The sequence below is a fragment of the Vigna umbellata genome, chromosome 4 (genome assembly GCF_029865625.1).
Source record: "Vigna umbellata cultivar VRB3 chromosome 4, Vumbellata_1.0, whole genome shotgun sequence".
In the NCBI taxonomy this organism is placed as follows: domain Eukaryota; kingdom Viridiplantae; phylum Streptophyta; class Magnoliopsida; order Fabales; family Fabaceae; genus Vigna; species Vigna umbellata.
The window spans coordinates 50,138,718-50,210,806 of record NC_142168.1 but is presented as its reverse complement, the minus strand read 5'-3'; the positions used below and the strand labels follow the sequence as shown (position 1 = coordinate 50,210,806).

The 72,089-nt window shown below is 35.4% G+C and overlaps 3 protein-coding genes and 2 pseudogenes across 4 annotated transcripts; 1 reads left to right on the top strand and 4 right to left on the bottom strand.

Annotated features, from left to right (window-relative positions):
* Window positions 1-19,195: 19,195 nt before the first annotated feature.
* Window positions 19,196-19,774, bottom strand: LOC148200483 (uncharacterized; annotated as a pseudogene).
* Window positions 19,775-21,258: 1,484 nt separating this feature from the next.
* LOC148200482 (protein NUCLEAR FUSION DEFECTIVE 4-like) lies at window positions 21,259-23,861 on the top strand. Of its 2 annotated transcripts, XM_088112001.1 has the most exons (2): window positions 21,259-23,036; window positions 23,136-23,861. In XM_088112001.1, the coding sequence occupies exons 1-2, from the start codon at window positions 21,848-21,850 to the stop codon at window positions 23,594-23,596; spliced, it is 1,650 nt and encodes a 549-aa protein (XP_087968127.1). In that variant the 5' UTR covers window positions 21,259-21,847; the 3' UTR covers window positions 23,597-23,861. The 2 variants fall into 2 exon arrangements, with proteins under 2 accessions (XP_087968127.1, XP_087968126.1); XM_088112000.1 differs by having other exon boundaries at window positions 21,259-23,861.
* Window positions 23,862-33,861: 10,000 nt separating this feature from the next.
* Window positions 33,862-38,765, bottom strand: LOC124829286 (uncharacterized). Its single transcript, XM_047302760.2, has 2 exons — window positions 38,321-38,765; window positions 33,862-34,827 (listed from the first exon to the last, which is right to left on the bottom strand). The coding sequence occupies exon 2, from the start codon at window positions 34,726-34,728 to the stop codon at window positions 34,126-34,128; it is 603 nt and encodes a 200-aa protein (XP_047158716.1). The 5' UTR covers window positions 34,729-34,827; window positions 38,321-38,765; the 3' UTR covers window positions 33,862-34,125.
* A 4,263-nt stretch (window positions 38,766-43,028) lies between these two features.
* On the bottom strand, window positions 43,029-44,454 carry LOC148200481 (uncharacterized; annotated as a pseudogene).
* A 237-nt stretch (window positions 44,455-44,691) lies between these two features.
* On the bottom strand, window positions 44,692-45,699 carry LOC148200480 (protein FAR1-RELATED SEQUENCE 4-like). The gene is made up of 2 exons (XM_088112961.1): window positions 45,413-45,699; window positions 44,692-45,187 (listed from the first exon to the last, which is right to left on the bottom strand). Exons 1-2 carry the CDS (start codon window positions 45,697-45,699, stop codon window positions 44,692-44,694), a joined length of 783 nt encoding a protein of 260 aa, XP_087969087.1.
* Window positions 45,700-72,089: the final 26,390 nt, after the last annotated feature.

Genomic DNA, 72,089 nt, shown 5'->3' with positions numbered 1-72,089 from the left:
AGAATCCATGATATATAAGGGTATTTTTGTCTACTAAAACCCGGTACACATTGCTAAAATGTACCAACTGAAAAACAAGCGTACGCGCGTTAGCAAACCCCATATATATATATATATATATATAATAATATATATATATAATATATATATATATATATATATATATATATATATATATATATATATATATATATATATTTCATAAAAGTTAATGATTGATAACGAAAAAAGAGAGTTAAAAGTTAAATATTTAATACTTATTATATCTTAAAAAGGTATTCAGCGTAGCTCTCGAAAACAAAAATAGGTTGAGACAATGTCTCTAACTAGTGTTGTCAAAATGGGTTGTAACCTGCGAGCCAACTTGGCTTACCACGGGTTTGAGTTGGGTTGGGTTTGAAAAAAATTTAATTTTTTTATGTGGGCTAGTTTTCAACCCGACTCACTTAGAACCCGACTCACTTAGAACCCGGCTCACCGGGTTGAACCCGTGGTGAGCCGGGTTGGCTTACCAACCCACCTAATTTAATTTAATTATTTATTATTTTTTGTTTCAATATTATTGGTTAGATTCTTTTTATTATATTTTAGATGGTGATAAAGAAGATGTTTCAAGAGAGAGAAATATTATAGATTTATTTATTCAAGACTCTAATATTATAAATGGACAAGTGATACAAAAATTATCAATATTAAAAACTTATTTGTTCGCCTTTTGTACATGTTTTTGGATTACGCTTGGATGATATGATACTTCTTTTCATTTATTTTGAATTGTCTTTGGAGTTTAACATCATTTTAGGGTGACATTTATTTAGATTTGAATTAAAAAAATTGTAATTTGTTTATTTTAAAAAAGACTTATAATTAAATGAGACAGTGAGCCAATCCGTTTAACCCATCAACCTGTGATGGGTCGAGCCAGGTCCGAATTTTTTCAGCTCGCTAATAAGTAAGTCGGGTTGGGTTGGCTCACTAAGTGACCAACCCGTGGTGAGCCGGACCGGGTTGAGCCAGATTACCCGTTTTGACAGCTATATCTCTAACAAAACATATTAAAATACACAAAAATCAAAACATAAAAGAAAGCTTAAACAAACTAAACGCAACCTGTCTAGAAAGAGACAAAACCAAAAGAAGCATTTACTTGACTAAACGATACCATGAGCTTAACTAGTACCTTGTCTAACGATGAAGTATCAATACTATGCTTGGTATCTTTAGAGAAAAGAGCTTAATTGCAAAATGCTACCTAACGGTGGAAAATCAAGAAACACTTTGTTGTTCTGAGCAAGCATTAAATGACATTAAATGCTCAACGTTTGAAAACAACAAAAGTGATAACAAAAGACATATATCTTGCATGTACAATTTACTCTATTCTTGCAGATAAGTTATTTTATACGCATCCACAGAGCTACAAATCAAATATCAAAAAGTGGATGTCAGATATTCACATAATGTTTTTCACTTTAAGTCGTACCTAAAAAGATTGTATAGCCTACTTCAAGCAAAGTTCTGAAAAGCATGTATGCTCTGACAAGTTGACTTACTCAACGACTGTTGTACGAAGAAGAAAGAGAAAACACGAGTATCGAGGCTACAAACTCAATTTAACGGACAAATATCCATGAAGCCTTTAAATAGAAGATCTATCAAAAGGAAAAGCAAGAGGATAACTTAAAAGGATAGTTAAAAGAGAAGCTCACAACATTATATCCATCTTGAGAAGCTAAACAGAAAGAGCTCAAAAAAAAGAATACATCTGAGCTGAAGAAAAAAGAAGAGAAAATAAACAAAAAAAAGAAATACTCTCACACTTCATGGTCATATTGTCTACTGTTGTAAGAGAAAAGAAAGAAACAATTGTGACTGTTTAGACTACTTTGTATTGTAATTAAATCCTCTCTACGAGAGATATAGTCTGAACATCTTGCAAGCAATCGTTGATTGCAATTCTGAAGAGAATTAAAATACTTACAATTGAGCTTTGTTTGAGTTGAAGAATCTTGGCAAGGTTGCTAAGTACGTGGAGTGGTGCGAATACTCAAAGGAAATCTTGGCTAAGGTTGTTGGGTATCAGGAGTGGTGTCAATACTCAAAGGAAATCTCAGTGGGGTTGTTGAGTACCAAGAGTGATGCGAATACTCAAATGAAATCTCGGTAGGGGTTCCTGAGTACTTAGAGTGGTGTTAATACTCATTTTTAATTGTGTGAAGATTATAATGGAACCCTCTGTAAAGGAGATTAGACGTAGCACGTAAAAACATTTATACATATTTATCAAATAGAGCATTTAAGCAATTAAAATAAAACTTCAAAAGCTCGATAATGTGCTATATCAGAAGAGTTGCGAAAAGTTTTCCATTAACATTATTCAAAAGCTCGCCCAAGACCTTTAAAACCTAGCCTGACCCGTTGTCTAGCTACCAGGCTATCCTACCCTTTTTTCTGTCATCAAAATTCTACTATCACATGGAAATAAATTATGTTTTTTTTACATAAAAACAGGTTGAAATGGGTTGTCAGGTTGACTCTGAACTGAAACAAGCTAACGTTCAAACTGTTTTAGATCTCTATCATGTTGTTTCAGATCTTGGTCAAGTTGTATAAAACTTTTGCCAAATTGTCGAGATGTTAATATGAAGTATAATATAATACAAACACTATATCATAATTTTTTCAAATTTGTGAATTTTCCTAACTTATACTCCAAATCTGCCTAAATCGATAAAAAAAACTGAAAAAATATCTTTGTACTATAAAATTATATTATAGTAGACTTTTGTTTGGTACTATTTAACTAAGAAACCCACGAGTCTTTAATTAGAAGACTAATCTCAAAAAAGAAAATGTGTTAACAAATAATTAATCCTCAGAACAAAAGATAATTGGTACTTATTAAGAAATTATTATAAGATTTATTAATCTTGAGGGTTGTGACATCGAGTGGTAACAAAACACATAGTTTGTAACATCCCAATTATATAGGAATTATATAATATAAGACGTCATCAAGTATAATACGATAAAGTAGTTAGGACAAGTGATTAGGGCAATAGGATTACATTTATCCTTCCAAAAGAGCTAGGAAATTAAAACTTGAATTACAAAAGAGTAGAGTATTTCAAAAGAATAGAAGTAGGTAACTCTATAAGCTCCTAGGCTACTCAATAGCATTGGCACCCTCCAGCTCCTACTCCACAGATGCCTCATATCCCTCTGCTCACATCCAAGTGGATGATCATCGCAAAAGAAAACACAGACAAAGAAGGCACAAACACAAACAAGCAAGGGTGAGCTAGTTATATAAAAATCATACAACCCATATCAATTTAACATTTATATAAGCATGTAACAATCAAGTATTTCAAGCATGCAAGGATCGTAACACAATACAAACTAGGACCGAATGCATTATCCTGATACCAATGACCGACCACGTGATTTGACCATCCGGACAGTATGAAATGTCAAGTTCCAGGGGTTTGTGCACCCGGGTGATGTAGTAACTGGAAAACCATCAGCTGCCACCCGAGGTTAGTCCGTTATAACTCACCCAAGAACCTATGGGCTAGGACCTCCTACTATTCTCAGCACATGACTCATCACTCTCTACTTGAGCATGGATGATTATTAGAATGTCAGGATAAACCCCATAAGGACACTCCGCCCATTCATACATCAATCACAACAACCACAGGGCACCACCATGTCACCTCCCTTGAGGATCATGGAATTACATCCATCAACCATACTTATAACCAATCGTGACCCATATGAAACCATATACATATAACCTTTCACTTTTACATTGCATACAAACATATACATAATCTCAACAATATACATTAACTCAATCATCACAAGTTATAAAAGTAATAGCTCCATAAATTTAATCTAAATTTCTCAATACCAGAATCTTTATAATTTATTTCCAATGCCTAAACTCCTATACAATATATGTTATAATAATATTAAGTGACGTAATACCCTTCAAGCATTTATAAAACACCAAAAATTAATTTAATATTACGTATATATAATATGTATATATATAGCCACTGCATGCACCAATTTACATATATAATATAATATATAATATATAATATGTTACGTATATAATATGTTACATATATTTAATATATATACTATGTTAGGTATATATAATATATATATTAATATGTTACGTATATAATATAATATATATATATATGTTACGTATAAAAATATATATATATATATGTATATATTTATATATTTATATATCGATCCTTACTTTGAATTTCAAATACACATTGACTGATTTTCTAAAATTATAATTTACTAGAAATTAGCATATGATAACTTTATGCATCTATAATCAACTTGTTTTATTTTATTTTCATCCTAGTAGAGATCTTTCTTTACCCCAATTTGTCACCGGAGAGGACCCAGATGTCTGAACGCATCAAACTGACCTTCGACGCCAGCACATATGACTAGTCACAACTGACTGGACCAGGCCAGGGCTGCTCTATGATCAGGGATGTGCCAACTCAGGTTTTTAAGGTTCCTCTATCCTACCAACAAAGAAAGGCTCTCAATAATTAACCATTAATTTATTTAAATTATTTACCATGTTCTCTTATGCTCTAAATCTGAAATGCCTAATTTTAATATTTTCACTTCCTCTCACAGCAACCTCAAACAGTACCTTTACATTTATTTAATACCCATATACATGATATTACAGAACCCTTACTCCAGACCTTCCAACAAGATCAATTTCAGCCAACAAACTCATTCAAAACAGATTAAATTCATCACATCACAACATGCACAATTTCACAGTTTCAGTTATAACACCCAATACAATAAAAGTCATAAAACAGTTTCACAATAGCACACCAGTTCAACATTCATATGCATATATTTTTATAAAATAAATTCATACAAAAATAATTAGCTCCCCTTACATCAAACAGTTCCAATTATAGCAATCAGCTCAACAAACATTCCACAAGCCATCAATCACAGTTTCATAATTTCAACACATAACACCCAATATTTCTTAATCGTAACAGAAAATTCCAAACAACATGCCAATCAAATTATCATACATACAAAGCATATAATATTAAATCAAATAAACATAACCAGCTCCCCTTACCTTAAAGTTGAGCAGTCTAGCACACAACACAACTTTCAACAGTATCCTACCCCGGGAAGAACTTAAGCAATGCCCTACAACCATCACATTGGTGATGAGAACAACCCTTAGTGCTCAAACTTGACAGGAATTGGAAAGAGGACAGTTCTAATTGCACAAAAGCAGTAGAACCATAAGCCCTAGATTTCGAAAATAGCGAAGAAAAGAGGAAGCCACTTACCGGCTGAAGAACGTAAAACCAATCGGATGGTTTTGAAGCTCTCTACGAGACGGTCGTTAGGGTACCACCTAACAGAACATGCAATAGCTAAATCAGTGTGGAGGCTAGAGAGAAGGCAGAAAAGAATTTGGGAAAAGGGGTTTTAGAGAGAGAAAGGAGAATTGGCAAATGAACTTCAGCTTTTTCTTTTTAGGAGAGCCCCCTTACCAAGGTCATGAGCCCAAATTGCTAAAGGTTTGGCTACCACAATTAAGGCCCAATAACCCTGGGTCCAAATTTTTAGGTCCTTACATTCTCCTCAACAAGAAAATTTTTGACCTCGAAAATTAAACTTACCAGATAGAAGGAACAACCTACTCTCATTCACATTCTCTACTACAATTACCTATTTGACGAAGATACTACTCCCCAACAACCTTACTGACATGAAAAACCTTGCCTCTGTGCTAAGATGATCTAGTGTTAAATAGTGTAGATTGGTCTAGCCATTTCTTCCGAAACAAATTCTGAATTCCTTAACCTTAGTTCTCAATAACATTTCTTCTCTATAAATAATTCTATTGTGTCTGCTACACTACCAATCCCTATTTTTATCCTCCTCTACATCTTGAATTTTAAATCAACTCTTCACTGACATTCATTTACCTCCTTCTTTCCTACTTGAAGAACCACTAACCCACTGACTTGATCAACACAACCTCTGATTCCTCCACCAACTGCTATGATCTTGATCACCTTCAACCACAAACCTTTTGAGTACTTCAACCGCAAATGTAATGTTCCAAGTTCGAGAGTCACTTAACTGTATCAAAGACTAAAATACTTTTGTTTACAATCGCACATAATTAAAAAGAATTCCAAAGTAATAAAGTTATTGCAATTTGAAATGATAATTATCCAAATCCAACAAGAAAGTAAGAAGTTTCTTACAATTTCTTAAACCGATGCATAAAATAATTCAACTCTATTCAAAACTCCCATTGCATATCCCCTCTCTCATCAATCACATAGCTCTCGTATCACAACCATAATATGACCCATCGCAGCAAACACAACCAAAAACAAACAAATGTATGGGTGAGCTAAGCATTCAACATAACAAACATTCCCCATCAAGACTCCCTTAGTGGTCTGGAAAATTCCCGTAACTATACCCCTATCGGGGGTTGAATAGTCTTATTATCTCGGTAAGGACCTATCTCCCCTATTCCTCAAGGTCTTACGAGTAAAAACTATGGTGCATCTCACACTAAGTACTATACTTAGCTTCAAGCCAGTTATAGGGCTAAACAACTTTCCTCTCTTCACTACTTCTCGTAGACAAGAGAGTATGGTACTCAAACCCACTCTTAATGTCTCTAACAGTCGGAAGAGCGCTCATTTCCACTACTTTTCGCAAACGAAACAGAGACCCTAACCTTAAGGGTATTACCACCAACTATCCTAGACCACTTTCTACTCTTGAATCACTCAAGAGTAACACACAAGGTATCTCACCACTCATAGTTGACTTCTAATAATTTGGACTATTTCCTATCCACTCATAAAGAAGTATATGCATTGATACTCAAATAACAATATATCAAATCAATTTGGACAACATCCGACCATTCATTACATTCACCATAATACTCATACAATCATTCAATATTATCCAACCAAGCATGCACCCATTCCAAGATTTATATTTGGACAACCAGGTCAATTCACATAATATATATACATACATATGCATTTCAATACAAGGATGTATAATAACATTCACAACCCAACACATATTCCATGAACACACATAAATCAAACTAGACTGCTAGTCATTCAATAACATCATACACATGACTGAAAAATATACCTTAACCATAATTCGAACAACTATAACAACCAAGTAGTTCACACAAGTATGTTAAGCAATTCTACCACATATTGCACAACAGTAATATAAATTTTTAAAATAAGTAACTAATTTCCACCATTTAAAATAAGAACAATTCATCTTTACGGACCAGAATGAACCTATTATAGAAACTAATGCATGAATATGAATAATAATCATATTATTCTAATTAGTGTCACCTTCCAGCATGAACAAGAAGTCATGATCATTGTTAAACTAATCCAAATCAATATCAGAATTATATACTCAAATTATCTACACGTACATGTACATAACAACAAAACCCCACCCATCCATCTAACTACATCAGCCATAGTTAAGACACCAATGACACCCTTACTTTTAGTTTTTAATAACCCCTGGAAATGTAATTTTACACTTAAAACAGCCACCAAAATAACATCAAAAGGAATACAAATCAGGAATATCATTAGCATTCAGCACACTGCCTCTGTACCCATTTTATTCTATTTCATGTTACTTTAAATATACCACCAACTATCTATTCTACCAGCTCAAAAATAGTTCAAAACAGTAGTGCTTTAATATTGGTAGAACAACCCAATAAAGTTGCAAAATAGTAGTGTTTCATGAAGCATTTTTATACTAAAACATCAAGGTTTTCTGCAGTACTTTTATATTAAAACAGCAAGGTTTTCTATAGCAGTAACAACAATCAAACAACCTAATACAACAAGGATTTTAATGCAGCAACAACAATCAAAACAGCTCAATACAACAAGGATTTTAAGAAAAACAACAAATAATTTTTAGCAGCATTTTAATCAAAACAGCAAACAATTCCCTGCAGCAATTTTAACCCAAATTGCAAATAATCTTCTGCAGCATTTTAATCAAATAGCAAACAATTCCCTACAGTAATTTTAACCTAAATTGCAAATAATCTTCTGCAGCATTTTAATCAAATAGCAAACAATTCCCTGCAGCAATTTTAACCCAAATTGCAAATAATCTTCTGCAGCATTTTAATCAAATAGCAAACAATTCCCTACAACAATTTTAACCCACACAACAATGACAACAAGCCTCTTTGACAGCAACAACAAAGTGTTTTATACAGATTTTGTAACAGCAAACAACAAAGTGTTTTATATAGATTTTGTAACAGCAAACAACATCATTTTACATCAGATACAGTAATTAAAATAGTGCTAAAACAATAACTAAAACAATGCTGAAACAATAATTAGAACAACAATGAAACAATATCTAAAATAGAGTACAATAGTAAACAACTCATGTATTTCCAAGCCTTTCAAATTATAGCTAGTATAGATGATATTATGAAGCATGAACTTGACTCTAACCACAATATCTTTTTAAACATACACACTTCATTGTAACATAACAAACTCTCAATTTTCCACACAACTTGCCTTGAATCTGAGTCTTAAAACCCTAATTCCGTTCTTGAAGTGAAAGTGACGCTTCTACCTTCCCATATCTCCATCAATTCCTTGAAACTCAAAAGTTTTGGTCTTCTAATTCCTCATCTTCGAGGCAAGAATTTGTCTCAAAGGCTTAAATCAATTCTAAAGAAGGCATACAAGCCAAGTTGTCCTTGAATATGCATTCCTCTACTACTATAGAGCACATTACACTACCACAAAGGCAAGAACAAGATAAGAATTTCTATCGACAATTACACTAGAATCACAACTCATTATTTTCCCCGAACCTTCAAAATTAAGAAAGGAAAATCATCTATGATATAGGGTCATGAGTGTGCACCCTCACTACTCTTATCAAGATGCTTTCTGTTCTCAATACTTCCAGTTAGATACAAAATTTTACTATCTAGACTTGGAGGAAATGGTAGAACATACCATTTAGACTCGACTTTCCACAAGAAAGGCACGGTAGACTCATAACTCACAGGTCGTTTTAAGAACGAACTGCTCTGATACCATAAATGTAACATCCCAATTATATAGGAATTATATAATATAAGATGTCATCAAGTATAATACGATAAAGCAGTTAGGACAAGTGATTAGGGCAATAGGATTACATTTATCCTTCCAAAAGAGCTAGGAAATTAAAACTTGAATTACAAAAGAGTAGAGTATTTTCTTTTGTTTTATCTAATTTACTTTTTAACGAAATTCTAAATACAAGGTAGTTGGAGTTAATAGGACTAGTATTTTCTTTTATTTTATCTACAAGATGCAAATAGAAATATATATATATATATATATATATATATATATATATATATATATATATATATATATATATATATATATATATATATATATATATAAATTTTTGCGTGGTATTGACATTCCAAATATTACTTTTGACTGCAAGGAAAAATGATATATTTTATATTACTTGACTGATATGAAAAATGATGATATATACAAAACTACAATTGATATATATTATACTACTTTACTTTTGACCGTTTGGAAATATAATTACATCTACCAAAGTAATATTTATGTTACTTTTGACAGTTAGAAAAAAAATCACATCTACACAATACACTATATTTTATGTACATAGTTACTGCATTTGTTTCATTATTTTTTCTATTTTTTATAAAATTCATGTTGAACGTATTATTATGATATTCCAATTAGATTAACATCTTAAAATACATTAATTAATTACCATCATAAATAAATATTATAAAAAAATAATGAAAACATATATAAGAGAACCAAAGTAAACCAATAAAAAATATACTTTAAAAAAAGTTAAACAACTACTAAACATTACTACTACACATATTATTCTCCAACTATTAAAAGAAAAATATTCACGTTTACAAAATCATTTCATATTTTGTTTTCATCTCATCTTCTTCAAATTAACCACACATATTTGATTTATTTTAAAATGTTGAGTTTTCTCCAAATTCAATGCACTAGGTTAAAAAACTTTTAATATCACTATATATATTGTGCCTTCAAACTACTACACTAAATATAATATAGATACAACAATTTTTAAGGAATTAGGTTATCATCTGCATGATGGCACTAGGAAACAGTGACATCTGCTACAGTGGTAAAAGGCTTTTGGTTGAGCCTGTTCAATCAACATCTTTGAAAGTGACCACATGTTATAATATACCAAGACCTTTATTCTCATTTATCTAGAACCAATAAAATAATAATATATCAATTTTTAAAGTATGAACTAATTTAAAATAAATCAAATAGAAAGTAAAAGTATAGGTTTTCTTTTTATTGATATAAAAAATATAATAAAATGAAAAGTGTAGATATAAAATATTCCATTTCACGTGTTTCTTGTTTGTTTGTACTGATTTATAATTGTCCAATAAATAAATGAATATGTGTACACTCCTGCTATCAAGCTTTTATTTTTTTTTTTAGTTTATTATGATTCTATTTTCTTAATGTGATAAAAATTTGATTTGAATCAAATAGCATAATTCTTTCTCTTAAAAGTCCTCTTAAAAAAAAGTATATATTATGGCAAAATTTAATCATAAATACAGATTAAAAGTTAGTCCGCAGAATATCACTAATATGATTAGTGTTACAATATTTGAAAGTTTTGATTCTCTTACATATATTTCACTCCATTACACTAATATCTTTAGAAATATCTTTAAAAAAAAATTAAAGAATAAGATAAATATAGATTGTGTGTTGATTTTTTCTTTTAAAAATTATAAGATTGATTTAATGATAAAAATTGAAAAAAAATTTAGAAGAATCCCGTTAACATCCAGAAGTTAGAGATTAACTTAAAAGTTTTGAATGGGTGAGATAAAAAAAAGTTGTATATTCAATTCCTAATCAACAAAATTAACCATTAATAAATGTCGATAAAGAAAAATGTGGTAACTTTTTTATATTATTATATTATTAGTTTATGTTTTCATACACTAATTTTAATATATTAAAATATAATATAAACTTTTTACTCAAATTATATATATATATATTATATATATATATATATATATATATTTATATTTAATATCAATAAATATTTGAATGGTATAGCTCTGGCCACGTAGTGGATCTGACTAAGATAATGACTTAAACCGTTTACTAGAACCAAGTATGGGGCAGATTTATTTCTATAGCTAATATAAATAATAAGATTCCATATCAATTGAAATGAATTTATTTAGTTTAATAAGGTATGAAGTTATATACAATTTCAATAAAATCGAGGTTAAAATTAAATAGCAAGTATATTAAAATGTGTAAACTATTCCAAATAAGTATAATATGTAATGTAATATAATTTAACATAGTATAAAAGTAGGGACATATTACTTTAAAAATAATGTCAAAAGAGGTTATTCCTTGACATAGTCTTTTTTTTTTTTAATTTAATAACTTTTGTACTGAGTAATTCATTTTTAACCTCTAAATTGGAATATATGGCACTCAACCTGTTTGAAAAAGATATTGCATGGATGGGTATGTTCTAGGCAATTGTGCCAAAATAATGGATTCCATTCCATTTCTACCAAATATTAACTATTATTTTATTATGAAATATTATGTATTAGTTTATAATTATTTTTAATTACTATGTATTAATATTATAACTGAATACAGAACCTGGTTTTGTAATTTTTATTTTTAGTGGAACTGTTAAAAGTCTAAAAAGAATTGGATAACATCATAATTTAGGATAACTATAGCGCTTTTTTTTTGTAATTTTAAACTTGTATTAAGAAAATTATTATAGTTTTTATTATATTTAAATAAATAATTTATTTACATAAGTATATTTAGGTATAGTTATAAATATAATATTTAAATAAGGATTTTGATAATATGAAAAAAATTAAATAATTAATCAAGGTATTTTTCTTTTTTACAAAAAATTAATTAAAAATATAATATTATTTTAATATTAATTCCTTTATGTTAAAATAATGAATTATAGAAAGTAAAACTTATAATATATAATAATAATAATAATAATAATAATAATAATAATATCTTATACAAGTAAGATGAAAAGAGAAATTAATAAAAAAATGTAAGTAATTGAAAAAAAATAAAAACTCGAAATTTAAAAGTAAATAAAATGAAAAGAAAACCTATCTCATGCCAAGGATAAAGAGAAGAAACAAAGAAACAGAACAACATAACTTGAAGAATGAGTTAAAAAACTCTTTCAATCTTCAAAAACATCTTTAAATATTTTAAATAAGAAATCTCAACTTATACCCGAAACCCATGTATCTACCCAAAATCTATCAAATTATACGGAGAAAATATAAAAATCACTTAGATCTTATTGAATTCGAAATCATAAATATATAAAAAGCATAATGTATTCATGTAGAAGGAGTGAACGGAGAATGAGGTCACTCTACAACAGAATGTATGCTTGGGTTTTATGGAATCAGAAAAGGCAAATATATTTGATAGAAGTGTGGAATGAGCGTATGCATTTTGAAACATCAGACCTCCATAATAACGTTCTTACCGTCTTAAGTTTCATATTTAATATAAATAACAAAATTAAATACTATGTAAAAAAATACTTATAGATATAATGTTTTGAAGTTTTGAATTAAAAGTAGTATTAATTTCTTAGGTTTTTAAACCAAAAACACACAATAAGGATTTGATTAGAAAGAAGGATAAAGATGGAATAAAAAACAGAAAAAGCTAAAAATGAAATAAATGGAGATGGAGTGTAAACAAGTAAACACGTGGTGGAGGAATGTAGACAGCGCCGCCCAATTCCAAAATAAAATAAAGGAAAGTGGGGTGTGTGCAGTGAAAGCTTGGGTCCAGAAAATAAAATGGAATGCGAACCCAAAAATAAAATAAAGAAAAGTGGTCACGTGCAAAAGGTAAAAGAATTCTAACCTAAAAAGCAACTAGTGAAGTGTAGGGTGCAAGCAATACGTTGGGGTGCAGAAAAACAAAACGGGGGAGGGCCCGAAACACAATACAAGCCCATGGAATATGGGCGTCCAATGAATAGAAATGTGAGGTGCATTAAGAAAAATGACGGCCCAATCCAACTTTCTCTTCTTCATAAGAGAATTCATCTCCTTCTTCCTAAAGAGGGGTCACTCCTCCTCTAATCTTCATCTCCGGTCTCCTCACCTATATTGTCGCTCACCATTTCATTGCCTCATCGTAGTTTTGTTGAGACGGAAAACTGAGGTTCCAAACAACTTAAACAGAACAAGGACCACCTTTCAACTCGACCAGCTCAGCATCCTAGAGTTTGACTAACTCAGCCTGACACCCTAGAGCCCAACCAACCCAACCTAACAACCCAGCTCGGCCAAACATATTCCTACCAACACAGATTCAACAAAACAGTTGAGATAACTCGGTCAAAGCAACTTGGACAATTGAATCCCGACACCAACTTGGGACAACCCCGCCAATGTAGCCTGGACAACCCGACAATCATGGAAACAACATGGCATAAACTTCATACTTCACAATAATAATATATAAAAACCCAATAAAGCATGGTAACAAATTAAATAATCAGAATCAGGTATATGCAACTCGACAAGCATCAAAACATCATGATCGCATGTTAAAAAACTTAACACAGATTCACAACAACATGGTTACATACAAAACCGTTCGACTAATGCTTTAAATGTCATAATAGTAGTTAACCCCAACCCGACACAACCCAAACATGGTATAAGGCCATATCCACAACTCAACACACATGAAACCGGGCATTATGGGAATCAATCCCAATCTGGCACAACCTAAACACCATGCACTCGACATACATAAACTAGACATAGTACAAGTATCATTTAATTTCATACATACAACCTCAAAACTCAAGATACAACCCATCTATAATAATACATGATAACATTCTATACTAAAAACCCATGAACAACAAAACAAAAGATACAACCTAAGATTCCCCACAAAACACCTTACATGGCTTATCATAATATTAATAACTACACATAATCACTTTACCATAAACTAAAGAAAAATAACATGCAACCTATCTAGAGTAAGCCAAAAAACTAGAACAACTTTATTTTCAAAAGAGAAAACATATCCCATAATCATGAACAAGAAAGAAATAATGTCCAAACCAATATATATGTATATGAATATTGTAAGAATCTAGAAAATAGAGTATTAGAGTAGATAAATGTTTTAAAATGATGAGACCGATTATTTTATTTTAAAATAAGTCCACAATATAAATAGAATTTTTTACACTCGTCTCATTACTTAAAGCACAATTCATCTCTCTAGAATTCGTTCTCTAAACTTTCTCTACCTTATCTCTAAGTTTTCTTACTCCTCGATCATCTATTTTGCGATCAAGAAGTTCTTAGGAGATCATTGTTGTGTTATCTTCAATATCTACCGATCAATTTTTGTCATAGAGCAAGTAAGTTTCGACTCCTTTTTCTTCTTTTGCTCTTAATCTGAAATTAAAAGAAGAGATTGTAGTCACATGTGTAATCTTGCTTCTTCTACTTGTTCTTGGTCGATCTAAGGTCCTAAGGACTCTTTCCGTTTCAAATTTGATGTTTCGTAGGTGTTTCTAGAAATTCCTTGCGTTCTAAGCAATTTGTGAGGTTTCTTTAGAGTTGGACAGTTCTTTGTGAGGTAAGGGAAGCTAGAACTTACTTAGATTATGTTTTTCGTGCTAAAATAGTATTTATGGGAATAATATGATGAATTGAATGCATTTGTGAAAGTAGTGTAGTGCTCTTTATGTTAAACAATGATATTTGGTAGTATGATGTGTGTATAATTGAAATGGTGTGAAATTGATATTCTATGTTATCATGATTGTGTGTGATGAAGTTGTTATGGTGTTTGAAAACTGAATTCAATGTGTTAGGGTTCTTAGTGGTCAAATTCTTGGAGTTCAAGCCTAAAAATGGGTGGTTTTGATAAGGTGAATTTGACATATAGGTGTTGGGGAGAGATAACAACTGTTTTAAAACTATCATAAGGTCATTTGAGACTTGTTAGGAGTGTTGTTTGATTTAAATCTGTTATGGAACTTAGAGATAGTTCATTATTGGAGTTTTGGGGGCTTTTTTAGTGTAAAAATGCGGTTTTGAGTAGAAAGAATTTGATTCGAGGGGTATAAACTGTTTTGGGAAGTTGAAGGTCTGTTATTAGACCTATTATGACTTGTTTAGGCATATAAATCAGTAAAAATCTGGTATAGAAGTGTTAGTTATATGATATAGTGATTTCTTATGTGTTTTTGGTTCAATATTGGAGGTTTTAGGTGTTGGAAAATAAAAATAGGATGGATGGAAGGAAACTGAGGTGTTGAAGGGTACTAACAAGTGTTTTTAGACTTGGTTATGCAGTTGGTGGATTGATATGAGAACTAAAAAGTGTAGAATTGAGTTTGAGTAGTTTCAAGGGGTCAAATTGAGTTACAATAGTGTTTTCTACAATTTCTCAGTGTTTAAAGGGTCCTAGAAATCTTTAGAAGTTGGGGGTAAAAGGTTCAAAGTCTAAAAATGAATGGTTCTGCATCTTTCATGATGTTGAGTGCTAGCTTCCCAGCACCTAGGTGCTATCTCACTAGTTTTGGGCACTGAGCGCCAACTTTCTAGTACTTGGACGCTAACTTACTGTTTTTGGGCACTGGGCGCCAACTTCTAGGCACCACTCGGTGTGTTCATATGGGTATGTTTTAGGTGTTTTCCAATTATTTGTTTGGTTACTTATGGTCTTTTAAAGTATGATTAATGTTTCTTTATGCTGGTATGTAATGTGAAAGTAAAGAGATATATGTACATGTTTCTAAAGAGTTTCAAAGTTGTGAAAGTGAATTCCAAGGAGGAATTCTTGGTTGTTGTTTCAAGTATGGTTAGAATGAATGTAGGTAGCTCAGTCTTGGTGATTTTCCTGACACTTTAATGATCATACATTCTCAAATAGAAAGGTTTGATACATGTGGTGGGAGTAGCAGGAGGTCTTAGTCCTGGGTGCTTCCAGTATGATCCAAGGCGTGGAACAGACTAACCTTGTGAATGTGGTAGGGTGAAACCCATTAGAATTGGCTTTGCAAAGCAGTAGAAGTCACCACAAACGCACAACCCGTCATAGCTCGAAATTCATTCTATGTCCGGACAATTTAGTCAAAGTATAGTCATGCATAAAGTGTTTGGTTGGTTAATGTGATATGTATATCATGTGTATAATGTTTAATTGTTTATATACTTATTGTACCTTATGGTCTTCCTATGTACGGAACGGTCCTCCCATGGTCATCCTCCCAGGCTGTCCTCCCATAGTCGTCCTCCCAGGCCGTCCTCCCATGGTCGTCCACCTAGGTCGTGCCAAGTAGTAATGACTCATTAAGCCCTTAATGCATATTAAGGTGTGATTGGACCATCATTAGGTTAGCGAAAGGTAAAGGCCCATCACAACTAGTATAAATAAAGGTCTCATGTATGACTTTAGGATCACGATGTACAATATATGCATTATTTGTTGTGTCAACCGTTTGGTTATATTACTAACTTGAGCATCGGAGTGCCTTTGACAGATACTCACCCACACGATTTGGACAAGGAGGAGGGAGAACAAACAACATCGCTTGGAAGATGGAGGACAACTGGGGAGCTCGTCTGGTCTTGAAGACAACTTGTATTGTTTTGAGTAAGGGACTTCAACCCTATACCCGAAACACTTATATTAATGGTTTGTATTTTAACTTACTCTTTTCTTTATGATTGTTTGTATATTTCTTTGAATCTTTCTTTGCTATGATCATATGGTATGTGAGTAGAGAGGAATGATGTTTCTTTGGAATAGGAGTTGGAAGAAGAAGAAGCTGATATCTTGTACCATTAGTTATACATAGTTTTGTTTACTTAATTTTTATATAAAGTTATGATTATTTTAGATAACGGTAACTTTATAATTTTTTTCTCTTAAGTAATTTTTTATATTAAATATGTATAATGACTATTAAATAATTTTATATTATATTTTGAGATATTACAAATATATATATATATATATATATATATATATATATATATATATATAGATATATATTATAAAATGTGTATATTGTATTGGAAAGGGAGTAGAAAAAAATAGCAAACATTCGTTTTTTTTTATGAAATTTTTTTTCTTTTTCCGTCTGTTGCAGCAGCTCTCGGAAGGTGATGATGTGTGGTATGCGAAAAAAATAGGAGAGTGAAGATGAGTGATCCGCGTGGGTGTTTTAGATGAAAAAAAAGGATGAAGAAGGGTGTTTGGAGGTGGCGGACCAACAATCAATTGTGAAAAAAAAAGGGTGAAAGAAAAACACTGGATTGGATTTTGGGCTGAGTTGCTACAAAACAATTTTTATTTTGATTCATTATTTTTATATCTGTTTGTAAATATAAGTATTTATCTAAATAAAATGGTGGGATGTATTTAATAGAAAGACTTCAATTAATATTTTTTATGTATAAATTCATGTGTAATTGTGGTATGATGATTTTTAAATGAACGTAAATTGCCGAAGTTTGTTAATTAAAACTGTCTTATTCTATTAAAAATTTATTTCAATAATTTAAATAGTTGTGTCGTGAAAGGAATTGAGGTTTTATTTAGGACTATTTCTGTAAAAAATTGCATTTATATATATATATATATATATATATACATTTTTTATATATTTTGAAATACGATATAGGATTGTGAGGGGATTGCATCATTAAAATAATTATTTATTTTAATGTTAACAACATATTGGTGGAAAAATAGTAAAAGCATAATAAAACATAATAAATCATATTTTAATAGACTAAATTATTTGAAACTATCAAATAGAACCAAAAATTAGCGTGTAGGCGTAAATTATTTTCGAATGTGTGAAATATTTTTAATTTTATTTTTAAATAAAAAGAAAGTTTTGATTTATTTCTTAAATGTTTAGAAAATAATATAATTATATTATGTTATTAAGTTTTAATAAATTGTAATTTAAATGATTAATCTGACTCCATAATAAAAATTATTATTTTATCATTAATTTATAATATTAAAGAACTGATATATTTATAGGCTGAATACAAATTGTAATTCTTTTATAGATAAACTGATAACGTCAAGCATAAACCATATATTATCAATAAAATATAAGAATGCAAGGGAATAAATAGCTGCATTTGTGGTATTCCCTCTGGAGTAATAGATTTAAATTTTATTTTATTTTTATACTTGTATTCATTTTTTTTTTTCAAATTTCATGAAAAAAAAATTAAAGGCAAATACATTTAACTGTTAAAAACTTAATAATAAAATTCAATAATTAAAACTTACCTGTAATGATGTATGATCAGAAGGCACATGGAAGGATCTTCCATTGCACTTTGGGAAGATGGAACTCTAGGGTTTGTTTAAGTGACAAGGTCAACATCATAATAATAACTTATGATAGAGTTTGAATCAAACATTATTTTTTTTATGTCTATTATATATGTAGTTGAGTAGAAGGATGAGTTTTATATCAATTATAAGATAAGTTATTTAAAAAAAAAGTACTTTTTTGTTTGATTTTAGACTAAACTAATTCAATTATAGAGATCTAGAGAAAAACTAAAGTTTGGTCAATGATAGATCGTGCTTGAACAATTTAAAATTTTAAATATGTTAACAACTTGTACGTAAAATAGTTTTAAAAATTACAAAAATTAACTGTCAATAAAGATTGATCTCTTTGGTAGGTCGGAGGATCTTATAGATTATCAAACGTGTTTGGTAACGCAAATGACTAAATTATTACTTTATTTGAATATATTATAAACTACATTAACACAAAAATATGTACGTTTTAATGCTAATAAATTACTTGCCAACATATATAATTATATAACTAATTTATAAACCAATTTCATCAATGCAAAAATATTTAGTAAGTACATTAAAATAGATTATTTATGAACTTGCACAATAATCTATGCTATTTGTGTTATTAAAATGTATAGTATTCTACTTGAAAAAAAAAATTAAAAAATGTATTTGTGGTGAAAATTTCATTTAATGAATGCTCAGATAAACAAGTTGAATGACGAGGCGGCTCTCCGACACTTGTGTTCCAACATTTTTCAACTGATCAACGAGGGACTTGAGACGTTGACAATATGTCGAATTCGAAAAATTCTCCATCTTAGTATTGGAGAATTCGGCCTCAAGAGTTACCACACGAGAATGTTTGTTGTCTTGGAAAATATCTTGCAACATATTCTAAACATCCATGATCGTGACATCATGTTCAATAGTTGTATGCAACATGTCATTGGAGATGGTTGCATAAAACCAGTAGCATCAAGAGTCGACCATAATTTCTTTTCATCCTCAATCACAAGGTACCTTCTCTTTGCCATTGGTAGAATGTGATGAAGGATCTTATGAGAACATGTGGTAATTTTAAAAAGTTCTACCCATGTAGCGTATTGGACATTCTCTATTTCAAGAGTGATGGAGATATGTTTCCATATATTGGAAATTGCAAGAGCTGGATGGAAAGAACTCTTGTTGTCCGTCATGGTTGTGAGAAGAAGAAATAAGATAGATGAATGAGAATGAAAAAGAAACGAAAATGTCCTAGAGATGTTATACCATAAAAGAATATTTTCCTAATTAATCTCATGACTTGGAATAAATACAATGATCTTAGAAAACTAATTAGGTAACAAATAATATAAGACATATATTTAGGAAACTAATTATAAACTAAATATATGCTTACCTAAAATATAATAACAAAATATATTTACATATATCTTAACAAAAAATACAAAGCTTTTTGCATAATTACAAGAACAAAATTTGTAACTCTCTTATAGAGAATTTGAAATCAATACAATATGATTTTGAAAACTTGTAAAGAAAGAGACAACTTTAGCGTATTCAATCATAATAATTCTTATTCTCTTCTCTTGATACAATCCTCTTTATATATACTTCTTCGAAAAAGATCTGTTATTCAAAGCTTTTGACTTTCTTTTAAGAGTGTCGCTTTTATGGTATTGAGTCAAAAACTATGTTGCGTCTTGATAGAGTAACTATGTTGTCTATACGAAAAAGACATGCGGAAAGCATGAAATTTTTTTAAATTTGTCACATCAATCAAATCCAACACTAATTTACTTCCAAATCCACTCTCACTTACCTCCAAATCCACTCAGATAAACAACAAAAAATTTACCTTCAAATCCTCTCAAATTCATTCAATCACTCTCTCCCAAATCCATTCAAGTGAACAAAGTCTAAATGTTCTTATGATCTGATTTTGAAAAAAGATAGTGATATGAATAGAAAAAGAAACTACAACACAACAAATAAAGAACTAGAAGGTATATGCTTTAAAGCATTAGACGATCTAAACGTTTAAACATAATACGTGTATTATTATTTAGACATTGTCTATTTAAGTAACTTACATAGTTTAGGATAATATTAAATATATAGCGTTTAGTGATTATTCTAGATGATTTAGCCTTAACAATTTTTAGATTAGATGCTCTATTAAAGTTCTTCACAGTATTTAAGATAGTTAAGTTATAGTGTTTAGTATATTTTATCCTAGGCAATTCAAAACCTCTAGAAACTATTTCGTTCAGGCATTTGCTTAAATTTCAAAACAATGTTTACTTAGATCATTTTGTCTTTAACAAAAATAGTTATGAATTCAACCTCTTTCTAATTACAATTCGTAATTCAGATCTTCCTACAGCAAATTTTTTAAACTTGCACAATAACTTTTAAAATTATATACTATTCTACTAGGGAAATTTTTTTTAAAAATGTGTTAGTAATGAAAAATTCATTTAAAGAATGCTTAAAGAAACTTGTAAATTATCCCAAACTTTAGGGGAGTTGAATTGGCAATGGTTTTTTTTCTTTAATGTAAAGGGAATACACGTAATTCTTGAAAATATGATTCTTATGAACTTCATCAATCCCAACATATCTATTTGTACTTTATTGATTATTAGTTTTTAACGTGATAAGAGTTCACTACTGATATTGCGCCGAGTTTTTGTTGACTATACTTATCTCAAGCAGCAATCATTGTTCTGAGAACAGATAAGAAAGTGAGCACCCACCATTATTTCCAATAATTGCTCCAAAATTATTACGATTCCAAGATTTTTCTTCTGCTTTTGTATCGTTTAGATTAAAACACAAATAGTTTTGAAGGCTAAACGATTAGCAATTGCATTTAGGCTAAAACTTTCATGTCCTCTGGTTCAGTTTGGTGGAGGGTCAACATCTTACCAGTTATATCTGTTGCTTATTATGCAACTTTAGGGATATCTAAGTGGGAGTCTATATCTAGATATAGTAGAAATGAGAAAAACGAACATCATGTAAAGAATTATAAATCTATTGTCTTTAAAGATTTTGCGTTATAAATGGTATGAATCTATAAGATTTATGTTTTATCAGTATTGAATCTTCTCGACGATTCTTGGTATCAGTATTCTCTAAAATTCTAGTTTTAAATTAGTTTCATTGACTACAATTTCTGTGACAGCAACTTTAAGGTTTCCAAGGGTCTTGAGTTGTATATATGATTGTTTGTAATTGAAAACCTTGTTTAAGAAGTGAGAAAAATGGTATTCTCTACAGCATATGGGAGAGGTGATGAACTTAGTTGGGGAAGCATCAAAGGGTTTTCACTCCAACTTCTTACAGGGAGGTGGTTCATGATGTTTTCATCATTTATGTTGATGTCAGTGTCAGGAGCAAGCTACATGTTTAGCCTATTCTCACAAGATATCAAGTTAGTTCTTGGTTATGATCAATCCACTCTCAATCTATTAAGCTTCTTCCAGGATTTGGGAGCCAACATAGGCATTCATGCGGGCCTAATCTATGAGGTCACACCACCTTGGTTTATCTTAACAATTGGTGGGATTCTCAACTTTGCTGGGTATTTTATGATTTGGCTTGTTGTCACCAGCAAAATTGCAAAGCCCCATGTGTGGCATATGTGCTTCTACCTTTTCATTGGAGCCAATTCTCATTGTGCAACTAACACTGGAGCTCTTGTGACCAGTGTAAAGAACTTCCCTATCAGCAGAGGAGTAGTCTTAGGCCTTTTGACTGGGTATACAGGTTTAAGTGCAGTAATAATTACTCAGCTATACTATGCCTTGTATGGAGATGACTCCAAATTCCTCATTTTTCTCATGGCATGGCTACCAATTGCTGCAGTTTTTCTGTTTCTTCCAGTTATCAGAATCCACAAGAGTGTTCAACAGCCAAATGACACCAAAGTTTTATACAGGTTCCTCTATCTGACATTAGTCCTTGCAGGGTTCCTCATGTTTGTAACTTTAGTACAACAATTTTTCACTTTCTCTCAGTTTGAGTATCAGATTACTACCACTTTGATGCTTCTTCTGCTCATCCTTCCACTTTCTGTTGTTATTTTGGAAGAACACAAGATTTGGAAGAGTAAGCTTGAAAACATCAATAGGGAAGATAGTCAGAAGCTCCTGGAAAACTATCCAAACATAGCTACAGAAAATCTTTATCAAGAGAAGTCTTCCCAGGCTCCCCAAGCAGAAATCTCCTTTTGGGAAAACATATTCAACCCCCCAGCAAGAGGTGAAGATCATACAATACTTCAAGCCACATTTAGCCTTGACATGGTGCTTCTCTTATTAACTACTATATGTTCACTTGGTAGCAACGTTACAATGATAAACAACTTGAGTCAAATTGGAATTTCATTAGGATATCCTTCTCATACCATAACCACATTTGTCTCTCTTACATCCATTTGGATCTATTTAGGTAAGGTGGTTCAAGGGGTTGTCTCAGAGTTTATCATACTCAAATATGGAGTCCCTAGGCCTCTCTTGCTCACATCATTGCTTTTGTTATCTTGTGTAGGTCATCTTTTAGTTGCCTTCAATGTCCCAAATGGTCTCTATGTAGCCTCAATTGTTATTGGGTTCTGCTATGGGGCTAATTGGCCATTAATGTATTCTGTTATATCTGAACTTTTTGGCCTCAAACATTATTCAACACTGTACAATTTAGGGTCACTGGTAGGTCCAATTGGGTCATACTTGCTCAGTGTGAGGGTTGTAGGGTATCTGTATGACAGGGAAGCCATGAGGCAAATGGAAGCTATGGGGAAAAAGACAAGTCCAGGGGAGGAGCTGAACTGCAATGGGGAGGAGTGCTTCAAGTTAGCATTCATTATAATCACTGCAGTTAGCTTGTTTGGGGCACTTCTGTCACTCATTTTGGTCTTTAGGACCAAACGATTCTACAGAAGTGACCTATACAAGAAATACAAAGAAGCTAAAACTGATGAAACTGAAGCAGGTATGATACAACATGATTGAATCAGCAGCTACAAATGAAAGTGACTTTGGCAAGGAAATTGTCAAAGCAATTTGAGAATCGTACACAATATAATTGTTTATTGCAAGTTTTGTGTTGTATTTCATAAAGCAAAAGTTTTTCTCAGAATTTATATAACAGCATGTCAGGTTCTTCTGAAGAAAATACACTCAAAACCTTAAAAACAGCAGGTAGGTGGGTATTGTTACTTACGTTAAATTCGTGCTTTTTAATAATTGAAATTTAATTAATATTTTTAATAGTTCAGTTAAGTCATCAACTGATTCCTAAACTTAGGGAGTTTTTTATACTCTGTTTTAAATTTGTTAAGTGCATCTTATTTCTGTTTTCATATACTGTAGTGTTGTGAGGTGATTACATTTTTTTTCTTCCATAATTACATTTTTTTCCTTTATTTTTCAACTTTATGTTTCCACCATAAAAAAAAGTTTAATACATCATTTGTTCCTAGTTTTAGAGTTTTTGTTCAAAGTCGTCCTACCTTTTAAAAAAGTTCAGTTAGACCCCATATTTCGTTAAAAAATGTTCAAAATGGTCTTTTTGGCTTACGACGTTAAAAACATATCGATACAGTTGTCTCTGTGACTAAAACTGAATGACGTGTAAAGTTTTTGCAATACGTTACACATATGATATATTTGAATGTGTAAATTTTTTTAAAATAATATAATGACATCGGCTAGGTTTAACGAAATGGGTTAAATCAAATTACCCTTATCTAAGAATCCTATCACGATTTCTGATTTAACAATCTGGTGAAACTAGTCTTAGTAGTCACTGCGGCGTGGTGATTCCTTGAAAGTGAAATTGAAGAGCTTACGTAAGTGAGGTAAGTGTTGCTAGCCCTAGCCTACTTACTTGATGTTCTTGTTCTTGGTTTTGGGGGTTAGGGTTTGAGGTGAAAATGGAGTGGAGGTGGAAATAATGGTGGAGAGGAGGTGGATGGTGGAGTGAAGGTGAACAGAGATAATGGACTGGAGGTGGAAACTAATGGTGGAAAGGAGGTGGACAGAGATGGTGGACTGGAGGTGGAAACCAATGTTGGAAACTAAGTCAGATATCTTTCATGTGTTTTCGTTGATATCCATTTGGGACTAAAGTACACAGTTTTAAATTGAAAAGGGGACCACATTGTACATTTTTTGACCAAAGGGAAAACTAAATTTAACATTACATATAAACACCTGAACGTAAACATTAAGCTTCATCTTCACATTACATGAACACCTACACCTGAACGTAAACATTGAGTTTCACCTTCACATTACATGAACATAAACATTGACCCACCTACAAACATCAACCTAAACAGACCCACATTGTCACAATGTTCACTGCAATAACAACACACACATCCAATTAACAATTTTATCCTTTCTCTGACAATTTCACCATCTCTTTTGTCAATTTTTTCTTCCTTACATCACTTGAAAAAGTTACAGTACATCCCTCTTGAAGATTCACCCTGTTATTCACCAAATAAGCCACCAAAATTGGTTCTAACTCAGCAATCTATGAAAAAATAAATTCCAAATTAAGTGAGAAGGGTATTCATAAAACCTTGTAATGATGACATCCCCAAAATTGTCTGCCAGCATTCTGTGGAGTTTTGGCCACTTTCCTTACAGTAAAATTACCACATTTGCAACGAGGGATTATCCCACCTCCCCTTCAACCACCATCATGTGAGGAATGCGAAATTCTTTCCGACCATGTATTGGAACAAGAAGAACAACCTTGGGAAGAAGTCATTTCTATCTACCCACAACCACTTTTCTCAAAAAAGGGAAGAAGTTGCACAAACCCTCACCAACCCTAACCCTTTTCTTTTACCCAATAACTTCAACTTAAAACATTTCCACCAAGTCAATTCACTTCACATTGCCACACAATCAATAAGTGCACAGGTCATCCATTTTTGGCTACGGTGGCAATTACACCGTTATGTTTTTAACGTCGTAAGCCAAAATGACAATTTTGAACATTTTTTAACGAAAAATGGGGCATAACTGAACTTTTTTAAAACATAGGACGACTTTGAACAAAAACCCAAAAATTACGGATCAAATGATGTATTAAACATAAAAAAAGCTTGAGATCAGTATCAAGAGCCTTCTTCTTAGAATGTTCCTATGATTGAATGTTTAAAACTAGAGTTGTCAAAACGGGTAACCCGACTCAATCCTGTCCGGCCACCACGGGTTGGTAACTTAGTGAGTCAACCCAACCCGGTTTACTTATTAGCGAGCTGAAAAACTTCGAACATGACTCGACCCACCACGGGTTGATGGGTTAAACGGGCTGACTCACTGGCTCATTTAATTATAAGTTTTTTTAAAATAAAAAAATATAATTTTTTTAATTTAAATCTAAATAAACGTCACACTAAAATGATGTTAAACTCTAAAGATAATTCAAAATATAAAAAAAAAGTATCATACAATCCAAGCGAAAAACATGTACAAAAGACGAACAAATAAGTTTTTAATATTGATAATTTTTGTATCATTTGTCCATATATAATATTAGAGTCTTGAATAGATAAATCTATAATATTTTTCTCTTTGAGACATCTTCTTCTTTATTACCATCTACAATATAATAAGAAAATGCTAATTAATAATATTAAAACACAAAATAATAAATAATTAAATTAAATTAGGTGGATTAGCGAGCCAACCCGGCTCATCAAGGATTCAACCCGGTGAGCTGAGTTCTAAGTGAGCCGGGTTGAAAACTAGCCCGTAAAAAAATTTCATTTTTTTCAAACCCAACCCGGCTCAAACCCGTGGTGAGCCGAGTTGGCTCGCGGGTTAAAACCTATTTTGACAACACTATTTAAACCCCGCCATAAACCCACCTTGCTTCAATTCACCAAAAATGGATTCTAAAACTCCTTACACAACACTAGCACCATGTGTTTGATGATGATAATTTTGGACAACAAGAATAGAGACACGCCTAAAGGCAAGTGTATGGAGTCGCACAACAGAAACAAGTATTTTATCTACGTAGACTTGGACTTGTTTAAGATGTCAAGTAATTCTAAGATGATTTGACTTGCAATAAAACATTGTTTTGTGAAGTTTAATGAAGGATTAAATGAAACCTAAGTAAGATTGAAATAAGCCATGTATTATAATGTATTGAGATTTAACTTCACCTATTTTCTATACTATTGTTGACTCACTATATGATGATGCAATTATCAAGTATCATTGAAAATTCGTGACTATTCTAAATCAATTCCTTTAGTTTAAAAATATAAGGACTTTAATCGCAATGATGATTCCTCAACTATTAATGAATGAATGGTTGGTTGTACTTAGGGATGACAAAAAAATTTGCACCCGAGGATATCCGCGATTGATAGTTGATTCCCGCAGATATTTACTACCCGCGGGTTGCGGGTTTTTTAATACCCGCTTATAAACGGGTCGGGTGCAGATATTATACTATCCGTACCCGCGAATATTCGCTACCCGCAAAAAATAAAAATAAAAATTTAATTTATATTTTATTAAATTTAATTTAATTAAAATTAACATTAATTTATATTTTATAAGGTTAAATATAATTAAAATTAAATTTTAATTTATATTTAATTTAATATATATTATATTTTATATATTTTTTTAAAATATCCACGGGTATTTTTTAAGCAGATATCCATGCGGGAAGTGGGTCGGGTGGGATGGATTTTTTTTGTCGGGTCGGGTTGCGGGGTAAACACTATCTATGCCCGACCCAACCCTTTGCTATCCCTAGTTGTAGCTTAAATTTAATATTAGTTTCCTAACTCAATCCAAATCAATTATAAAATGAGTGATTAGTTCATTCCAACATTTAAAACATAAATCAAATTATTAACACTTGAATAAAACATCAATAAGCAACAATACATAGTATTAGAATAGACTACACTCAACCTCAATACAAGAGAGTTCATCTGCTCATGATTCTTCTTACAAGCTCCGAGAGTGGTTGATACTTTCCCATAAATCTCTCAAAGATTTATAATGAAGTAGAGAGAGAGTTTCTAAACTAGATGTTTCTGTATGGGGTCGAGTCACCTGAATCCGCGCGCTCTCTGCTATGTCCGTCTGGTCTCCTCGCGATCCTTCCTTTTATAGGTCAATGTCCATCCATCCTGTACGCCTGGGAGGATACCTGTTAAAGGTGCTCCGAAGCTTAAGTTAGTAAAGGTCCGATCGGTTGTTTAGGTACTGCAATAAATGCGTAATTAATGAATCTGCCTACCTCTTACCTTTGACCTGTATTTAAAGTTTTGGTCATGGGTCTAGGATTAGCAAGGCCTTAATTACGGTCCAATCCAAAGCCCAACCCTCTAATCGGTGCTTTACCTTAATCACCTCTACAGACCTACCTATCATGACCATCCGCTCTAGGTGCTCGAGTCCTACCGGTTGTCCCCTGTGTTTTGTCTGGAGCCGTCCGGGGGTCGTCTAGTACATCAGTCCCCCCAAACCCTAGACAACTAATTGTCGTTGGGTTTTTATAGTAACGGGTAACCGGTCAACACTTTTTGAATTGAGTTTGGGCGGGAAAACACGTGTCGCGTTGTCATAGGTCGTCTGTCTCGAGTAGTAGGATCGTCGGTTGATCTGAGTCGTTGATCGTGCCAAATTTGGACGGTGGATACGGATCAACGGTTTCAAAAAAATTTCTATAAATAGGAGTGCGGGGCTCATTCACTTTCACACACTTTCTTTTTCCCCTAATGCTGTCGTTCGGCTGAAAATTCTTTTTCCAAGGTAAATAATAAATGGCTACTGTTCGCATTTCTTTTTCCGATGGTTCAACGGGCAGGGAAAGCGGGGAGTCATCCGACAGGAGCAGGTCATCGTCTCCCAGCTCGGTGTCTTCGTCTTATCTTGAAAGGCTCGGGCAGGAGGGTGGGATCAGTAACGAAGTCTCCCGTTGGTGGTGGCGAGAGGGTTATAAACGGGATATCACTCTTCCTTCTTCAGGGGGGCATCGTCATAGACGCTGAACAGGCGGAACCGGCCGGCGGGTGGCTCGTGATCGGGGTATACGATTGAGCTTCTCACGAAGTGGGGTCTTATGAGTCCAACTTTTCTACCTGGGAGGAACTGCGATTGTGGGTGGAACGATCATACATAGCGAGGGATGGAGAAGACGCCCGTTTGATCCGCCTCGGCGTTAGTCATCCTAAAGAGTGAGTCTTTCACAAAAAGGGGGCTCATACTGAAGACATGTTCTTTGTTTATACATATTTGTTCAACCAGATGTTCGTTCGGGTGTCGTTCACTGTGTTCCAATCGTCGTGCTTCGAAGGCTGAACGTCGCTCCCTCTCAACTACATCCGAACGGCTGGGCCTGTATTCAAGCGTTTGTGGCAATGTGTTCGGCCCTAGCGATTACTCCCACTGTTTTCGTCTTTCTTCACTACTTTAATGTCCGGCCGATCTCCAAGCGGGGCTGGGTCTCTCTAACCTCTATCTATGATTGTTGTCTATTCCAGTCGTACTCTGAGTCCTTCAAAAATTTCAAACACCGTTACTTCAAAGTAATAATCAAAGAAGGCGGTCGTTCTCAGTTTCACACCGCAGTGGGAAGTCCCCTGTTCCCCTTTTATTGGACGAGGGACCCTCCCAAGATAAATGTTGTGCCGGTCGACTCCATGACCCCTGTTACGTCCCGCAAGACTAGCTACGTTACGTCGTCCCGGAAGAGGGATCCCCGATCGGGAGGTTCCAATCATGGATTGACAGTCGTACAATCGAGGATGGTGACTGATCCCCTAGTAACGATCGTGGTGGCGTAACCGACTCCTGTTGTGAACCTGGAGTCGTCTGAGGAGGCGGTCGTCCCCCCTGCCACCCCTTTAGACAAAAAGAAGAGAAAGTCTAAGGAAGGGGAGAAGTCGTCTTCAAAGCGGAGTCGCCGAGAGGGTAGTGCCCCCCATCCTCTTCCGGGCGGCCTCTTTGACCCTGCCTTTAACGTGGGGGGCCGAGTGAGCTTCCACACGAGCTCTTCCCAACGAGCGGTGATTGAACCTATGTCAGAGAAGGACATCACCGAGGTTGCGTTGGAGTTCGCAAGCCGGGGGGCCATGCTGGTCTGGTACCTACGCGAATTCGCCGATCGGCGAAACACTGGGAATGTCCAAGCGGAGCTGGCCGCCGAGAAGAAGGTCGTCGAGGACCTCCGTGCTCAACTGGAAGCTCTCACTCTTGAGCATAAAGAGTGTGGGAAACAGCAGTCCAAATTACAAGAGGAAATGGGCGAGGTACGTGGCGAGCTAAGCACGACCGCCCAACAACTGAAGGACACTCAGTAGAGGAGCGACCAGATAGTTGAGGAAGCGGGGCGACTAAAGCTGGAGGCAAGGCGGCTGACGGAAAGGGAGAAAGAGCTGCAGAGTAATGTGGACCGCCTGACCGAAGAGGTGGAGAGGGCCAATGAGGCCATTGCCACTTTGAACACTAATGTTCAAATTGAGCACGAGGAGGGCTTCAATAAGGCCCTCAGTTAAGCGGCTTTCATGTTGGGGGCGGATCCCTTGGCTGCCAGTTTTGACATCGGCCAAGACATCTACGACGGGAAGATGATGTCGGTCATTACTTCACCGGTTAATGAGGATGTGGCAATTGAGGAAGACGTGCGCTCGGACGGGGATGATGAAGAGTAATTGAGCGTGGGGAGGAGTGTTTTTTGCTTTTTGTGGGGGTTATATTGGTTTGTTTACCAGCCGGTGGCCGTTCATTTCTGATTGTAATTACAAACTTGAATTCTCATAATGAACTTTGAAGTTTTTTTTTTTAAACGATGCTTTATCGTCTGACCGTTTACTTTATCTTCCGTTTAAGATACTTTATGCTTTTTGAAAGTTATACTGCTAAGAGACTTTGTTGGGTTTTGACCGTTCGGTAGGGGAGTTCATTTCACAAATTTATTTTTCTTGAGTGTAGTGGCTCCATTGTTAGATTCGTCGTTCTTCACGTCGGACGACAAGGGTTATTTTTATGAACTCGTCGTTCGCCTCTTGATCATTTTGTTAGTTTTGGATTCGGGTGGCAGTGGTTCTATTTATGAACTCGCCATTCTCCACTCGTTCGGTTTATTAGCTTTATGGTGACAATGGTTCTATTTATGAACACGTCATTCACCACTCATTCGGTTTATTAGCTTTTGGGTGGTAGTGGTTCTATTTATGAACTCGTCATTCATCACCCGTTCGGTATATTAGCTTTTGGGTGGCAGTGGTTCTATTTATGAACTCATCATTCACCACCCAATTACCCATTTTCTTTTTATGAACAGCCCGGTTTCTGGTTAATGTGCAGGTAGTTAAGTAATGCGAGTAGTGAAAACCCGGAGCATTGTATTATATATCTAAAATGAAAAAGATATTACAAGGACAAATTCAACTGAAGTAAAATTTTAAGTGCAAGGCGTTCCACATATTAAGAATGGTTTTGTCGTTCGGGTGGGAAAAACGGTATGCTCCATTCTGAAGGTCTTCAGTTACCCTGCAGGGCCCCTCCCACTTTGCCACGAGTTTGCCATGGGTTGGCACTCTTCGTGCGTCTCCCGTCTTCCTCTAGACCAAGTCGCCTTCCTTGAAGCTTCGGGGCCGTACCTTGGTTTTGTACTTTCTCTCCACCATTCGTCTGCAGGCTTCTGCCCTGAGGACTGCTCGGTTGCGACGTTCTTCCAGAGTATCCAACTCTACTCTAAGTTCTTCGTCGTTGAGTAGAGGGTCTTGTGGTTGTCACCGCAAGGAGAGTTCCCCCAATTTTACTGGTAACATGGCGTCAGTGCCGTAAGTGAGGGTGAACGGCGTGTCGCCGGTGGTCCCGTGTGGGGTGCACCGGTACGCCCACAAGACTTCAGGGAGTTTGTCCACCCACGCACCCTTTTTCTTTCCCAATCTCTTTTTAAGCTCAGCCACTATTGTCTTATTCACGGCCTCTGCCTGACTGTTCGTTTGGGGATGCTCCACCGAACTCGTAACATGTTTAATCCCCAGACCTTGATAAAACGACCCTAGCTTTCTGTCAATAAATTGCATACCATTGTCGGTAACTACCGTTCGTGGGAGGTCGAACCGGCATACTATCTTCCATACAAATTTTTGAACCTGTTGGTCGTTATTCTCGCGAGGGCCTCGGCCTCTACCCACTTGGTGAAATAGTCGATGGCGACCAAGATGAATTTTTGTATGGGGTCGAGTCACCTGAATCTGCGCGTTCTTCGCTACGTTCGTCTGGTCTCCTCGCGATCCTTCCTTTTGTAGGTCAACGTCCGTCCGTCCTGTACGCTTGGGAGGATACCTGTTAAAGGTGCTCCGAAGCTTAAGTTAGTAAAGGTCCGATCGGTTGTTTAGGTACTACAATAAATGCATAATTAATGAATCTGCCTACCTCTTACCTTTGAATTGTATTTATAGTTTTGATCATGGGCCTAGGATTAGCAGGGCCTTAATTACAACCCAATCCAGAGCTCAACCCTCTAATCGGTGCTTTACGTTAATCACCTCTGCAGACCTACCTATCCTGACCGTCCGCTCTAGGTGCTCGAGTCCTACCGGTCATTTCTTGTGTTTTTTCTGGAGTCGTCCGGGGGTCGTCTGGTACACTAGAGAATTAAAAGGAAGCTCCCTAACATAACAAAACACTGGTTTTAAAGAAATAAGACTTGATGCTTAGCTTTAGTCTTCAATGCTCAGCCATAGCGGTTTCCTCCTAGGGTTTTCTTATGAATTAAGCTTTTGCCTTGATATTTAACTGTGAGGTTTTCTCACTACGAAGGTTTTCTCTTAGCTTAGCTCTTCACCTTGGTGCTTAAACTCTCCATCAATTTAGGTTTTTTTCACTAGAGGATTTCCTTCATTTCCCAATGCCTCGTTTTGATGTTCAATGCACAAACAAGATTTAAACTTTTCTTAATCACCTGTCAGCACTCAACATTAATCCTCAAGCCTAGCTACACAATTCCTTTGATGATATAAAAAGTGTTACATTTTCATGATGTTATTATTTTCATTCCACTACAAAAATGAAAAAGAGTAGAAGTTGAGGCAAACCAGAATAAGACCAAATTTGAATTAATTAAATTTGTAATATTTATATGCATATTAAAAAATGATTTATAAACATGTGAAAATATTATATATAAACACGTCAAATTATGTAAATAAATTAGTTCCCACTTTTTGCTTAACTAAAAATCCAATGCTTATTACCATTAGTACATTTCTATATTACTTTGTAACTAAGATGCACCAAATAATTATGGAAGCCGAAAACTCAAAAACAAATAAGAAAATAGGAAACTTGAGAAGATGTATACTAGCAAATGGTGATGATTTGACACAAAACGATCCACCACTTTCTAAAATATATTTTAAACTTAAAAGTCTATCATTTTATAAAATAAAAAAAGACCTAAGTACAACTGTTTCGGATGTGAGGGGGTAGTGCTGGTCCCACGTTTCCACGTCACTCGCTTCTCGTCTTCTGTACGTCGGATCTTCTGTGTCCGCTTCTCAGTTCGCCGGTGGGAGACCTGCAAAAGATTCTCCGATGCCAAAGTCAGTTGAGAGCTAAGACGTTTTTCTCAAACAGTAATGAATGTGCAGTAAATGCAACCTATCTACCACTCACCCTGGATCTGTATTTATAGTTTTCGCTATGGGCTTGGGATTAGTGAAGAATTAATCACGGCCCAATTCAGCCCAATAGCTTTTAAACCCTACTTACCTTAAACTAAGATGATTAGTAACGCAGCCGGCCGGCCGCCCTCGCTGGTCTTATCCTCAAGACCGGCCGGTCCTGACGGGCTCACGGCATGGGCGGCCGGCTTCGGATGAGTCTTCAGTGTGGGCGCACAGGTGTCCGCCCTGCCATGCATAACCTTTCACGATAGTGTGATCACGGGGGTATATGGGCGGCCGCCCTACGATACAACCCTTCATCGAAAGCGTAGTTTCCTGGGTCTCATACGTTAAGATGGGTGGCCGGTCCATTTGGCAATCCAATGACGTGAATATCCTTCCGTACGACGTCCGGTCCCTGCTGGTACAACAACCTTTTTTATAAATTCATAAATCCAAACGTCAAGTTAACTATTAGAAATCTTCCTTCAAAAAATATTATACATATGGTGGAATCGCATTGATCAACATTTTGAAAAGAAGAATAAAGAAATCCAAATCTGCAGGGAGAAGTCAAAAGGAGTTGGAAGTGATTCTTTAAACTAAATCGACATTGGAATTGACAGTTTATTACGAGGGAAGAATGGCACTGACAGTTTATATGAATGAAGAACGGCACTAAGAAAAGCCAGAAGGTCTTTGTGCTACACTTTTGTATCCTTCACGTTGCTAATAATAATTTTAGAGTGTATTCATCCTTATAATTGATGTTGGTAATACAACAAGTTCAGCCAAGGCTATGATTCTTGGAGTTCCAGGGACATTGTTATTTCCAACAATTACTAATTCAGCATCTCCCATATACTTTCAATCCTCATCTGTATCATTGTCAGATAGAACTGATTGCTCAAATTCAGCATCCATTATAATCCCATCCATGAGATGCACAACAATCTCGTTTTTTCTAACATCTACTATTTCTGATCGAATCCTGTTAACAACAAGCATTTCGTCGATATCTTTTGAAATGTACAAGGGAAACCCAGATAACGAATCATAGTTCACAAGCTCACCCAATTTCACATTAGAGGAAAGAAGTGCACGAGGGACAGTTGAAAATCCCAATATACGAGTTAAAATCGCATAAGTATCATTAAACCTGTCCGATTTCAAAGCATCGTTCACTGACAGACGTAGATCTCGCTTAAACGCTTCCTCGGATGGAACAAACACAGTAAAAGCATGATCTCGAGGCAACATGTCAATCATCATTTCTCCAAACTTGCACAAGTTGCCATCTTGAATTAAAACTTTTCTGGATCTCGTTATTGGGTAAAACCCCATTGCACTTTCCTTTATTGGGGCGTCTGGAAGCTTGAGAACAGTCATGGTCACGATAAAAAAACAGCAGACACACACCAACATGCTTACAAGAGCAATTGAATGTTTCAAAACTTGACGCCTCCTCATTTTGATGAAACTAAGTATCCCAATAGTTGAATAGTTGCTATTCTCAAAATCAAGATCTTAACTTTTGAACTCGATCAACAAAATCCAGCACCTGAGTATCTAAACAAGAAAAGGAGAGTCAATGTTGAAGGGTCATAATAAACGAAACTAAATAAAGTACAATATCCATTAATAAGTGAATCTTTAAGGGATCAGAAACTAGTAAGAACTAGATTGAAGTCAGATTATCAATTGACAATTTGAGACTAGTGAGTAGGTGACCTTGGGTGTCAAAGAAACAAGTTATCCTCTGTTAAACTTCTAGTTATCATCGCTGCTGATGGTGACTATACTTTGTTATTTACTTCCATATTCTTTTAACAAGTATAATTGGACACAATTGTTGATTTAGTCTATGTTGACCAAATAGTTTATACTTCATCATTTTTTAAAATTTACTTTTGTAAGAAGCTGTGGAAAAAAAGTTACAAGTCTTACATTACTATTTACAATTGAGATTAAAGTCTTTTAAAGGGTAATTTATATATACTTTTAGGAGTAGTCAATTATATTATGCATACCAGCTGTTTCTTCTTTGATTCTTTCATCCTCTTTTGCTTTTACTTTAATTAAACTGTTTATGCAAATATTCCTTCGGGAAAACACCGATCACTTAAATAGCTTGCTTCCAAAAAAACGATAGCTAACCCTCAGGTTCACCCCCATATGCTCTTTCCAAAATTAATCTCGTAAATAGAACCTACACACACGCATATCCTTTTCTTTATGTTTTTTTTTTCCAAATATTATATGTAGGAAACATGAAATTGGAAAATGACGAATACAAATAAAACAGGATCTGAATAGCTAACACTTATAAGGAGATGCATTAAATGCAAAAGAAAAAGAAAAAAAAAACTTTCCTTCACTTTTCACTCGAATGATCAATTTTTGAATTTCGTCACTATTTTTGCATATTCTCGATTTAGTTTCACCTTGGTAAAAATGAACGTGTGGTGTTAAGTTCATTTCCGAACTTTGACCTAGTCTTATGTCCAATAATAAGATTTTCATTCAATTAAGAGAATAAATGTTAATTTATAAAGGACATTTTATGAATAAAGTCAGCGTTTAAGGATTATTAGGATTAATCTTGAATATTAATGGGATAAGTTTATATGAATATAGAAAGGGATATGATAAACAAGACATAGACAGTTAGAATGCTCTAACTAAAAGTTTTCATACTTCTTGACTGTAAAACTTTGACACCATTGTGGGATTTAGTGAAACCTTTTCCGATGCCCATTTTTTTCAAGAAAATCCTACTCCAACATTAGGTAATGACAAAATTATAGATTTCATTTTCAATTTCTTTTGTACTATAAGATTGGTTAATAAAAGATGATAAAAAGTAATTTTTATAATTTGTGTTATGTGCATACTTTTTATGCATACATCTTTGTGGAGTCATTTTGAGAGCTCTCTCACTGAGCTATTATGAGAGCTCTCTCATCGAGTCATAGTAGGAAAGAGATCAATTATTTGTTTAAGAAAATATAATGACAGACTAAATTCGAACATACTTTAAAGTTTAGTTTTATTGCTCAAGACCTGAGAGATTGTATGGTAATAAGTATGATTTCGACCTACCAACTTTAAAGTAAGTCTTCTCCCTTAAAGACCGAAGTCTATCTATCGGTTCATATTTGTTGAAGGTGGTCTGATCTCAATATAATCACTTATTCGAAATAATGACAAGTATTTATCTAGTTTTAAGAAAGGTTTTTAATTACAAATATCTTATTAATTATGGCAAGTATTTATCTAATTTTACCAAAGGTTTTTAATACAAATATCTTATTAATTAATCAGAATATCAGCCAATAATTATAATAATAAAGATATCTTATCAACATGAAAAATGTTCTGCCTCTGATCTTTATCTAGCCTTATAGTATGAAGAATTTTAACTTTGGGGCTATACCGTGTTAGACCCATTTCTAACCTTTGCCTAGTCTTATATGTCCCTTTTCCCACTAGCATACTTGATCACATAGGAGATCACATAAACACGGAATAAACAATAATGACATTATAGCATTTATGTCAAAATAATTAACTAGTTTAATTTGAAAAAAAAAAAGTGTTTATAAAGGACAATTATTTATTACCGAATTTATGTTAAAATAATTAAATAATTTTAAAAAAATAAATAATTGTTTATGTTTTAGATGTATAGAGTCGAATTTTCTCTTCAACGCATGATCTTCAATTGATCATCAAGTTCATGTTATTATGGTTGGGATACGTATTTGGTCCTCTCAAACCAAAGTCAATGTAATTTAGATAACAAAAAAAAAATACATAATTAATACATAACCTACAATCCAATCATAATTAATCGTAATTAAATCTTTAAATAAAATGATTTTGAAATTAATAATATACTTTAACTTTACTGTTCGTTCTCTGAATTATTTTGACCATCCAATCTAGCTCCACCTAATAAAAAAATTGATTTAATAGTTGACCAGACAAAATATTATCCAGTAGTTTATAAAGGACACTTTTTAAATGAGATTTGGTTTTGAGAATTATTCAGATTTATAGGAATATTAATGGGTAGAATGACCAAAATTGCCCGCCCAGAGGTGATGCGTCCCTAACCGTGTGCCTTTAGGTAGAGTAGAATGACCAACTAATAAATTTTTCAAAAGACTCCAAGATATTAAACAATGATGAGTCACATGACATCACAAGCAACATAAGCTACTTAGTCTTTAAGAAAATAAAATATTGAATGAAAAAAAAAAACAATCCCAGACCAAACACCACGAACATATTTATCAAGAATATATGATTAAGAAGGTTGGAGTTCCCCTCAGTATAGGTTCTAGGCATTAATCAAAATTCTAAATCAGCAAACCCCAAATCCTATTGTATTCACTCGATTTTCAGTTCAATATTGTTTGGTGAGTTAGAAAAACTCATAAAAGGGTGATGAGCCTCCTAATATAAACCATAGGTACATGGTTTCTTAACCCAAATTCCATACAATATCTAATATCTTATAGCTTGACAACAAAACACGGGCAATGAATAAACTGTAAAGGACAGTAATAGTTATAGTGACACTAAGAACATATTTCCCAAACATCAACTTCAAAGATCCCAAGACCCAAAAAAACCATTCGTCTTTCTACTATTGAAAAAATTCTTTCAGAACAACACCGATCATTTAAATAGCTTGCATCCAAAGCCACGATTGTTTCACCCTCCTAAGCTATTTCCAAAATTAACCTCGCAAATAAAATCTATAGACGTACATATCCTTTTTTTTGTTTATTTTATTTTTTTCACGCAAATGCAGAAAATAGGAAAACAACGAATTCAAACAAAACGGAATCTGAGAAGCCAACACACATATGGAAATCCCTGAAATGCAAAAAAAATAAAATGTTTTCAAAAAAAAAAATCTGTTGCCAAAAACGAAGCGATCTTAATCGTTTAATTTAACTTTTGGAATTATCCATATTAAGAAATTATATTTTTTTTTTTGGAAATAAATAAATGAAGTGAGGAAAAGAGAAAGGAAGGAAAGAATGAGAACCTGGAATCGGAGAAGCGAGGGGGAAGAGGCTTTTGGTTGTTCCATAGGACGAAGGAAGAAGCGCTCGCGGAGAAGGCGAGAAGCGTGAGGGCGACGCAGCAACAGAGGAGAAGCTTGATCTTGACTGATTTAACAGTGGAGATCGCGAGTAGACGGAACCGCTGCTCTGTCCGACGGTTCCAATCGCTTCACTCACGAACATACGTCAGGTGCTGCGTGCCACGTGGACCTTTCTCAACCGGTTGATTGATCGGACCGCCATCTCCTGGCGTCTATGGGTGGTTCCTGCGTCCCTTCACACATTGATTTCTTCACGCAAGGATGGATGATGATGATAACGGCATGTGAGTGAGTTGAATAAAACGTGTCCAACAAAACTTCGTTGTGGTGGCTTTGGAAATTCTTCATTTGACTTATATAACTGCGATTATGTTCATCGTTACTAACTATCTGTTTTGTTTCCTACTTTTGTAATTAAATTCATTTTTAGCTCTTAAATGGTATAATTAAACTAAATAATTAAATCATAATAATTAACTACCGTTACATCAGTTTAAGTGAAATTTATCTTAGATTACATGTTTTAATATTCAAATAAAACTTATGATCCTATGTATCATAATAGCAATATGTTATAATGTTAACATGTTACACTTAAAAAAAACTCTTATAAATTTCTAAAATAAAGTATACTTGTCTATCTTAAATTCAACATCAGCTATTAAAAACAATGATTTAAAATATAAGGGAATATAAATTAAGGGAAATATTCAATATAACTAAAACTAAAACAATTGTTTCAAAATTTGAAGGAATAAAAGATACTTTTTTTATATATATAAATCAAAGTTAAACCTCACTAATTTTACGTGAACCAAACTACATTAAGGAAAATCCTTTTCCATAATGTATTTCATTTTATTCCAGAAATTCTGATATGAAAATCTTTCATTTTATTCCAGAAATTCTGATATGAAAATCTGATCTCAGAAATTCTATTTCAAAAATTTTATTTTAGAAATTTCAGAAAGTTTCTGAAATGTGTATTCTGAAATATCGTAAAGTAGTCCTTTTGAAAATTATGGTGGGATGTGCAAAGAAATTGTGGGGTGCAGAAATAAAAGCTTTTTTTTGTTTAGGAAAACAGTATTATTCCATATTGGGCCTTGAACTAAAAGCCTAAGGGTGTTGCTCCCTCCACCACCACAGTTTTCTCCCTCCACCTCCCCAATTTTCTTTAATTCCAATTATATCTTCAGATTAAAATTTTTTACTTTTACTATTTTAATTTATTTCAAACTTAACTTTTCTACTTTACTTCCTCCACCTTACTTTCCATCTTCCATTTCCGTTGAACAATCTCTCTTCCGTATTCCATTTCACTTCAACCCTCTTCTCCATTTCACTTCTCTTCCTCCATTTCTTTCTTCTTCATTTTCCCGTGGAAGACCATTTGGTGTGGAGCAGCCGTTGGTGCGGAGGAGGTCGTTCATCTGGCGTGGAGGAGCGTGGATCAGCGCCGTCCAGGTTTGTTCTCCGTTCACCACCGTTTATCTGTTGTGCTTTCTGCTTGAGCGCATTTGAACAGTGTCCACGAAAGGTCAAAACGGATGTGGGACATCTGTTAGCCTTCGACGGATGTCCGACTTCCATCGACGGATGTGAGATATCCGTTGAAGGCCAATCGGACATCCCACATCCGTTTTGCTCTCGGGATGCTGTATTTTTTTTTTAATATTTTAATTGTTTGTAGAATTATTATAATTAGAATATATATTTGATATATTTTTTCTTAATTTTTTTAAATATAGTTATTTGATATATATATATATATATATATAGTTATTTTTAGATTTTCTTTAACCTTTTATATTATTATTTGAATATTTCATAAAATTTTCAATTTATAGTTTCTAAATAAATTGATTAAGTTTTTGAATTAGATATGTAAACTTTTATATATTTAAATTATTTTTATTTCTTGAAATAAATATTATTAATTTAATTGTATTTAATATTAGTAAATTTGTATTTGTATTTAATTTATTTATAATAAATTTGTATTTGTAATAATATTTAATTTAATAATAATTAAATGGAAATGTATTTAAATATATATTTTTAATTAATTAGCTAATTGTTTCTTTTATTTAATTTTTGTTATAGTTAATAAATTAATTATTATTAGTTTAATTTATTTTGAATTGCATTTTTTATAATTTATTAATGATATTTAAAACAATAATTTTCTTAATTTTTGAAATTAAAGAAACAAATTATTGTTAGAAATGGCAAGAACACGTGGTGCATCTTTTAGTTCTCAAGGTGAGAGTTCTCGAGGAGAGAGTTCGTCCCAGGGCGAAGCTCGGAGAAGACCTATCGTTTTTGCTCGTAGAAGTCGTGCAGCTCCTATCCAGGATGACCCCATAGCTGAGGAGCGAGCCGTTGAGGAATAAACATATGAGGCGTATGAGACTCATGGTGAGGAGAATGCATTTAAGGCCCCTAACGACGATGACGATGAGGAGGAGCATGCGGATGTTCATGACATACAAGAGGATGTCGGTGGATTTCCTGGAGGTCCACGTGATGATTCATTGCTGACACACTATGTTCAGCATGTAGCTTATGCTATTTCACAAGGCCGGGTGAGTGCAAAAATAAAATTTATTTTATTATTTTTTTAATGGAAATTTTATTAAATATTGATGTGTAGGATCGAGGGGACACACTGAAGTTGATCTCACACGGAAAAAATGTAAGTTAGGACCATGCGACGAGGGAATTCAACACATTGTGTTGAATTCTAGTTTGATGCCTCTTATAGGGATTTGTTATGATTACGTTGATAAGGGGTTACTCCTCGGATTCATAGAGAGGTGGCATTTTGAGACCAGTAGTTTCCATCTCCCTATAGGGGAGATGTCGATTACTCTTGATGACGTCTCGACATTACTTCACCTGCCCGTGATGGGACAAATGTGTGATTTAGAGGAGTTGGAGTTTGAGGAGGCTCGTACAGCCCTTGTGCAACTGCTCGGCGTTGATGGTGGCACAGCAGGTGCTGAGATGGAGGACGCACGTGGTCCGAAAGTCAAACTCAACTGGCTTAGAGAGATATATGTTCAAAGGTGTGAGTCGCAGCATTAGGACTATGCTGCTAGAGCATATTTGTTGCATCTAGTAGGATGCACGATTTTTGCAAATAAGAGTGCCAGTTATATACATGTGTCTTACTTATTGTTATTTAGAGACGTACACGCGTGTGGTAGATATGCATGGGGTGTTGCTACACTCGCCTATTTGTACGACCAGCTCGAGGATACGAGTCTCGCCTCCACGAAGCAGATGGCTGGATATTTGACTCTATTTCAGGTACAGTTATAACTTTGACATTTATTTCATGTATTTATTTCCATGTTAGAAGATGGATGAAATTTAATTGAATAATTATTTTTTAGAGTTGGATATACGAACATTTCCCTAGCATGGGGAGGAGGCTGTTGGTGACTTCTTACGATAATACCACACCACGTGCCATGAGGTGGCAGAGCCCTAGGCAGAGTTCCACTCTCGCAGAGATTCGGTCACAGTTGGATGTGCTGACATACAGTGGAGTTGTATGGCATCCGTATGAGGGGCATCGGGGCATTCGGCCATTCTTCGGCATCTGTATGTATTCTGGATGGATTCGGATTGGTGACACCCTTTGTCGTCATTTTCCTGAGCGTGTTCTGAGGCAATTTGGGTTTCAGCAAGACATTCCACGATCACCGACTACGGTTCCAGATGCAGATGTAGTGGCCATTGATCATGTTTGGTTGCACTTCAGAGCTCACGTTGTGAGTAATGTCAGACATGTAGCATCCCCTTTTGACTGTGTCGATGGGTACATTCAGTGGTTCAGGAGGGTTTCACATCCTTATATTATTGTTGCTGCAGATGACGCGCGACCGACTCTTGCACCTAGACAGCGCCCCGATGTTCCACAGGAGGCACGACCCCATCGTAGATCGTCTCCACCTTCATTATCTGGCGCCCTGGTATGTTATTTTTCATTGCTTATATTATTAAATTTTGATCACCTTGTTTATTTAATTGTTTGATATAATTATAATGCAGGCTAGATTTAGGCGAATGGCGAGAATGTTACAATCCTTGATATCGTATCGTCATGTCACCGAGGGTACTATTGTACATCAGGTGTCAGTGGACCTGCTTCAGATTGCTAATGAGGGCATTGACGAATATTCCCCGACTAGGAGAGGGCAGAGGCATGTGCGTGGTAGACGGTCGACGTCTAATTGATAGGACTTTGTATTTCATTTTTTCGTTATGTATTACAGGACTTTATATTTCCTTTTTCTCATTATGTATTAGTTGACATCATATTTTCTTTGTATTTGTAATAGACATTTATAATTTCTTATAATTTCAATGTTTTCATTTTGAGTTACATGTTCTTTTATATTGGTTATATAGATGATCAAATATTTATATGTTTAAGTGGAAAAAAATAAGAACTTAATTAACAACAACTAATATAAATATCAGGAATACTGATAATATAAATATCTTCATACATAAATAAATACTACATAAATATCACGAATAATAATAATATAAATATCACGAATATTGACAATAAGTACTTAAATAACAAAATATAATAGTGTATTTTCACATATCTTCATACATAATATAAATATCATGAATCACCTAAGTCAACATAAGATGTTGTTATGTCCATCAACTGTTCAAATACGTGCATCCTACTAGTATAAATAGATGACCACGCTCGTGCCTCAGGATAATAGTGGGTTGAGGACATGATATTCACCATGGGCAACGGACAACCTTCTTGTAGCTTAACCTGCATTATACAAATTACAATAATTAATTGAGTGATAAGTAATTCTAAAATGAAATCATAACAAAATGCACTTACCTGCACAAAATGACATCCATGAACATGTCCTATACAAATTAAGCGATGTTGAGTGATATCAGAAGGTGGTGTGGAACGTAGTGGGAAGATAGTATAATTTTGAGAGTATGACAAACACACTAAGATAACGTTATATCGGTTAGCAATTGCATAACCAATGTCTGGTAATGTCATCCACTTGCTCATGTTAGCCTGTTATGAATAAAAGTTGTTAGAAAAAAAAATGTAATAAAGAAACTACATAAAACGGGAAACACTTACGCCGACAGTGATTGCACCAACAAAGAGTACCTCAGTTCTTCTAGTCTATCATAGCCTCCTACTAGGCTTGCATATTCATCACGCCATGCACTGAGTTCTTTGTACAACTCATTCCTGACAACGGGCCATGAATCTTCTCTAAGTCCCAACAACGCAGCAATGCATCTATACCCACAGTGACCATCAGCCACAACATCAACAACGTCCACAATGAAGGGGTGAGTAGTAGAATGAAACTGATCTATCATTGGAACTCTCTTTTCTTCAATGCTTTTGGCTTTGACTGTAATTTACTTCTCACAGATGAAGATTCTATGGTTGAATGAAAGGCATCCACATACTCAAAATATGATGGATCCCGCGTAGTAGACCTTTCACTTCGTTTAACTTTACTTTTTTGTGCACCCTTTGTCTTGACTTTTTGTAATGGAGGGACCATTGATGTCAATGTAGGACAAACAATCTCAAGTAACTTCTGCTTGATGGTGACTTTACCGCCAATGTCAACCTCATTGAATCGTTCTTCTACTTGTTTCAACTCATCTTTAATGGATAACTGAGGCTTAGTTTCATTTAATTCAACATTTGAGAAATGCAATCTTCGCCACATGATATGAAATTCACCTATAGGGATCATCCTAGGATCATATCGTGCTAATTCACATGCACATGGGACACCAAATGTATGTCTCAATATGCATCCACACTTTGAGGAGTCCAATCCTATCTGCTGCACTATTTTCAATTCCTTAGCAATGAGATCCAATGCATATAGAGACCAACGCCCAATAAGTTCTCTATATCTGTAGCCTTTAAAATGGTCACTCATGAGCAACAAACTACTTTCAAATGACGCCTTAATCTTGTTGTGTTGTAGGATAATGACGTTATGAATATTATCCCAACAAGAACACAAATCACCCATACTATTGCCCAGAACTTTCTTCAAGCTCTAATGAGCAGATTCAGCCCTGAAACAAAAAAAAACCTTAAACAAGTACAAATAAATATTTATCTACAAAACAAATAAATAAAATAACATTACAACATACCTATTTGTGGTTGTGTTCCCTAAATGCATTACTTTGTTCGTCCAGAACTTTACAAAGTATGTGTTGTACGGAATAATCCAAGTCTGATTCACATATGCAAAGAACAAAGGTCATGAACTGCTTGCGTATTGAAAACCATTCACATACTCAGCAAACAAGCTTTCATCAGCGCAATCCATCACATTTTCCCATGCATCCATCAACACTTCCCAAACCTCAGTAGAATGAACTAACATTTTAAGGATGTGGAACCGACATAACATCTGATATGACTTAGGGAATACATTTGCTACGACATTCATCAAAGCCAAGTCTCGGTCAGTGACAATGACTTTAGGACCACCCTCATATGTTAAAAATAAACCTTTCAGCTTTTCCAAAGCCCATGTGAAATTACTCAGCCTTTCAGTAGACAAGAAAGCAAATGCTGCTGAGAAGGTTAACCTTGTAGACGTCATACCCATATTCTCAAGCAACGAAAGTCTATATCTATTTGTTTTATATGTGGAATCCATCATAAATACAACATTAAATGAGTTTAACAATTTGACCGCATCACGATGTGTCCAAAACAAGTCAGTAACAACCTTTGAATCATCAGCACACCTACTCCAGTGAATGTACTTATCCCGATCCAACAACATCATAAGTTGTTGTAGTTCAGTTCTGGACCCTCTTAATGATCGTTTATACGCATGCCTTGCGTTGTAGATTTGTTTAATTGTTGTGACATTTCGATCATTATTTTGTTTGAGTGTTAATAAAATATTTGCAGGTGTAACTTTACTCTTTGTCATATCAACCAGTAATGACTTCTCACTCGTATTTAACCTGCCAGCATAAGGGTGACCAACTAAAGTTTCAGCCAACTCATGGTTGTGATGTCCACACATCACCTTCAACACCCATCCGGCCCCATCTGAACATGGTTTACCCTTTAATCTAAACGGACATTCACATTTACGAGTGCCGTATACACTAGCCACTGCATCAACTTTGTATTTCCTATATTTTTCCCCTCTTTCATATCCAAGTATGACGAACGTTTTTCTTCCCCGTACACTAGTAGCTATGTCAGATCTTACTATTACCACAACAAATCCTAAATCATAAGTCATCCCTCTTACCCATTGAATTAAGTGCTCCCGTGAACGAAATATTTCATTTGTTGTAAATTTATTTGTTAAATCCCTCTCTACAACTTTGCTAATTGATGAAGACAAATCCGATTTCAAACTAAAACCAATTTGAGAATTCATATGAAGATATTCATCCATTTTAAATAATAATCACCTACAAAATTATAATGAGCCTTATTAACATAATTAACAATTAATCAAACAAATATAAAAATATTAATATAATTAAATTATATATTTGATATAAATAAAGTAATAAGTAATTTTTTATATAATTATAAAATTGTTAAAAAATTAAAGATACAAAAATCATGTATAAAAAATATATATTTTACAAAATTATTACGTTTAAAAACTAATTATATATAACATCCAAAATTAAAAATTTAAATATAAACTAATATAAATATACATTATTAAAATACATTAAAAATATATTCCAAAATGTCGCAACCGGAATCGCGACGGGACGACGATCCAAAAAGAAACGGGTTTTGAAAAGAGATTTGGAGTCGCCACCATAGTTTATTATGGAAAAACTATGGAAAAACCTCAAAACGATAAAGCACAGTCCACGAAAACCATATTCTGGGTTCGGGAGTCGGTTACGTGTAGGGAAGGTGTTAGCACCCTACGACGCCTGCCCTAAGGCAGTACCTTTAATTAAATGCGCGAATATGATGTGGTTTTCAAAATGTTTAACTATCCCCTAAAATAAAATTATAAATAAACAAAATATATTTTTTTTAGTTTTTTGGGCCCGACAAGGATTGACCTTGCTCCTACGTATTCTCATTCAAAATGAGAAATCAGGGTTACGTAGTTCTAGCTAAAAGATTGTTTGTTGTTTGGAAAAGCATATGTTTTTAATTTTTGGAGATTTTTATGTTTTTAATATTTTCGAGAAGGTAATGAGTACTAGGCCGACGCGAACGGTCGCACGAGTACTCATACCTTAAAAATGATATTTAAATATTTTTAATTATTTTTGAAAAGAGAGATAACGATATTAAGCACTAGGACGATGCGAACGATCACACGAGCACTCATACCGTTATTTACTTATTTAGGAAGACTTGAGAGCATTGAGTGCTAGGCTGATGCGGACGATCGCACGAGCACTCATACCCTCGTTTAATATTACGTAAATAAGAGAGAAAAGTATTGAACACTAGGACGATGCGAACGATCACACGAGTGTTCAACCTTTAAACGTATTTTTGAAATTTTATTTAAGAAAAGAAGAAAAAGGTTTTTAGCACAAGGACGACGCGAGCGGTCACACGTGTGCTCAAACCTTTAAAACATATTTTTGTAAATTTATTTAAGGAAGAAGAAAAAGGTTTTTAGCACAAGGAAGACGCGAGCGGTCACACGTGTGCTTAAACCTTTAAAACATATTTTTGTAATTAATTTAAGAAAAGAAGAAAAGGTTTTTAGCACAAGGACGACGCGAGCGGTCACACGTGTGCTTAAACCTTTAAAACATATTTTTGTAAATTTTATTTAAGGAAGAAGAAAAAGGTTTTTAGCACAAGGAAGACGCGAGCGGTCACACGTGTGCTTAAACCTTTAAAACATATTTTTTGTAAATTCTTTTTATTTAAACTATCAATATTGTATTATTAAATATATATTTTAGGATAAGTAAATGTCTAAAATAAATAAATAGAACAAAATAAAATAAGACAATAAAGAAAAATAAATAAACAAAAGAAAATTGAGAGGCTGAACGGACGCTGGGAAGAGATTCAGAATAACGAGCGTTCGTTAGGTAAAGAACGAACGTTCGTTGGGGGAGAGGACGAACGTCCATTGGGGAACATAACGGACGGACGTTTAGAAATGTGAGCTGAATGATGAGCGTTCGTCGAGAGATATGATGAACGGACGTTGAGAACGAAGGCTCAATAACAAACGCTCGTTGAAGGCATGGCGAACGGACGTTGAGAAATTGAGGCTGAGTAACGAGCGTTCATTGGTTCGGAAACGAACGCTCGTTCGTTTGGATAACGAGCGCTCTTCAGGGAGAAGATTTGAACGAACGGTCAAAAAGCTTAAAGAGAACGAGCGTTCGCTCGTTTGGTGAGAATGTTGAACGAACGGTCAAAAAGCTTAAGGATAACGAGCGTTCACTCGTTTGGTGAGAATGTTGAACGAACGGTCAAAAAGGCGAGCGTTCGCTCGTTTGGATAACGAGCGCTCGTTCGTTTGGAATGGTTAACGAACGATCAAAAAGGCTCAAGGTTAACGAGCGCTCGCTCGTTTAGATAACGAGCGCTCGTTGGTGAGAAACGAACGCTCAAAAAAGCTTAAGGTTAACGAGCGTTCGGTCGTTTAGATAACGATCGCTCATTGGTGAGAAACGAACGCTCAAAAAGGCTTAAGGATAACGAGCGTTCGCTCGTTTAGATAACGAGCGGTCGTTCATTTGGAATGTTGAACGAACGGTCAAAAAAAGGCTGAATGTTCCCGGACGTACGTTCACTTCTGGGCTTGGCCCAGTCCAATGCTTCTAACCTAGAATTTCCTAGGGGTTCAGAGATTCATCCTCATTCTCACTCCTTCAAGCCGGTTTGCACCTTCTCCAGAGATTCAAGGTTTCTTGTTCAATCACCACAACTGATCACCACCTCTGCCATGGCCGACCACCGTCACCTCAAACAGAACGCGCCTTGGCTTCACCGGCGACCCCTTCGCACCACCAGAACCACCGTCAGCCAAGACACCATCGTTTCCACTTCTCTCTCTTCGAAAACCAGAGATTCTCAGGGATGGTTTTCCTCCGTCTTCATCTCCGATCCGCTCGTGCCATCCTCATCCATCAACATCCACTTCACCATTGCTAAAACCTCCACGACGAGCATGCACTGTCACGATGATGTCCCTCCCCATGCCTATACTCATCCACCTCCTCGGCCACCTCCACGGCCACCAAATTCCTTCTCAACAGCTCCAGGCCGCCGGGACTCAATACCCTCGTGCCACTGCTTCCTTGCTCTTATCTGCACTCTCCGATACCGGCAACCCAGGGAGGGGTTCGTCTCCCCCAGTTCAAACATACGAGCTGCCTCTTCTTCGTCGAGCTCTCCGCCTTTCACCGCCGAGACCATCGTCGGCCATCGCTCCAGCTTATCCCTTCATTCTTGGATTGTGCGATGGGTTTTGGATTTTGATTTGTTGAGATTGGCCGTGAGCATGGGAGTTATAGCAGAGAGAGGAAATATGGTGTAACAGAGAATGAAAAGAAGGGGAGGTTGGTGATGAGGGAACTCATGGTGTTCAGAGGAAAAGCATTCATCATGGAATAAGCATAAGAAGCAGTTATGCAGTAAGCGTTCACGATGATTCTGGAAGCACAGAGACTTACCTGCTGTTAAGGTGGCTGCTATCGTTCGCTGCGTAGACGGTGGCCTCTTCTCGCCGGTGCCGGTGCCAATGCTGACTCTGGATGATGATTCCAGATAATGGTCTTCTCGTATGCACTCTTTTCCCCTCTTTTCTCTCTCTGATCAAAACCCAATTCCCCTCCCCAAAATCTTGGAATTATTCTCTTGTAACAACCTGGTCTCCCCTGCTGAGACACGTCTCTTCTCCCATTTCCCACGTTTTCTCCCTTTTTTCTATTTTTTTACTTTTTCCAATTTTATTTTATTTATTTTTTTACTTTATTTTTAATTTTAATTTTATTTTTCAATTTTTTAATTATTTTGATTAATTAACACTATTAAAACAAATTGAAAATAAGAAATAAAATAGAAAAAATTAAAAGCAAAAAAATCTAAATACATAAAAAAAGAATAAAAATAAAATAAAAGCCAATAAAAACACATTGTTTCAACCCGGACAAAATTGGGTGTTGACAGCTGCCCCTCTTTACTTAGATATTACTAAATAATATGAAAATTTAATCTTTTCGTATTATTTAAGTAAAGCTAAGTAAAGATAAAGACACTAATTTTGTCTGGGTTTCAATCATGAAAGAAAACGAACAAAATAATTCAAGTCACGATGCCAAATGACCAATGTCAAGTAAAGTATCAGTAACAAAAACTAAAACCTGGATTTGACCATTGCCTCGCAGAGGGCCAAACTCACAGAACAGAAATTTAAATCCGACCATTGCCATGTAGAGGGTCGATAACAGAAAATTAAAACCTGGATTTGACCATTGCCTCGCAGAGGGCCAAACTCACAGAACAGAAATTTAAATCGACCATTGCCATGCAGAGGGTCGATAACAGAAAATTAAAACCTGGATTTGACCATTGCCTCGCAGAGGGCCAAACTCACATAACAGAAATTTAAATCCGACCATTGCCATGCAGAGGGCCGATAACAGAGGAGAAAAACTTGAATTCGACCATTGCCACGCAGAGGGTCAACAATACAGAGCAACGAGCTGAAATTGACCATTGCCGAGCAAATGGCCAGTGATACAACAACGAGATGGGATTAGACCATTGCTTAGCAGAGGGCCATAAAGCGAAAACTGGATTCGACCAATGCCTTGCAGAGGGCCAATATCGTAGGAGAAAAACTTGAATTTGACCATTGCGAAGCAGAGGGTCGGTATCGCAGAAGAAAACTTGGATTTGTAACTTTCTGAAACGTTGGTAAACACTTAGCAAAACATTGAATAAACTTAAAAGCAAATGTTGTATTAACCTTTTCACAACTTCTCTTGTGCCTAAAGGATTTTTCAAACAAAATACCTTGCTTATTATGAAATGTATGATGTAATGTCATGAGGGTGCATGAATGAATAAACACATGAAACCTTTGCTTTCTGTTTTTTTTTTTTTTTTTTTTTTTTTTTTGCCACTCTCTCTTAATTAGACTGCCCATGTTTGAAACTCATTGTCAACATTGTCATCAAACCTAATGTACGTTCAAAACGTAATCATAAAATGTCAGGAGACAGTGAGCCCTCTAATGAGAAAGAGAAGGGTGTAACCATGAGTTCCAGTTCTCTTTATCGCTTCCTGCAATCCAATTTGGCCTGAACCCGAGAAGGTGAGGGAAAAATAGGGACGAGAAGTAGATAGCTGAATGATTGTATGTGGAGCTAACATTTGTGTTCTCCTCATCTGGGGAGATATGGTTAACATAGAAACATGTAGGGCCCACAAGACTGCCCCAATTTTGTTGTGCACAATAAGTACGATTTGGGGAGGTGAAAAGGTTTGGGTAGGAAGGATTGCCCCAGTTGAGGATTCCTTCTTGACATGACGATTGACGGGGAGACTTTACATTGTATTTTCACTTTTCATTTTCAATGTCCTTTCTTTTCTTCTAGTGATGTTATCAGTCACCACATCATTCCTTCCCAGAGTTAAGTTCGTAAGAAAGACCAGGACGAACAATCTTCAGTCGGTGTGGACTTTAATCGGCTTGTAACGTGGCTAAAAGGCAAACGGGTTATGCAAGAAATGGATAATGAAGGCCCAAATAAGTGTTTGACGGTTAAAGTTTTTAAACAAGAATCATTTGCAAGGTGCCTAGTCAACTGTCTTTAGAGATTTGAACTTCAGGCATCCTTTATTGTTGTTTTTTTTTCTTTCTTTCCTTGTGGATCATTCTTTTTGTTGCCCCTGCTGTGGTCCTTTATGATACTTTCCTTTTCATTTTTGTTTTGTTTTTTTTTTTTTTTAGAGATTTCCTCCTCAACTTTGGATGCTTATGATGTATGTTTTTGAGTTGACGTCGATATGCTAATGATTCTTGTCTAGGGTAATGAAAAATGATTACGACTTACGGCTCAAAGTGGGTGCAATTGATTAAACCTCTTTTATCATTTGGATAAAGAAAACGGCCACACGTCATCCTGAAGCTTGCTTGACTTGCTTTCCACAACCTTAACCATGAGACGAAATTCTGTAGCAGTTGACACATCGACTTCATTTTTTCAATTTGTTTTTTTTCTTTTTGCTCCCCGATCACGGATCATTGAGCATGGGCACAATGATGACAACTGCCCCAGTGTTATATCCACGACAATCTTTTGTTTTGAAGGGAAATGAAAAGGTTAGGGGTTCACGCAATAAGAAAGCGGATGCTTTAACGAGAAATGAACATAGGTTACCCCCAAAACTCTGAATTAGGAGAAGACTCTGCATCTTTGCCATTTCCAGTTATTGTGTTTTTTTTTTTTTTTTTTTTTTTGAACGTACTATGCCCTAGACAACCTAATTGACAATGAATTCAACATGTGCATTTTTATTCTCTCCTTTTTTAGTCCTTCACGACATCCCTCAGGAACGAGCTGGTGCCAACCGAATATACCCGTGATGCTTTTACTCATGTGTGCTTAATTATCATTACCTTTATTTTCCTTTATTTACCTAAAAGCTCAGCGCGACATGCAATATTTCAAGAAGCGTGCAAACAAAAATTATGAATGAAACCATGCAGTATTTATTGAATGAAATAACGCAGAGTACAACAAACTTTAAAGATCATGTCAATATCCCTTAATATTGATCCCCTATCACGGAATCATCATGTGTAAAATTTTTTGACTGCACCCGAATTAACCGGTAATGGTAACTTCTCTCCATCCTTCCTTGTGAGAATTAGTGCCCCACCTGAAAATGCCTTCTTCACTACGAATGGCCCTTCATAATTTGGGGTCCATTTGCCTCTATGATCCTTTTGTACAGGCAAGATCATCTTCAACACCAGCTCACCTTCGTGGAATTCTCTGGGACGCACCCTTTTGTCGAATGCATTTTTCATTCTTCTTAGTTCTTCGCTTGACTGGAAGGTATTCCGGTTTAAGTGGGAGCTTGTGTTGCACAATATTGGTATCCAAACTTGGCATGTCATTGTAAGACCAAGCGAACACATCCTTAAACTCCTTCAATAGGGCTTGCAACCCTTTCCTCACTTCCTTTTTCATGCCAGTACCGATTTTTACTTCCTTTCTCTTCTTCCTCTCCCCAGTTGAGTACTTCAACCTCTTCCAGATGGGGTTTTATCTCTTTAGACTCTTGTTCCACTAATCTCAAGAGCTCTGGAGAGGGTTCCGGATTATCTTCATAATCATCTTCCGTATTATCGATAGGGTGTTCAAAATTAGGAATATCGACATTGTTATTTTCAAAACTTTCATTGTCACGTCTGCATTATTTAAATTTATGAAAAAAAAGGAATAAATAAAAAAGGAAAAAAGATGACTAATGCGGAATGATGATAAAAACAAACACGATTCGATTATCACGCTGAGCACAAAACTAAACGTCAACCCGTAGGTCATGAATCCTAAAGCCCCGGGTGAAGCTATAGGATTAATTAAAACTATTACATTTTATTCAAATTAAGCATCACGGGTAAACTCAGAGTTCCAATTGTTGAGTGGTGCATCTGGGGAGCCGGCCCGCACGAAACTTGAGCATTCAAAGCTATCTTCATCCTCCACGGCTATTATATGGCCCACGTTGATCCAACCAGCACTACGAAATTTCTCCTTGATGTCACGAATACGAATCTTTTCCACCCTGGGTTCACGCCTTTCTACACGAGCTAGACCGCACTCTCTCCTTTCTTCCATCAGCCTTCCCGTTTTGTAAGGAAAGGGAGACGGCGCCCGGATGATGACAGACGACTTTTCTTCAGCCTCTGGCGCAGGAGTGGTTCTAGTGAAATGGATCACCAACGGCTCAGGCAGAGTTACGTCGGATTCTCCACCAATCTGTGTAAACACTTCCCCCTCCTTATCCTTGTAGCATACTTGCATCAAACCCCGATCCAGCAGGTCTTGCAGAACATTCTCAAATTCACCACATTCCTCAATAGAGTGCCCATCATCCGGATGAAGCGCGCATGTTACATCCTCGTCATAATCACCTTTTAAAAGGCCCACCTTTATCAGCGCCTTGAAGATAAACTTTCTGGAACTTCGGATTCCACCCGCGTCCCTTGTCAACTCATGTTTTCCATCCTCGATGGCATTCGTCGAGGCACTCCCGTGCCCAGAAAGTGGGTTAGTCTCAATGCTGGGTTTATCTTCTTGAAACTTTAACCACCCAGAGTCGATTAGAGTCTGTACTTTGTGTTTAAAAGCCAGACACCTCTCAGTTGAGTGACCAACACCTCCCCCATGGTAACTACATTTGGCCTCTGCATCATAACCCCTGGGATACGGAGGTTGCATGGGCTTCATTGGACAAATAGCAACCAAACCCCTTTGGACGAGTTGGGGTAACAATTCTGTGTAAGTTGTAGGGATAGGGGTGAAATTAACAAATTGGTTCCTTCTTGGGTAAGTATTTTGGCCCGCATTCTGATTTGGACCTGCAATTGCCCCAGCCCTCCAAGTATCAGTTGGGGGCAATGGCGGTTGATAATACCCTTGTTGTTGTTGAGGCCTGGCTTGATGAGCAAACGCCGCATTAGCTGCAAGAGGGTGTTGCCCCAAGTATGGTCGGAAGCTATGAGCGGGAGCTTGACCTCTCCATACAGGCATTGCCGATGCCGCATGCACATCCCCTTCCTTCTTCTTTCCTGCATTGAAATTGGTTTTTTTGTAATTTGCAGTTGCGGGCGAACTGTATGCAATTTTCCCACTTTTAACCCCAATTTCTATCCTTTCGCCTATTATAATGATATCAGCGAAATTGGCAGACACGTTCCCGACCATGTGCTCGTAAAATGGCGGCTGGAGAGTGTTCACAAACATTGCCACCATTTCTCTATCATACAAAGGTGGTTCGACTTGTGCAGCTAACTCTCTCCACCGTTGGGCATATTCCTTGAAAGTTTTGTTGTCCTTCTTTGACATATTTTGCAGCTGTAAACGATCTGGTGCAACATGGGTATTGTATATGTATTGTTTCACAAAAGCATCAGCCAAGTCCGCCCAACAACGAATTCGAGTCGGCTCCAAATGAGTATACCAGTTTAATGCTACTCCAGCCAAACTATTTTGTGAAAAACATGGATGAGCAGCTGCTCGTCATAAGCATATGCAGCCATCTTTCTGCAAAACATGGTTAGATGGCTCTTTGGGCATGTATTTCCCTTATACTTCTCAAAATCTGGCGCTTTGAACTTATGTGGTATTTTGACGCCAGGAACCAAGCTCAATCTAGAAACATCCCCAAATCCATAACTTTCATACCCCTCCACAGCCCTCAATCTTGCCTCTAGGCTCTCCAGTTTATCTTTCGCCCCATCAACATTACTAATTACCCCCTGAAACGAGGTATGTGGTGCAGCCCCTGTAGAAAAGCCCTCTCCGGTAATCACAGGCGGCACCGGAGTTACTCGTATTCCATCAGACATGCTTGCATGCATTCCTTCATTTATCATGGGTGCGGACATTACAACAGGTCCCTGAATACTGATTGGCGGTATGTTGACAGTGGTAGGGAAAGAGAATGAAGCCTGCTCCCCTTCTGTGTATTCTCCCACAGGTGGGGTGTAACCTGGAGGTAATCCATACATTGGGAACGGAACAGATTGGCTCCCAGAACTGAACACCAGAGGGTAATATTGAGCACTTCCCTCGACTTGCGCAGGCGTCGCCCCTCCCGTAGTCTTCAGGGCTTCGAGAGCCGCCAAAATCTGGGCCATCTGATCCTTCAACTGGTTGACATCGGCCTTAATAGATTCGTGTGACTGCTCCCAATTCTCCATGACCTTCGAGTTAGCTCTGGTCCTGTACGGATGTCGTGGAAAATTTGCCGTTGTTTTCTCACTTGTACTGCTGATTATTATTATTTTTTTTATTAAATTAAATTAGATAAGGATGAAAAATGCAAAACAAAAGAAAACATGATGCATGCTAGTGATAAGTGGAAATCACAGGATAACGATGACAATACTGATGGAAAATTAACACAAGCCGATACCAACAAACATCCCTTATCTTTCATTTAAAGGAAATTTGATCCATTACATAGTCTAAGGAACAAAACACAATTATGATGTACATCAATCCCGCGCCCGGGCAACGAAAGATTTCATCTCTCCCACCAACCATTTACAATGATTAATAAACAATTCTATTTCCGCTGGTGAGTTACAAAAATGAGTGCTTGCTTCAGTATTCGACACCATCCTGGGGATGTCTTCAATTGCCCCGTTTCCCAAAGCAGCCAAAAAAGATTTTCCCAAGTTTATTAGCCCGGTCAAATTTCCAACATGGGTCCTTAGACTATACTTCTTTCTTAAATCGGAAGAGTCGGTGTGCCGTGTAGCATCGGATCTTGTGTTAACATCCATCTCGTATGAAGTCAAGTAAGTACCTGTGATTTCCCTTAAAATTACCATGTTACTAAATGATGTATGAATATGATGCATGATAATAAAACAACATGACGAAACAAAGCACATGCATGGTATGAAATGTAATATCAAAAAAAACGAACAGCATGAGGGTTACAGAAGTACATATTTCTCCCATCGTGCCCTAACAAAGGTTCACTGCTTTGATTTCAAGGTCAAGTATATGCAATCTCACCAGGATGGTTCCCTGAACCTAAAGGTCAAAGGTTACTAGAGCTATGGCCCCCTTCATAGCATTTCCACAACAGTCGAGTAATCAACTAGGTGTGAAGACACAAATGAAGAGAACAGACTCTAGCTGGAGTTCTCACGATAGCCAAACAGGAAGTACATCCCAGAGTGACACCGCTACACAACTCCTCTAATTCTAAGCTACGCTCAGACCCGGGTATAGGGCCCCACTCATGATATGCCAAAAGTGTGTGTGTGAAGGGAGGAAATTATGCACACCCAAACCCTCACCTGCAAAACAACCAGAAAAATTCCCAGGCAGATATAAACATATTGTCTACCCTAGGGTTCAATATTCCACAGTTATTGCAGTTATTCTAAATATCAAGCATAGATAGAGAAAAGGGAAAGAAAAACACATAGCAAAACCACACCAAATTCGCGCATCTAATTAAATGGCTCGACTCTCTAGACGTCCCCAGTGGAGTCGCCATCTGTCGCAACCGGAATCGCGACGGGACGACGATCCAAAAAGAAACGGGTTTTGAAAAGAGATTTGGAGTCGCCACCATAGTTTATTATGGAAAAACTATGGAAAAACCTCAAAACGATAAAGCACGGTCCACGAAAACCATATTCTGGGTTCGGGAGTCGGTTACGTGTAGGGAAGGTGTTAGCACCCTACGACGCCTGCCCTAAGGCAGTACCTTTAATTAAATGCGCGAATATGATGTGGTTTTCAAAATGTTTAACTATCCCCTAAAATAAAATTATAAATAAACAAAATATATTTTTTTTAGTTTTTTGGGCCCGACAAGGATTGACCTTGCTCCTACGTATTCTCATTCAAAATGAGAAATCAGGGTTACGTAGTTCTAGCTAAAAGATTGTTTGTTGTTTGGAAAAGCATATGTTTTTAATTTTTGGAGATTTTTATGTTTTTAATATTTTCGAGAAGGTAATGAGTACTAGGCCGACGCGAACGGTCGCACGAGTACTCATACCTTAAAAATGATATTTAAATATTTTTAATTATTTTTGAAAAGAGAGATAACGATATTAAGCACTAGGACGATGCGAACGATCACACGAGCACTCATACCGTTATTTACTTATTTAGGAAGACTTGAGAGCATTGAGTGCTAGGCTGATGCGGACGATCGCACGAGCACTCATACCCTCGTTTAATATTACATAAATAAGAGAGAAAAGTATTGAACACTAGGACGATGCGAACGATCACACGAGTGTTCAACCTTTAAACGTATTTTTGAAATTTTATTTAAGAAAAGAAGAAAAAGGTTTTTAGCACAAGGACGATGCGAGCGGTCACACGTGTGCTTAAACCTTTAAAACATATTTTTGTAAATTTATTTAAGGAAGAAGAAAAAGGTTTTTAGCACAAGGAAGACGCGAGCGGTTACACGTGTGCTTAAACCTTTAAAACATATTTTTGTAATTAATTTAAGAAAAGAAGAAAAGGTTTTTAGCACAAGGACGACGCGAGCGGTCACACGTGTGCTTAAACCTTTAAAACATATTTTTGTAAATTTTATTTAAGGAAGAAGAAAAAGGTTTTTAGCACAAGGAAGACGCGAGCGGTCACACGTGTGCTTAAACCTTTAAAACATATTTTTTGTAAATTCTTTTTATTTAAACTATCAATATTGTATTATTAAATATATATTTTAGGATAAGTAAATGTCTAAAATAAATAAATAGAACAAAATAAAATAAGACAATAAAGAAAAATAAATAAACAAAAGAAAATTGAGAGGCTGAACGGACGCTGGGAAGAGATTCAGAATAACGAGCGTTCGTTAGGTAAAGAACGAACGTTCGTTGGGGGAGAGGACGAACGTCCATTGGGGAACATAACGGACGGACGTTTAGAAATGTGAGCTGAATGATGAGCGTTCGTCGAGAGATATGATGAACGGACGTTGAGAACGAAGGCTCAATAACAAACGCTCGTTGAAGGCATAGCGAACGGACGTTGAGAAATTGAGGCTGAGTAACGAGCGTTCATTGGTTCGGAAACGAACGCTCGTTCGTTTGGATAACGAGCGCTCTTCAGGGAGAAGATTTGAACGAACGATCAAAAAGCTTAAAGAGAACGAGCGTTCGCTCGTTTAGATAACGAGCGCTCGTTCATTTGGAATGTTGAACGAACGGTCAAAAAAAGGCTAAATGTTCCCGGACGTACGTTCACTTCTGGGCTTGGCCCAGTCCAATGCTTCTAACCTAGAATTTCCTAGGGGTTCAGAGATTCATCCTCATTCTCACTCCTTCAAGCCGGTTTGCACCTTCTCCAGAGATTCAAGGTTTCTTGTTCAATCACCACAACTGATCACCACCTCTGCCATGGCCGACCACCGTCACCTCAAACAGAACGCGCCTTGGCTTCACCGGCGACCCCTTCGCACCACCAGAACCACCGTCAGCCAAGACACCATCGTTTCCACTTCTCTCTCTTCGAAAACCAGCGATTCTCAGGGATGGTTTTCCTCCGTCTTCATCTCCGATCCGCTCGTGCCATCCTCATCCATCAACATCCACTTCACCATTGCTAAAACCTCCACGACGAGCATGCACTGTCACGATGATGTCCCTCCCCATGCCTATACTCATCCACCTCCTCGGCCACCTCCACGGCCACCAAATTCCTTCTCAACAGCTCCAGGCCGCCGGGACTCAATACCCTCGTGCCACTGCTTCCTTGCTCTTATCTGCACTCTCCGATACCGGCAACCCAGGGAGGGGTTCGTCTCCCCTAGTTCAAACATACGAGCTGCCTCTTCTTCGTCGAGCTCTCCGCCTTTCACCGCCGAGACCATCGTCGGCCATCGCTCCAGCTTATCCCTTCATTCTTGGATTGTGCGATGGGTTTTGGATTTTGATTTGTTGAGATTGGCCGTGAGCATGGGAGTTATAGCAGAGAGAGGAAATATGGTGTAACAGAGAATGAAAAGAAGGGGAGGATGTTAGCAAAAATCAAAGATGAAGTTTTGATGATGAACAGATTTGCACAAGTCAAGATCCATAAAGACAAATTGAAGATCTCTGTATTTTATAAAGCTTTTATAATAATCAAAGTTGATCTAATAGTGCTCAAATATGTATTAGGGTTGATTCTTGTAATTTATATTTGATTTATTTAGTTAATCGATTATTCCTGAGAATAATCAATTAACACTAGCCGTTGGGGGTTTCAGATTTGAAAAACTAGCCGTTGGGGGTTTCAGATTTGAAAAACTAGCCGTTGTACTCATTATTAATCGATTAATATTTATGTTAATCGATTAAATGCGTTAGATGGCCCGTTTTCGAAGAATGGAAGGGTATTAGGCTGAGTCTATAAAATGGCTCACTCTTTATCTCAAAAATAACTCTTCCCTTGTGCAAAAGATCTCTGAACTCTTTGAGAACTCTGTGAGATTGTTGAAGCTAAGGAAACTCTTGTCTGCAAAGTCCTGAAGTGCTATTGCGGTGACAGAGGAATAGCTTATTCATCCTTGGTGTGTCCGAGGAAGTGCGTGGAAGAGAATCATCCTTCGTGAAGCATTCGAAGGAGGTGGTCATCCTTTGTGAAGATTCAAAGGAAGTGTAAGTTCGTCTCTTGTGGTTTCAAGAGAGGTGGTATCATCCTTTGTGAAGATTCAAAGGAAGTGTAAGTTCATCTCTTGTGGTTTCAAGAGAGGTGGTATTTCTAAACTCTTACAAATTGTTTTTCTTTGTGACTAATATTTGTAAGTGTTTTGTGTTAGTGAAAAAGGTTTATCTTGTTTGAGATAAGCGACTGGACGTAGGATCCTAGTGATCTGAACCAGGATAAAATCATCTGTGCAAATTTCTCTCAACCTTACTCTCTTTATTTGTCTTTATTATTTGCTTGGTAAGTTGAATTGAGTAGAAATTAAAAGGCACACGTTCGTATTAAAAACCCTCTTGGTTTGTTATTCCACGCTAACAATTCCGCTGCAGCGATTCTAACAGGTTGGTGATGAGGGAACTCATGGTGTTCAGAGGAAAAGCATTCATCATGGAATAAGCATAAGAAGCAGTTATGCAGTAAGCGTTCACGATGATTCTGGAAGCACAGAGACTTACCTGCTGTTAAGGTGGCTGCTATCGTTCGCTGCGTAGACGGTGGCCTCTTCTCGCCGGTGCCGGTGCCAATGCTGACTCTGGATGATGATTCCAGATAATGGTCTTCTCGTATGCACTCTTTTCCCCTCTTTTCTCTCTCTGATCAAAACCCAATTCCCCTCCCCAAAATCTTGGAATTATTCTCTTGTAACAACCTGGTCTCCCCTGCTGAGACACGTCTCTTCTCCCATTTCCCACGTTTTCTCCCTTTTTTCTATTTTTTTACTTTTTCCAATTTTATTTTATTTATTTTTTTACTTTATTTTTAATTTTAATTTTATTTTTCAATTTTTTAATTATTTTGATTAATTAACACTATTAAAACAAATTGAAAATAAGAAATAAAATAGAAAAAATTAAAAGCAAAAAAATCTAAATACATAAAAAAAGAATAAAAATAAAATAAAAGCCAATAAAAACACATTGTTTCAACCCGGACAAAATTGGGTGTTGACACAAAATAATAAATCAAAATATTTAAATTAAATTATTAAAATATCTAATAAAATAATAAAACAAATCCTAAAATAAAAACGAAACCTTTAACGGATGACATCCTTCAACGGATGTCAACATCTGTTTAAGGTAAAACGGATGTCGACATCCGTTTTACCTTAAACGGATGTTGACATCCATTGAAGGATGTCATCCATTAAAGGTTTCGTTTTTATTTTAGGGTTTTATGTGAAGGTTTATTGGACTACGCACCTGGAGGAAGCACCACAAACGCAATGCACCACTTCACGCACTACACCACTCCACGCACGAGAGCAACACTATACCACCACAAGAGGAAGATTGCTTGATAATTCTTTCCACCACCACTAACCTTTGCAATTTGTAGTATCTCACACAAGCCAGAGAGAGGAATAAGTATAATGTTAAAGTAAAAGAAAAATATTTTACTCATGCAAGGGACTACATAGTTTATTAGTGAAATAGGCTACAATAAAATTAAAAAATAATAACCCTAAAAATAATATTTTACTGAGGGACAAAATAGTAAAGGGGAGGTGGAGGGAGAAAGGTGTGGTGGTGGAGGGAGCAACACCCAAAGCCTAATGTGAGAATAACATGTTAAGAAGTTGGGTGCTTCCTACACCCCACGATTTGTTTTCCTCTACTTCCAAATTATTTTTTCTAATTTGATCCTTTTAGTAATAAGTGTCTAACGTTTTCTTTTTCTACACTTCCAAACCTTTCTTCTTTTTTTCCATTTTACCCTCTTATTAATAGCAAACTAGATTATATAATTTAAGAGAACTATTTGAATCAAGAAATCCCATTAATTCTTTTAGGGGTGTAGTTGTTGGATTTCATCATGTAGTGTATAACTTTATATTCGAGAAAAGCATTATGGATTCACATGTCTAGTCACCACACACAAGTTAATATAACTAGATTTTGAAATTTAGAACACACAAACAAAACACACCATTTCAAAATCTAATGAACACACAATTTCGTATAATCGAATTTCAAAATTCGATACATAAACAAATAAAGTTAGATTCCAAAATCCAGTGAATATATAAAACTTCCTATCCTAAGTGTTTTTCTGGTTAGACTTACTTTTCATACAGAGAGACTTTTTCATTTATGTTGTTTAGTTAAGCTTCAAAACCAAGATCAAGGTTTCTTCTAGACGAGCTTGTCTTGTAATACCTTTAAATTCTTTCCTAGTTTTCTACCTACACGAGCTTGTCTTGTAATGAACTTGTCGTACCTTGAAAAAATATGCACTCATAAGTAAGTTAATATGCAAAAGAATTATCCTAAATTATTTAAATTATATCAATTATAAACTAAGCATGTATAAAATACAATAAATCATATATATTCACACAAACAGTTGACAGTAGACTCAGTTATACATACCTTTCACATTGAGATTCATTCTAAGTGTGCACTTGTAGTAATATTTATGCTTTGTAGAGTCATAGACAAAGATATTATCACCTTATTACTCACAAGGTTAGTCCTCTTCGAGCCTAAAACCAAATACTGCAGCGGTTAGGACCTCCTGTTAATCTCATACACAATTAAATCTAATTTATTTGAGTGTGTATATTTATTTGAGTTCAGGATACCTCCTTACTGACATCCTATATATCAATGCATACACTAAGATCATACCACAAAGAATTTCTCCTTGAAATTCTTCAACACCATCATAATAAATGTCCAAAATCGTATTATGACTTTAATCAAACACAATAATAATCACGAACACACATAAAGTCTATTATAAATCTATTTCAAATAATCAAAGAAGAAAAAAAATTCAACATACAAATTGGCGCTCAACATTAAACTTTTCACAAAAAGTGGTGATGAACCATAGTTCTGACACTCAGTGTCATTCTTCTCGCAAAACATTGCGCTTAGTGACACTTTGTCGTGCTCAACGTCTTGGAACTAAATTACTCCAAACCTGAGGTGAAAAGATGGCGGTCAGTGGGCCCTACTATCCCTCAATGCCAAAACATTCTTAAAAATTGACGTTCAACGATACAGTTTATTGGTCAACTCTAAGGGCCTGAAAATATATGGCAGTTGGGCCTTAGGTTGAGGCAGCCAGGCCCATAAGGCTAAGGGCACTATCACCTTAGGAAGGAACCTTTCAAAATCTAAGTTCATTACATCAACTTCCCATTCTCTCTCTAAAAAGCTTGCTCTTCCATTTCTCTCTGCCTTCTCTCTACCATTCCCTAACATTTAGTGGTTGCATGTTGGATTAGGTGGTGCTCAAGTGACCACGGCATAAAGACCTTCGCAACCATCCAAATAGATTTTTATTCTTCAGCAGGTAAGTAGCTCTTCACTGTTCTCCGCTGTTTGGGACCTAGGGCAAGTTGCATGTGCCTAGTGTACCCTCCTTTACGTTTTCTTCCGTTCATTCTAGCTCTAAGGCTGTTCTTAATCACCGCATTGCGGGTTGTAGGGTGTTATCTTGATTATTCGCGTGTGAGGTACTGTAGCTGCGGGTCTTTGAGCTGAGCAATGAAGTTTCAAGGTAAGGGGAGCTAGAATACTTCTTTAAATTGCTTGCATGAAGTGTATGTATATTGGATTCTGAATTGGTGCACTGTTTGGAGTTGTATTTTGTTTTGAGTATGTTGTATTGTATGTGTTGATATGTGAAATCCATGAAACTGTGTTGAGCTGTTTGGAATTGATTTGGATGGGTTTGAACTGCTAAAATTGACCAATTGGAAGTGATTAAAGTGTGAAATCTGGTATATTTTTGGTTGGATAGAAATTTGGAGTTTTGTGGTTTTTAGGTCACTTTGAGAGGAAGTAAGGTAGTGATTTTGGGCATTTGGGGTCTAAAGTGCAACTGGGCTGTTGGGGGCAGCCTTAGCCACTGTAATGTGACTTGTTTGAGTCACTAAATTGATCAAACTAGGTGCAAAGCCGTGGGATTGGATTTTGAATCTTTAAGCTGGGAAAATTGGTGTTTTAGAGTTGAATTTGAGTCTTAACCACTTTAGAATGGTAGTAGGAATGTTTAGATTCATTTAGATAAGTTTAATTAAGTATAAAACAAGAATTAAGGGTGTTAGAAGTTAGTAAAAATGGTTAGGAATGGTTATATTAGGTGTTGTTCATAATTATGCAGAGAATTATGCAGTTTCGCCGAAAGTGAACTGATAACCGTTCGGTCATGCGCTGTTGAGCGTTCGGTCTCATAGGTAGCGTTCGGTCTTGATGGTGCTCGGTCTCAGGTTGCGCTCGGTCACATGTAGTGTTCGGACTTGATAGTGCTCGATCTTAGGTAGCGTTTAGTCTTGATGGTGCTCGGTCTCAAGTAGCGCTCGGTCATAGGTAGCGTTCAGTCTTAGTGGGTGATCTTGTTAACGATCGGTCTTAGTGGTGGTCTTGATAGCGTTCGGCCAAGGCTCTAGGTGTTCGGCTAAGGCTCTAAGCATTCGGCCAAGGCTCTAAGCGTTTGACCAGGGCTCTAGGTATTCGGCCATGGCTCTAAGCGTTCGGCCAAGGCTCTGAGCATTCGGCCAAGGCTCTAAGCGTTCGACCAAGGCTCTAAGCGTTCGGCCAAGGTTTTAAGTGTTCAGCCAAAGCTCTAGGTGTTTGGCCATAGCTCATTTCGTTCGACCAAAGCTCTCAGTGCTTGGCCAAAGCTCATAGCGTTCGGTTCAAGCTCATTTGCTCTTGTTTTGGTTTGAGTTAAGTGTGCAAAATGATTGAAATGCATAGTATGATCGTGGTAATGTTATTATACTGAAAGTATGTGAATGTATGAGACATGTTTGGTGGTTGAATGTAACAAGTATGTGTAATGGACGTAATTCCATGGATCTCAAGGGAGGTCACATGGTGGTGCCCTATGTGTAATGAACGTAATTCCATGGCCTCAAGGTGAGGATTCATGGTGGTGCCCTCAGTGTTTGGAATGAATGCACGGTAGCTCACTTTTGGGGGTTTTCCTGACGCTCCAATGGTCTTTCATTCTCAAGTAGAGAGGATTGATCCATGTGGTGAGGAGTAGCAGGAGGTCCTAGTCTTGGGTGCTTCCAGTATGGCCCAAGGTGAGTGATAACGGACTAACCTCGTGAGTATGGTAGGGTGAAACCCATTGACAATGACTTTGCAAAGCAGTAGAGGCCACCACGAGTGCATAACCCGCCATAGCTCGACAATCATTCTAGTCCGGACGAGTCAAGTGTAAAGTGTAAGAAGTTATGTTGCGTGGTCTAATATATTTGCCTTTAATTGCATATTGTGTGTGATTGGTATAACATGATTTTTGTATATCTAGCTCACCCTTGCTTGTGTGTTTGTGTTTGCTTGGGTATGCTTTCTTTTGCAATGATCATCCACTTGGATGTGAGCAGAGGCGGATGAGGTGCCTCTATAGCAGGCTTTAGAGGAAGGCAATGCTGCTGCTTAGTTCATTAGGAATTTAAGTGTTTTGCTAATCTTTCAAAACACTCTAGTATGTTAAGTTTTAAATTCTGAAGACCTTTTGAGGATGACTGTAATCCTAATTACTCTTGACTGCTTTCCTATATTACGCATGATGACGTCTTTATTATATATGTTTTCTATATAATTGGGATGTTACATCAACTCCTTGGAGGTAAAATACTCCTACACCTACAACACAAACTAGCGCTCAGTGCCACTCTGATACTGCTCAACATTGTATCAATTTACAATAAATGGATGGTGTGATTTTAAGTGAACTTTGATCTTATCAGTTGCTCAATTTGGTACATGTTTTTTGGTGTATTGATTCAAAATAGTTTTAAACATTAAAACACGCATCAATGTGCTCGATTGCTTAGATTCTAAATTATTTATGAAACGTAGGAAAAACTCTAGAAAGAGGAGGGGTGAATAGAGTTTTTAAATCTTTTCGCAAATAAGTGTTTAAGTTCTTTTGCAGGAGTTAGACGATCTGCAATAAGCGTTAAACACTTGAGTATTTCCAATAGTGTTTAGGAAAAGTTTTAAAAACAAAAGTTTAAAAGTTACGTCTAGTTCATTTCGAACTGAGTTACGTCTAGTTCTTCTTTAAGCACTTATAATGGGTTCCACTAATCTTTCATTACAACGACTAGTGTAACTGACTAGAACGTTTAACTGCACTTAGTTAAACAACCAAGTGGTAATTCACTTCTATATACACAACCACAACAAAGGTGGTTTTAGAAACATATACAAATTATAACTCTCATAAAAAGTGTTTATAGGGGGAGTTATACCTACCCTAAACCCTAAGGCAAACTTATTTTTATACTGGTTCATTCCGAACTGAGTTACGTCTAGTTCTCCTTTAAGCACTTATAATGGGTTCCACTAATCTTTCATTACAACGACTAGTGTAACTGACTAGACCGTTTAACTCCACTTAGTTAAACAACCAAGTGGTAATTCACTTCTATATAGACAACCACAACAAAGGTGGTTTTAGAAACATATACAAATTATAACTCTCATAAAAAGTGTTTATAGGGGGAGTTATACCTACCCTATATATCTATGTTTTTTATGATGAACAAAAGAATGATTTTATGGTTTCTTGCACAACAAATGACATAACAATTTCTTTATCTTTATTGTGTTTGTGCTTGATATATGAAATCATTATTTGTAAGTGAATCATGAGTTAAACAGATTGAACATTTCATTTCTGCTAGAAATAATCGGTTAAGCAATGTATATAATCTATTATATTTCTTCAGAAATCATTATATTCTTAACAGGGGCAAACAATTGTGTAGTAATCGATTACATAAGTTGTATAATTGATTAAAACACGATGTTATGCCAATATGTGTTTGATTTATGTATTGATCTGTTTAGAATGGAAATTGTTTTGACAATTTGCTTAAGTGTTGGACATAACCGACTACATAAGTTGCATAATCGGTTAAGTATGTTTCTTTGTTACCAATGAGGAGCATTGGTACTTTGAAGATACAAGATTTTGATGATGTTGTAAGTGATAAAACTCGAAGAATCAAGTCATAATTGTTTTAAAAGCACTTTAGTAGTTTGCAAATGTATTAGGAAAAAGTTTAAGCATGTGTAACTTAGAAATTTCGTATATCTAGAGAAGTTACGTATATAATCGATTATGAGATAGAATAATCTATTATCTTGAGTTGTCTTGAAAAACCATTTTTGCTCTGGAATAATCGATTATTACTTTAAATAATTGATTATCACTGGTCCTGATGAGAACTGCACAAGTCCTTGGAATAATCGATTGTTCCTCAGAATAATCGATTATCACTTTTTGAAAATACATATAACGGACTTAAATAATTAATTATCACTAACAATAATCGATTATCATTGGCAGTTGTAATCTGACTTTTCACTTCAGACCAATTGTCTATATATAGTTGTTTTTAAAACCCTTAGAGGGTTAACTCTGAGCTTTTGGAGAATACAGTGTGATCTGAGGAAGTTCTAAAAAGCTAGTTCATTGCATTGTCTGGTCTCGTGAATAGAAGAAGCTCGCGCTTTGTGGGTCAAAGGTCTGAGCGATTCTCTTCGAGTTGGCAACACTGTTGTTCTTCTAGTTCGTTGGTCGAAGGAAGACTGTTTATGCACTGTTCCGGTTCGTTGGTCGAAGGAAAGTGTAGATTGATCGCTTCCGGTTCGTTGGTCAAAGGAAGCATCCTTCCCGTTCGTTCGTCGAAGGAAGGTTTTATCTTACTATTTCATTTACTCTATTGTAAATCTGTGAAAGAGATTTTAGTGAAAACGTTAATCACTTTTTATAGTGATTAACAACTGGACGTAGAATCTTTTGATTCGAACCAGGATAAAAATTCTGTGTTGAATTTTTCTACTCCCTACACTCTTTACATTTTCCGCACATCAACTGTTCGATAAATTTTCTCTAAGAAACTAATTTTATAAAAATGGACCATCTTAACTTAAGTTGTGACCGAACACACTTTTCGCTTACTTTATTCGGCTGCGCGACTCTACGATACCGGTTGTCCTGATACCGACATTCTTTTTTCAAAATCAATTTCATTCAAAGCCTGAATTGTTTCTAATGGTCAAATGAATTTATTGTTGGCTTGTATGAATTGTATAATCGATTGCATGCGTTGTATAATCTGTTAAATCAAAACAGAAGCAAATATGTTAAAGTAGAAAGAAAAACTTAATAGATTACATAAATTTCGTAATCGATTATATTGCGTCAGGATTATGAAAATCCTATAAATAACTATCTTGCGCACTATTTCAGAAGAATTCAATAGCAGTCAATTTCATGACTAACAATTTTCATTGAGTTTTGATTACAGGAGCGTCTAAGGAGAGACTTGAAGAATTAAGGATCAAATTTGGGTTTTACACATCAAGATTCTATCAAGAAACTAGGTTGAATTGTTCTGATTGTATCTGCACTACTAGAGTGTACTTAGAAGATCAATTTCATCATTTCCAATTTGAGGATTGTGTTCCTGTGCAGGTGTGCTAGGGTAGAGAGCCATATGTGTTCTCATTGAGAGTTGGGATTGTTCTCAAGTGTTAAGAGAGTTGTCATTGTTCTTTGTTTGGTAAGATTTTGAGTGTGTTCACATCTTCTTTGCTATAATGATTTTGAGTGGGGTGAGAAGTACATTGAGAGGCGATATATCTGTATTCTTGTAACTCTATCATTATAGTGGAATCCCTTCAACTTAGGTTGTTGAAGGAAGACTAGATGTAGGCTTGTCCGAACTAATATAAATTGCTTAAGTTAATCTTTTCTATCCTTTCTCCTTTATTGTTGATTCATCATTGTTGTTTTATTGATTTCAAGAAAACCAAAGATTTTGCAAAGCTTTTGAAAAGAACAACTTTTTAAGGCAAAATCCAATTCACTCCCTTTCTTGGTTGGAGATACAAGGCATCACTTTTCTAAAAAAAAGGATAACTTTTCAATAAAAATAAATTTGAAGACTTGTAAAAAACTTTTCTTTTTCAAAGACATTGCTAGATGATGAAAGCTTGAGAGAGAAAGACAACATAAAATTCAGAGCATATATCGTTATCTTCTTTTCATGCAATGCTTTTTATATAATCTTCTTTGAAAAAAATTTGTTACTCAAATGCATGACTTTCTCGTAGGTAGGTAGCGTAAGACCCAAGGAATATGTGGTAATTAGGGAATAAAGTAGGTATAAGACTTAAGAATTATTGTTTGGTAATTGGTGTGTAATGCTTAGGTGTTGCTTTTTATAATTATAATTACTATTACTATTTTTATCATTTAATGTTATGATTGATTAATTAGAACACATGATTGGATGTTGCCATTTTGATGATTGGGGTGTGATATTACTAATGTGATGTATAGGCTAGTTGATAGAATGATTGTTTAGGATTGAATGAGTGTGGGTTCAATTCTAGAAAGAAAGAGAGTTCAAGGAAACTTTTGTTTATTGTATTTTTTGGGCCAGGGAAAAATGGTCTTTTTACCTTTATTTAATTGGTGTAGAAATTAATTAAGGGAGGTGTAGGAAGAAAAAGGATGTGAATTAAATAAAATAAAAATAAAAAGGTGGATAATGGAGATGAGATAATGGGAGAAAGAGATTTACATAGATTTGATTTTTAAAATATATTATTATAAGTGAAGAGATATTAAAGATAGAACTGGGTTATTTTATATTACGTTATAGAGAAAAGGATGGATTATGTTTAGAAACCGTAGAACTCAAGATCAAATAGAAAGAGCAACGCAAAACCTTTAGTGCAAAGGGAGATCAAAGTCTTAAGATTGACCAAGGTATGAAGAAACTTACCTTTGTTGTCTTGTTTTATTGTATGATGAAAGTGCATATATTCTTGATTTTCTCTAAGAGTATGATGATCGTTTTATTGCATTGACATGTTTGTTTTTTTAATTTGAATGTTTTATATTATGGATGGATGCTTATGTGTTGATTGGTTCTTGAATTTTTGCTAGACTTAATAAGTGTAAACAAATTATATTTTTTACACAATAAACATTGGTGTATTATTTTGTTGATACAAAGATTTTCACCTAATTGAATTTTAGACTAAATAGAAATTAGGGTTTTTTTTATTAATATCAAAGATATAATAAAAGTTTAGACTTTCATTTGATTATAATTAAAAGTTAAATTAGGGATTTGGGTTTCTCCTAGGATTTTTTTTAAAGAAAAAATATAGATTTTTAGCTAAAACCTAATTAAATTTCAGATTCAGTTTTGCCTAAGTCTAGATAATTTTCTAAATGAAAATTCGAAACAGTTTCAGTGGAGAATTCTTGTTAATAAATTCTACATGTTCAAAATTTTATTTTAATTAGGTGAAAGCCATAATTGGCTTATGACGTCTGAACCAGTGGAGGATTCTTGTTAATAAATTGTAAATGTTCTTTTATATTAGGATTACGATTCTTTTATATAGGATTACGGTTATATAATTGAATATTTATATATATATATATATATATATATATATATATATATATATATATATATATATATTTTGAAAGGTTATATATATAAATCTTTTGAAAGGTTTGAATATAATTGAATATTATATTATTTAAATAGGAAGTTAATGAAAATGATGATGATATAATAAGAATAAGATAAGAAAGATTTAAAATAAAGTTTATGTTTCTAAAAATTTAATATTTGGAAAGTAATAATGGGAGAGTAATGAGATTTTAAATTAATTGGAAATTAAATTAATGAAAATTATAATTGAAAATAAAAATTAATTTGGTTCAGAAAGGAAAAAAAAATGAGATTTTATTGATTAATTAAAAATATATTTTTTTTGTGTGATATTGAATGATATTTATTATTTAATTTGTAATTTATTGTTAAGTGGAGACCATAAGGATCCATTGAGTACATTGTATTTTTGAATGAAACTTTAGATAATACATAATGAAATAATTCAATTGTTATTTGGTCGGACATTGGGTTATATTATAATTGCACTTTATTATTAATGTAGGACCTATGATGGATTCTTATTGGACCCATTAGAATATAGATGATATTGTATAAGTTTATGCGTGAATGATGCTAAGCAGGAAATGAGAATAATTTATGGGTTTAGGATCAGGTTTGACTTCTGGTTAAGATTGGAGCATAAGTGAGTGTTGGGATGTATTTGAGTACGTGGTTGATGAGCATAAGAGAGGAGGATAAGTCTACTTGTTATCCCTTGTAAATCTTGGTGCTATCTGCGAATGAGTGCTTCCTTTTGTCTTATGTGCATTGGAAGATTATTCGGGTATTGAACCTTCCTTGTGTGGAGGTGAATGTGTCTTACTTGCCCTTGTGTGACAAGATTACATGTTACGTAGCTGGATTATGGGACTACTCAAATGTATCTGTATGGGGAATCTACAGATTAGGTTGTAGGAGCGGCTACAGTCGGTAAAGTAGGGTCTTGGAGTGGACTGACTCTTTCCACTATGGTGTTTATGGTTTGATGATCTATGATGATGATCATGGTATGGAATGCTCCAGGTGAAGTTATGTGGATAGTAGTGTTACTATAATAGTTTAGTGAGTAGTTAGCATAAGTGTTACTGAGTGTATCAACTAAGGGTCAACGAACGAGGAACAAGGATCGAGTAGGATATGATCGAGTACTTCGATATTTTCATTATTTTAAATAGAGCTGTCAAAACGAGTAACCCTGTCCGACCCACCATGGGTTAACCACTTAGTGAGTCAACCCAACCTGGCTCATTTATTAGCGAGCCGAAAAAATTCGAACCCGACCCGACCTACCATAGGTTGGTGGGTTAAACAGGTTGGCTCATTGGCTCACTTAATTAACTTTTTTTTCACCCTCTTCTTCTCATATTCTTAACATGTTACTTTGATCGATTAAATTGAAACAACAATAATTGGACCAATTGATATAAAAGAAAATGAAACAAAAGAAATATATTGTTATATATTATAAGCTATCAAGCCTAAAATTTTGCCAACTTAGTTTAATGAGACATACACAACCGTTTGATCAAGAAACTACATATAGCCATTAACAAAAATATATAGCACAAGATAAAATTGTCATGTTTGTAGATAGGTCTAAAAACAAGATAAAACAAAGGATATATTCCTGAATTATCCAATCTATTATCCATTTATTAAATTGGAGTCTTGAATGGATAAATTCATAGTATTATGCTCTCTTGAAGCATATTCTTCTTTATCTCCGTCTATAATATTAGTCAATCAATAATCTTAGGGTTTTATTTACATAAAGGAACTTTTGGAAAG

What these genes read in the sequence shown, in the direction of transcription:
- LOC148200482 (XM_088112000.1), top strand. Translation starts at nt 21,848, where the DNA reads ATGGTATTCTCTACAGCATATGGGAGAGGTGATGAACTTAGTTGGGGA.
- LOC124829286 (XM_047302760.2), bottom strand. Translation starts at nt 34,728, where the DNA reads ATGAGGAGGCGTCAAGTTTTGAAACATTCAATTGCTCTTGTAAGCATG.
- LOC148200480 (XM_088112961.1), bottom strand. Translation starts at nt 45,699, where the DNA reads ATGACTTATGATTTAGGATTTGTTGTGGTAATAGTAAGATCTGACATA. An exon ending in GGTCACCCTTATGCTGGCAG is followed by an intron (nt 45,188 to 45,412) that starts GTTAAATACGAG and finishes TCACTGGAGTAG; the next exon opens with GTGTGCTGATGATTCAAAGG.